At 31.8% G+C, this 72,089-nt stretch overlaps 1 protein-coding gene across 15 annotated transcripts; it reads left to right on the top strand.

The window, feature by feature from the left end:
• Window positions 1–1,459: 1,459 nt before the first annotated feature.
• LOC143234822 (A-kinase anchor protein 13-like) lies at window positions 1,460–36,747 on the top strand. Of its 15 annotated transcripts, none has more exons than XM_076472467.1 (17): window positions 1,720–2,203; window positions 2,947–3,033; window positions 9,998–10,222; window positions 11,022–11,248; window positions 11,606–11,731; window positions 12,902–13,019; window positions 14,292–14,470; window positions 19,036–19,270; window positions 25,011–25,095; window positions 25,788–25,913; window positions 27,320–27,639; window positions 27,820–27,935; window positions 32,241–32,304; window positions 32,456–32,530; window positions 34,060–34,193; window positions 34,765–34,966; window positions 35,677–36,313. In XM_076472467.1, exons 2-17 carry the CDS (start codon window positions 2,955–2,957, stop codon window positions 35,679–35,681), a joined length of 2,316 nt encoding a protein of 771 aa, XP_076328582.1. In that variant the 5' UTR covers window positions 1,720–2,203; window positions 2,947–2,954; the 3' UTR covers window positions 35,682–36,313. The 15 variants fall into 15 exon arrangements, with proteins under 15 accessions (XP_076328585.1, XP_076328584.1, XP_076328582.1 ...); XM_076472464.1 differs by lacking the exon at window positions 35,677–36,313 and adding an exon at window positions 36,332–36,747 and having other exon boundaries at window positions 1,725–2,203; XM_076472471.1 differs by lacking the exons at window positions 2,947–3,033; window positions 35,677–36,313 and adding exons at window positions 5,047–5,105; window positions 36,332–36,747 and having other exon boundaries at window positions 1,732–2,203.
• Window positions 36,748–72,089: the final 35,342 nt, after the last annotated feature.

Genomic DNA, 72,089 nt, shown 5'->3' on the forward strand with positions numbered 1-72,089 from the left:
AACTGCTTTAGGGTTAAATCAAAATACTACGAACGCTATTACATAAAACAGATTTTGGTTTCTCGAAAACTGCTGACCCCGGCATGGCCAGGTGGTTAAGACACTCGACTCGTAATCCAAGGGTCGCGGGTTTGAATCCCCGTCGCACCAAGCATGCTCGTCCTTTCAACCGTGTGGACGTTATCATGGAACGATCAATCCCACTATTCGATGGTTAAAGAGTAGCCCAGGAACTGGCGGTGGATGGTGATGACTCGCTGCTTTCCCTCTTGTCTTACACTGTACAATTTAAGGACGGCTAGCGCAGATAGCCCTCGTGTGTCTTTGCGCGAAATTTAAAAACAAACAAACAATTCTTCTGGCCTTTCATTGCTCCATTAGGGACGGCTAGCGGAGATAGCCTTCATCTATGTTTGTGCGAAATTCAAAGCAAACCAAACCAAGTTATAGGCTTAATTGGAAAGTACATTGTTTTGAGCCTTTTTCGCTAAATTAGAAAACTACCAAAATTATAAACCTAACGGGAAAATCTTACTCATATAATATATTTTTAGTTCTAAGAACATTGGTTGAGAAATTTTCTCGTGATACTAATAGTATGTGAATAATATGTGTGGAACGAACTGCTACCTGTTATCACATTGTATTTTATAAATAATGTTGGTGTGGTGTTTGTCAGTGTAGTTTTTACATAGTATAGGCCTCAGTTTTGTGCCGGGTTTTTGAATAAATTTGGTATTAATTAGAAAAATGGAAACCAGATTCAAAGAACTGCTACCTGGTTCAGACCTGAAACGTAGTAATGTATACAAATAATTTAAAGCACTGAATGTTTAGTTTGTTTTTGAAAATTTAGCTCAAAGCTTCATAAGGGCAAAATGAGCTAGCCGTCCTTAATTTAACAGTGTAAAACTAGAGGAAAGGCAGCTCGTCATCACCACCCACCGCCAACTCTTGGGCTACTCTTTTACCAATGAATAGTGGGATTGAGTAGTGAATGTTTTCTGTATACAAATAACTAATAATAAATATCTAAATGAGCAGAGCTTCAAGTTTTTTAGTCGACATGATCGGAATTAGTATATCGTAAAATAACAATGTATATAACAGCACTGTGACTCTCTTTATCAGAGTATATCCCAGGCATCTATGTCAGAGTATTCAAATCTTTGGACAGTGTATTTGGTTGTCTTGTAACGCTCCAGTTTATACATGTAGTTGTTTTCTTTTGGTAATATTTCATTTCTAGTTTTTAATTATTTGTAAGAAATGTATTTTATTGTGAAATATTTTCGAGTTTATTTTCTTTGAGAATTCGTGTGGGATATTGTTTAACAGCATTAACATCTGTAATTTAGTAATGTCTATTTAAATGTGTCCATAGAGGGCGTCATCGTTGGTAAATACTTTTAATTTAGAAAAATTTAACGTAGCTGGAATTCTTCTAAGCTTTAGATTGTTAATTTTCCTGTCTGCTTAAACATGGCATAAAGCTGTCAAGTTGAGGAGCTATTTGTTTTATAATTCTTGTTTGGATAGAGATTTTGTAATATTTTTTTTTTCACTTTCTAAAGTTAATCTTATAAAACCTTGATAATGTAAAATAAATAATAATAACCGCATTTAGTAAGTAAAATAAATTTTCGTCCATTAAATCCAGCAAACGTATTTCTGAAAACGATCCCTGTAGATATTGTCACTATTTGCTCTCCTCTAGTGGCGCAGAGGTGTGTCTGTGGATTTAGAACGTTAGAAATCGGATTCCGATATCTGTAGTAAGCAGAGCACATGTGTGTGTGCTTAACTTCAAACATTGTCACCCTCCAAATATCTTTTGTTCACGTTCGAGAACTAGTTCTGAACAATCCGCACAAACGTATTGTTGCATCACTAATTTTCTGGTGACCAATAAGAATAAAGTAAAATTGTTGTTCCGTTTATTTCGTAAGTTGTAGGTTCGTTAATTCAGATGTTAGGCATCTAGATGTGTCGGTGTGTTACGTTACCGTAGTGAGGGCTAACTTCTAACTAATACTGTTTTTAGAGATTACATTTGAAAGAGTGACTCTGTCAAGACTGTGTTGTTCGCTTTAATTCACTCTGGCCACAATGTTTGAAAACATCTTAGTTTATTATGATTCTTCTTTGCTTTATTTGCAATAAATTCGCTTTTACCGGCCGCTTTGAAAGTTTCCGTTGAAGGGTAAGTCGTCGTTTTGTGTACATGTATGTTATGTTTCTTTTATGAAACGAAAGACGTTTGAACATTGAAGTATTGTTGTGAGTAAAACTTATTAATCTGTTTTAGTGTAATTAAACACTGCAAGAAATGCTGTTAAACTGTAATGTTTATCACGTATAAAAACGTTTTCAAATGTTGTTTTGGTTTTACTACAGTGGTAAAGATATAATAAAAACTGATAAACCAAATAAATAATCCTTTAGTATCTGAAAGAACTAAATTGGACTGTATGTCTGGTTAAAGAAACTAAGATTTTTAAATGTTGTGTGAGCGTGCAAATTATCGTATCTTTAGTTAACTTAGTCACTCTAAAGATCGGATTTCGGTACTCGTGGTGAGAAAAACACAGATATGTAAATTTGTGTTTAACAACAACTAAATAAATCAAATCAGTCTATCTTTATCAGCCCGATGACAGTCTCTCTTCCAGTGGTCCAGTCGCTAGTTCGTGGCTAAATAATGCTATAATCCGGGTTTTGATACCCGCGTAGTGTAAGATTTGTATGCAATTTTTCTATTTGATAATTTATTCATTCTGTAAGAAGTCAACTTTAATTTTCTTTAATTATTACTTGTTATTATTATTTTTATTTTGGCGATGTTTTATAGTTTTCACACCAATAAGCTACAACCACAATTTAAGTGAATTTGCTCATAAGGCCAAATACGTTTAATTGATTCTTGCAAAACTCTACTGTTCTCAGGAACGTACATGTTCCAGCCAAGACGGCGTGTACCAGGGAATACCGCAGACCTTCCGCCTTCCGCTATACACGTTTCCTTTTTATTGGGCAAGTGTGTGTGTGTTATTCCAAAAGAGTGTTTGTTTTTGAATTTCGCGTAAAGCTACTCAAGGGCTATCTGCGCTAGCCGTCCCTAATTTAGCAATGTAAGACTAGAGGGAAGGTAGCTAGTCATCACCATCCACCGCCAACTCCTGGGCTACTCTTTTACCAACGAATAGTGGGATTGACCGTCACATTATAACGCCCCTACGGCTGAAAGGGCAAACATGTTTGGTGCGACGGGGAGTCGAACCCGCACCTCTCAGATTACGAGTCGAACGCCTTAACCCACCTGGACATGCCGGGCATATTCCAAAGGCTAGATTCCTATACGGTACCATAAAACAGTTTTTACCGATCCAGGGGATGTATTTGGAATGTTTTTAGGGCACCACTGTGAACCTTCATTATCTCTACTTGTTTCTCTCATGAGACGCTGGTGTTACGTTTATTGTATTTTATTTGTTCTTTTAGAGCTTTAAACATTGTTTCATCGAAACAGGTTCCGCTCTATACATAGACGACGCACTTCGTTAAATGCTATACCTCATCAGGCTGTTTGAGATACAACAAACATTGTAGAGGTCGAAAAGTATTTATATTAGAAATATATATATAAGTAATTTTTTACATGGATATAGAATATTAACAAAGCTTGCAATATAAAGATTTTTAATAAGTCATCTAAGAGAAAACCGAGGTGAAATCATACTAACAAATGTGCGTATTCACATAACGTTGTTAATGGTAAGCTTATAGATTAGAAACTCTTGGACGCTCTGTAACTTTTACTTTATAATTGATATCCATATTCGTCTGTAGATTAACTATTATATTTATATTAGATATACAATTGATTTCAGTTTAATAAAGCCACTAAGCCCGGCATGGCTAGGTGGTTAAGGCATTCGACTCGTAATCTGAGGGTCGCGGGTTCGAATCGCCGTCGCACCAAACATGCTCGCCCTTTCAGCCGTGGTGGCGTTATAATGTGTCGATCAATCCCACTATTCGTTGGTACAAGAATAGCCCAAGAGTTGGCGATGGGTGGTGATGACTAGCTGTCTTCCCTCTAGTCTTAAACTGCTAAATTAGGGACGGCTAGCGCAGATAGTCCTCGTGTAGCTTTGCGCGAAATTAAAAAAAAACAAACGAACTTCCATTGTTAATGTGTTATTTAGCGCAAAGCTACACCACGTGCTAGCTGTGCTATGCTTGATTGTAGAATTAACGCGAAGCTGCTGGGTTTGGGGGAAGGGGTAGAACAGATGTCAGTTCTGTTTTTTAGTGCAGATAATTCTTTTTTTTCCCTCTGGCAACATAGAGAAAGAGAGAAACGAATAAAATAAAAGCGAAGTATTGCAACACATTCATGAGGTCACCGTTTCTCTGTGGTCAACATGAACATACGTATTTGATGCTGTAAGAACTATGTTTTATTATCAGTTCAGTTGTGCTATGTCAAAATGTTGGTGTTTAATCCATATTATCCAGAACATCTGTAGTTGTGACTTATCACCCATTTGTCTCCCGCATACATCGCATAAGTCACAGAAACTACAACCTCTTCCTCAATGACCTTATGATATCAAAAATGTTAACGTTACTGAGTTTGTATTGCATAGTTTCACTGCTGTATTTCTGTCCATTGTTATATTGTCTCGAGCCTTACGTTCACAAGGAAACGTTCCATTTTAAATACACAACTGTTATTCATTTTATTTGGGTATTAAGCCTGATAAAGTTAATCGAAACGCCACCAGATGGAATAAATTTGTTTCTATTTTAGTGTTCTTTCTACAATGACTTGTTACACTTAAAGAAAGGTATATAGAAATTTTACTCATGTATTATTTAAAAACTTCTAACCCTAACGATTATTTTGGTGCTTTCAACTTTATTCTATAAGGATGTGTTCATATAAATGTTAATTTCCTCATTATACATATGATGTATATGTATATGCATATGATGGTGTCAAATCTAATTGTTAAATTTGATATCTGTATTTATTTATAGACAGAAAACAGACATTCCTTTAGGAACAGATGTGACCCAAACTCACCCAGATCAAAAAGGTACAAGTTTGTTTGTAATTAAGCGTAAAGCTACACAAAAGGCTATCTGCATTGTACTCACCACGGGTATTGAAATCCGGTTTCTAGCGTTGTGAGTCTGTAGACGTACCGCTATAACACTGGACGGACAAAGATACAAACAAGTTTTCACTTTAGATATTTGTCCCATAAAGCCACCCGGAGAATACTTTTTAAGTGATAAACTAGAGGTAAGGTAGCTAGTCAACACCACCTACTCTTTGGTAGCTATTTACCAACGATTAGTGTAATTGACTATCTCATTATAACACTCCTGTGCCTGAAAGAGCTAGGTTGTTCGTTGACAGACAGCAATGTACTGTTGTAACTAGCGGGTGCGTATAGCTTCAACAGTGTACTGTTGTAACTAGCGGGTGCGTATAGCTTCAACAGTGTACTGTTGTAACTAGCGGGTGCGTATAGCTTCAACAGTGTACTGTTGTAACTAGCGGGTGTGTATAGCTTCAACAGTGTACCGTTGTAACTAGCGGGTGTGTATAGCTTCAACAGTGTACCGTTGTAACTAGCGGGTGTGTACTAATGAACTTATGTGATCAGCTTAAGTTGTACTACGTGCGATGATACTTTATAACGACACGTGCGATGATACTTTATAACGATACGTGCGATGACACTTTATAACGATTTTAATGCAGTGACGAAAACGATAAACCTGGTCGTGGAGCGACTTCAATTCCAACCTCTCAGAACGTTGTGTTGATTAATTTTGTTCTAAATATTTTAATACTTTTGAAACACGTATCTGAACTTTTTCTAATGACTCACGTGTTAACTTTGAACCACACATAAAGTAATATTCTACAGAAAGTATTTCAGTTTATTTATATCTGTTCACTCACACAAGCTTTGGAATATTTAAAAAAGCGTGTTTTTTGTTGTTTTTTTTGTACAACCCACGCCCTTCTTATGCTTTAGGTACAGCCACACTCAAAATCCGAACCTCTTAATTTAAAAATGCGTTAAAGCTTCTCAGAAGAGCTAACTCTTGCTCTGTTACAACACGAGTTTTGTATCATGACGTCAGTTATATATTCTATATATAGCACTTGATGACGTGGAAGCTCAAATATTCTTTCTGTTTATGGCAATCTTCGTAAGTTGGGTTGATTGATACTTTTAAGTAGGAGTCCTTGGACGGATTCCTGAATTTGTCGACCACTTGTAACACGTGTGGATCGACCTGTGATGAGTATTACATGGACTGTGTGTGTGCTTTTGGAAGCCACTTGAGGGCAGTGCTTGTTTGTTTTGAAGCAATCTGTATTGTGTGTTGATACATGCTGTAATACCACAGGCTGGGTGGCAGGTGAAACGTTTATTCATTGGTTGTTAGCGTAAAGCTACACAGTGTGCTATCTTTGCTGTGTGTTGATACATGCTGTAATACCACAGTCTGGATGGCAGATGAAAATGAAGTTTGATATTTAAAACCAAACAAATATTAATCCCCGAATCTGGTTTATGAGAAGATTGAATCTTACAGTGTGTTTTACAATATATAAATTTCTCTACAGGTAGTACGTCCTGTAATAAATTTATATTTGTGTTTGTTGTAGTCATACCTTTGAAGAGAAACTCTTTGTTCCAGTAATTTGTTTTAGTGTGTCAACGTAATTTTTTTTTAAAAATCTCGTTTCGTGTGTGTGTGTTTTCTTATAGCGAAGCCACATAGGGCTATCTGCTGTGTCAACCGAAGGGAATCGAACCCTTGATTTTAACGTTGTATTATTTCGTTTCTTCACCAAAACTTGAACGTAGAGGCCTAAAATATTCTTTGGTTCGCCTAATTCCAGATAAAACAGTGCATGCGTTTTTCTTATAGTAAAGCCACATCGGGGATTATCTGCTTTGTCCACCGAGGGGAAACAAACGCTATACTTTTGCGTTGTAAATCTGTAGACTTACCGCTCTCCCAGCGTGGGATCCCCACAACAGAAATTGTTCACAGAATCCATGATTGGTCAGTGTTGCTTGGAAGAACGAAGTATGGTGGTAGAATATATGCGGTTTGTTTGGTTTTGATATATGTTACATGTTAGCCAAACACCTAAAGTATTTTTAAAATATTAATAATGACTAAATGTCGAAGCCAAACCACTCATAAACTTTGTGATTTAAATAGTCTTTTTTGGTTAAAATTGCTTATTCACAAAATAGACGAAAACAATTTAAATCATATAGTAATTTCTCGTCAGTTTATATTTATATGACATTCTCGTTAGAAATTAACCCATGAGTACTTTGGACGTAATTGGTAAAAAGAGAAGCTATAAGTTTTGTATGTTAACATAGAGCTAATGTGAATTATACCAAACAATGTAACCTAAAACTTAAGTATAGAATACATTTTGTTGTCTCTAAATACGCCCCACAGCGATCCCCCGCTAGTAAGTTTTCGGAGTTACAACGCTAAAATCAGGGATTCGATTCCCCTCAGTGGGCTTAGCAGATAGCCCGATGTGGCTTTACTGTAAGAAAACACACACCCCCCACAGAGCTATGTTAAATATTCTGTGGTTCATTCGAGATCCTGACCACTGAATTTTGTGTCAGTTAAATTGTGTATGTGACCTTTTGGTATTAAATTGCTGAATATTCTCTTTTTGGTTCATAATTATGTATTAAAATAAAAACTACTGCTCTTTTCAGTGCTATTATTTTGACACATAGTTAATGCATATTGAAAGCATTCAATAAATATATTTTAATATCTCGAACATAAATAGTTATCGTTGCTTCTTAGTGTTGTATGTATTTACACCCTTTTAAAGCGGAGTTCTTATTATGACAGAAATCAGGTTTCAATACCCACGTTACACAAATGGTTATTTATACACCTTTGCGATTAATACCAAACAGACGGCAATGTACATATAGCGCCGCGTAGTGAGAAATATCTGTTTGCTCCATAAAATGCTCACTTGAAAACAAATTGTAACTAATCCTAACATTTTATTTATGTCGCATACTAACTTTAATACCCGTAGTGAGCAAAGCACAAATGGTTCATCGTGTAGATTTGTGGTTATTAATAACAAACGAATAAGTGCACTCTTTGAGTATGGAACAGTGATGCGTGTATGTAGATATTAACTATATCAGACCTTCTAACACGTAAGTAACTGCTTTACACGGGTGCTTATTTTTATCTTGTATGATCAATTTTTGTGACGTATTTACAAATTAATTCACGTTTCGGTGAAAGTAATGAACGTTTGTCTTCCTGTGTTTCGGGGGGAGGTCTTGAAACGTCGTTCAATAGCACTGACTGCTCCCAGTCATGAGTTAAGGAATTACTTTAATATAAAAACTTGGAACTATTATCACTCCCCCTACATCATACACATTAGAACTGGGAGCACGTGCCACAATATTTTAAACTGCGGGTCCTGAATATCGTTGTTCTCACAACATATTGCTGAGAAAGGTGCTTATTTAGTTTTTTCTGTACAGAACCTATATAAGAAAAAAAACATTTTGAAAACCATGTCGTATGAGATGTGCACGACATATGTAAAAAATTAATTTTGTTGTATACAACTTTTTGTTTTCTATGTATATTTTCTACAATAATTATCATTGTCTGAAATTAAATAATATTGTAAACTGTTTTTATTGGTCATCAGCTAGACAATTTTTATTCATTTTTGACTGTCCCACCCTCGTAATGTTTCGTATGTTCTGACATGCCTAATCAAGTCTGTATTCGACAGAATGAAGGCAAAAGACGGTGTGAATACATCAGTAAAATTGTATAACTATTATGACAAATGTTCAGGTAAATCTTTGTGATTCTAGTTCATTATTATATGAGAAACTTTTTTTTTTCTTATAAAAAAATAAGGTAAAGAAAGTCCCAATCAAACTGTATATGGTTTAACTTAGATGTAAAGTAACTATGGAGATTGTGGAAAACTGATATTATTGGTTTATGTTTATTCGTAATAGAGAAAGAAAATCAAGGTTTTTTTTTTTGTGGATTAAAAATATCGAGTGAAAACAAAATTGTTTCACTTCACTTTGATACATGTTAAGTAAAAAATTAATTTTCATTAGTTGTTTCATGTTTTAGTGGAACATTTTGTTCTGTTGTAATAGCTGTGATTGTGAATTATGTTAATGTTATAAATGTCACAGTTATAAGGTCAACATATAAAAACATTTATTCGAGGGTTCGATCTTTCCCTTTCGTGAAATTGCATGGCGAAGTTACGGTTAACAGTACAACATTGGGTTAGTAACGAACTGTTTGCAGGTGAAAGATAAACGTGTAGTGCTTTTTTTGTTTTTAATATGTCGTTTACAAAACTGTTTTTATTGCGTCATAAGTTAATAAGCATAAATGGTTTAATTCTGTATTTGAATGCTCTAGCTTCCGGGAAACAGTCCAAACAACCCATATAATTATTTTGATTATGAGGGAACGCTGAAACAATCCTTGTTTTAGTTTCCATTGTCCCCTAAATTTTGTATCCTTAGAGATTAACGGCTGAAGTAGTAGTAGTAAGAATCTCTCTTTCCTGATACAAACGTACATATTGGCTAACAGTCAAAACATACAGATTATGATTAGCCTTTACTTGACTCCATCAAGCTAGTGCACACTGACAGACATGCTTAAGAAAATATTACAATCTGGTTATTAAAAATAAATATCTCATTATTATGGTTCAAATTAAAACTTAAGATGATATACTTTTTACTCAGATGAATGTTATGAAACTTGAACAAGGTGTTTTTGTTTAAAATATACATCTTGCATGTTAACAACAATGGCAACCAGTGAAGTTAGAGTAATATTTAATTTAAAAGATCTGAGAGTCTAGACATGAAATACCCATGTACTTCTACAGATATGGCTCATCGAAGTTCTTCAGGAACCCCATTGAACTTGATTAAAAACTTCAGCCCTTCTGCTGGGATTCTTTCACCATGTGTTTTGACACCAACTTTCTGTCACTACAATGACTCTGACATGGAATCAGAAACAGACCAACCCAAGTGGCAAGACAACATTGACGTGGAAGAGTTGCATCTTATGAAACCAAAGGAAAAGAAGCGACAAGATGTGATAAGTGGTAAAACAACACCTTCCTTGTTCTAACTAAAAAACAACACCTTCCTTGTTCTAAATAAACAACAACACCTTCCTTGTTCTAAATAAATAAATACTGCAGTCTGCCAGGATTTCTATATTGTACTTTTATGGTGTGTAAGTTCATAATATATATATACAGATTAATTATTAAGTGCTAATCCAGAAAAGTTTTGTGTGATTTTCACAGACATGCATCACTTTTAATATATTTTTTTATTATTAGTATTATGAAAAGATAAAATAAATTTGGAATTGCAGTAGTTGATTGTTGGATAGTTGATAATCACAGTTGTAGTTGAATAGTATGAGTGTCCATACCAATAAGTATTTTTTGTAGTTGAATAGTATGAATGTCTATACCAATACGTATTTTTTGTAGTTAAATAGTACGAGTGTCTATACCAATAAGTATTTTTTGTAGTTGAATAGTATGAATGTCTATACCAATAAGTATTTTTTGTAGTTGAATAGTATGAATGTCTGTACCAATAAGTATTTTTTGTAGTTGAATAGTATGAATGTCTGTACCAATAAGTATTTTTTGTAGTTGAATAGTATGAATGTCTGTACCAATAAGTATTTTTTGTAGTTGAATAGAATGAATGTCTGTACCAATAAGTATTTTTTGTAGTTGAATAGTATGAATGTCTGTACCAATAAGTATTTTTTGTTGAAATTAAAATAGTGAAATAGGAAGACTTGTGCACATCTCCTTAAATTTCATTTATTGTTATTACTAAGATATATGATGTAATTATTAAATGTTTGTTGTCTTGCAGAACTGTTTCGTACTGAGCAAACTCACGTTCGGAACCTCAAGGTACTCGATAGGTTATTCTTCAGACCTCTGAAACAAGAACAGCTAATACCTTCAGACCTGCTTCAACTTTTATTTCCCAACTTGGAGGAAATGCTCGAAATACACGGTGGTTTCAACAAAATGATGAAAACTCGACATCAAGAAGAACCAATAATTGGTGATATTGGAGGAATGATGTTACAAATGGTAATTGATTTTTACCTGTAATAAACTAAGTTTTGATAGGTCATTCTTTACAGATGTCATTTCTTATCAGTTGTAGAGGAAAAGTTTGTACGACACAAAGAGAGAGAGAGAGAGAGAGAGAATAAACGATTTGATGGTAAAACACATTTTATAATAAGTACATTCTACATCAAGTTTTTTTTTCTCTCTCTAATAATTCTAATTATTTATAGGCTATACCTTTTTTGAAAAGATGATATGAAAACTGAAAGTAATATTAGGATGCTGAAGTTGCATTTATTTTGTTTACTCTGAATAAAACGAATGTAGTATTTCTACCTTTTGGGACAATTTTTCATTCATTACTTAATGTTTCAGTTTGATGGCTCTTCTGGAGAAAGACTCAAGAAAGCAGCTTCCATGTTTTGTTGTAACCAGTCAATAGCTTTAGAACAGTTAAAGGTCAGGCAACATAATGAAGAAAAACTTGCTCAGTTTCTGGCTGTAAGTATTTATATGTTTAAAATTGTTATTATAAAAGGCAGGACCGTTTATCCTGCTAGTAACTTATGAGCTGTACTCTGGTTAATCAGCACATTGTTACAGTCCATGTTGTAATTTGTTCATGCTCTGTCTAAATACTGTGTGTCTTGACAATAGCCTCTCTATGTTGTTTCCATTGCAGAAGTTTCTATTGTCAAGCTGTCGTGTACAAAACAGACCACTATTCCTTGTGTGGCTCTTGTATGATACATCAGTTTCCTCATGTCTAGTTTAATGGTACAACTGTACTGAAGTATATAGGTGTTGCATCTGGTGACTTGACAGGTATGTCTGTATGAAATAGCATGAATACACATTCCATTCTCCATCTGTTTGAAGTATACAGTGGTTTAATGAGAGGTGCAACTATAAACCTTACCTTTGTAGACTTGTACTGTATTAGCCTCGCTTCCAGATGGAGGACTTTTGTGACTTTGAGTATTGTTGACTTGTTTGAATAGGTGGATGTTTTTACCACTGACTATTGTATTCATGGAATCCTATCTACTGCAGGATGTCCAACGTTCCTATCATTTGGGTACTGTTATTGTAGGTCATTTTAGTTTGGTGTCCCAAGTTGATCCATAATCCTCTGTTTTCCAATGCTGTTATGAGGAAGGGATGCTCTCATCTTGGAAGTTTCAATTCCCTGATCTGAACATACCTTTGTGGTCTAATGTTATGAATACTTTGTCTAAAAATCTTATTACATTTCTTTCCACAAGCAGTCATTTTTCAGTAGTAATACACAATACCTACAACAGTGTTAATCCAAATGTATTTCTACTAAACCTTCCTATTCAACAACAGCTTTCTATTGTTTGAGGTTGTCGCATGACTTGATGATTTGACTTATTCCAAACCATTATAAAATAATTAAAGCAAACTAATGGCTTTAATTAAATGAACATTAGTTATTAATCAGTTATTATTCATTTCTTACATTCTAGTGATCATATAAAACGTGTTGGTTCTTTATGGGGAAATTAGTTGTTTTCTGAAGCAGTTATTAGAAAACATTAAAAAAATTGATAATTTTGTTACCAGTGAGCCTATAAAAACCTAAATCTGCATGTTGCAGCTCACGTTTTTCTTATTTTACATGTTACTGAAAACATTTTATTCTTTTAGGATGCTGAGATGGAGCCTCTCTGTAGAAGATTACAGTTGAAAGATATTATAGCTACTGGTTTTCAAAGGCTTACAAAGTATCCGTTACTCATTGGAAACATTGTGAAATATTCAGAACGTAAGTACCTGGATATGTAATTTTATTATCAAGTAATTTAACTGTATGTTTTTCAAAGTTAATTGAAGAAATAAGAAGTCAAAAGATTTACAAAGAATAGACATAAGCAGATACCAGCTACACTAGTTAGTCATTTTGTCGTTCATTAGAAGCCATGGTTATAGTAGTAGTTCTCACTTGGTGAGTGGGTATAATCTGTTTGATAAGTAACTCTTAAGAGATGTTCTCCTGTCTTCGGTGACTTTGAATATTAAATAAGTTACAATAGATTGTATATTTATTTTGATTTCACCGAATACTGTGTATGTATCTATATCTTTTTCATTTAGATTTTGTTAACATAGTTTATTTTTCCTTTATGTATGTGTAAATAAAAATACTGCTAAATAGTTTTGTAAGAAAAGGGACAAAAGTCGAAGAGATTTGTTTCTCGGTAACCATCACGAAAACTTAAGATGTTTACAGAGATTATGGTTAAAGTAATCTTAAACTGTAGCTGTTCTCTTAAAAACTTGACCTGTGTGGGTCATCTAAATACCATTAATGTGGTAATATTCAAAATAGATTATTAAAATTAATTTCTGGGGGAGGAATGAAAGACAAAAATATAGACAGAAGAAAATGTATTCTTTGTGCCATTAGAATTAACAGGAAACTTGTTTGTTATGTTTTAATAATTTAGGATGATGTTAGTAACAAATGATACGACATTCGTTACAACTGAAATAATTTATTACAAATTCTTTGTTTTCCGTGTAGCTTGGATGCTAGTTGTGAATCGTACAGAAAGCATGACATTTTATGGGGCACGTATAGAAAAACGAACTAATTAAAATCGAAATGATTTAACACATTGGCTATAACTAAAACCTTTTTCAAACTAAACATTAGTTAAGTGTATATGTAGTTTTAGATATGTCCAAACTTTTGTATTGAAACAAAAATATCTCGTGAATAGATGACTGTTTGTGGAAAGCTAACACTCAGATTAATTTTCTTTATTTTTACTTTATTTTTGTTGTTGTTATAGTGGTGGCAGTAGTATCTTATGTTAGCTGCATATTTGGGCTTTGATAATGTGATTATGTGCATTGGAAATAAGCACTTCCTTCGCAAAGTATAAAAAAACTTGTTAAATCAAAATGTGCAGAAATGAGAGAAAAAATTATAGTGATGGAATACTTCATTATCAGAAATTGTAAAATTAGTTTACAAAACATTGTTTTCTGTAAGCACCATATTATGAAGAATATAAATGTACTGTACTTACAGCAAACACAGACGAGTACTCTAATCTTCTTCGAGCTATAGACTGCACAAAACAGATTCTTGCACACGTGAATCAAGCAGTGAAAGAGGCTGAAAACCACCACAGACTGTGTGAGCTTCAACAGAAAATGGATCGAAGTGGCCTTGAAAAAGTGGATTCTTTGTTGACTCAAAACTACAAAGTTAGTTAAAAGCATGAAATATACGCTTTAAAAAATACGTGGTTTTTAATCCACATGTAAGAAGAAGTAGTAATTAAGTAATTCTTAATTAGTTTATTAGGGACTGGAACTAATAATACCAGTTTATTTGTTGTTCATGGAAAATATGCTGACTAAAACAAATTATTTTCTGGAAAGACATTGTATGTCTGTAGTGTTTAAGATTGTGAGGAGAATTAATAATGTCACTGTGTCATGTCTTTTTAGTTCTGAATGGTCAGAGTGATTGCAGAAAGGGACAGATATAAATTTTGGCAGAATGTTGTTTTTAGTTAAGGCAGCTATATTTTTCTAACAGGGTTGATAGCTTGTGGAATGGATTGTTTTCACATGTGGTAGAATTGAATTAGGGCTGGCTTTAAGATTATTTATAAAATGCATTTATTAATAGTTTTGCTTTAGAGGAAAAGACACCCAAGATGTACCAGTAAGTCCAATGTTATTCTAAAAGCCTTATATATATTTGAATGATAAAGGCTGGTTTAGACTTGTTTATATTTTTATATCATTTAATGAATGGGACAGGACAGTCAAAATAGGGGAGGGTCTTATTTTTCTTAAATTTTGTATTAGACAATCTTTCTTTTGTTTCTGTGTAATTTATTCAGTATGAAAGTAATTGTCCAACATTTTCTGTCAGTGAAGCAGCAAATACTTCTTTATAAAAGTATATGAAAATGTTAAAATCTGAAATGTGATTATTTATCAGATTATCCGTAACTGTTTGTAAACAAGTATTGATCAATATTTTAACTCCTAATGACATAATTATCAGTTAAAACAAAGTAATTAATTTTAAAAGGAACTGGATTATCTTGAAGTACTTCAGATCAAGGGCTACTCATAAACTTAATGTCATTTAGAGTATTTAAATTACCATTGAAAAGTATTTCAGGATACTGTATAATGTGTAAACTATATACTTTACATTATACACTATCTTTATGTGTATTTCAGGATATTGTATAATGTGTAAACTATATACTTTACATTATACACTATCTTTATGTGTATTTCAGGATATTGTATAATGTGTAAACTATATACTTTACATTATACACTATCTTTATGTGTATTTCAGGATATTGTATAATGTGTAAACTATATACTTTACATTATACACTATCTTTATGTGTATTTCAGGATATTGTATAATGTGTAAACTATATACTTTACATTATACAGTACCTTTATGTGTATTTCAGGATATTGTATAATGTGTAAACTATATACTTTACATTATACAGTACCTTTATGTGTATTTCAGGATATTGTATAATGTGTAAACTATATACTTTACATTATACAGTACCTTTATGTGTATTTCAGGATATTGTATAATGTGTAAACTATATACTTTACATTATACAGTACCTTTATGTGTATTTCAGGATATTGTATAATGTGTAAACTATATACTTTACATTATACAGTACCTTTATGTGTATTTCAGGATATTGTATAATGTGTAAACTATATACTTTACATTATACAGTACCTTTATGTGTATTTCAGGATATTGTATAATGTGTAAACTATATACTTTACATTATACACTATCTTTATGTGTATTTCAGGATATTGTATAATGTGTAAACTATATACTTTACATTATACACTATCTTTATGTGTATTTCAGGATATTGTATAATGTGTAAACTATATACTTTACATTATACACTATCTTTATGTGTATTTCAGGATATTGTATAATGTGTAAACTATATACTTTACATTATACACTACCTTTGTGTATTTCAGGATATTGTATAATGTGTAAACTATATACTTTACATTATACACTATCTTTATGTATTTCAGGATATTGTATAATGTGTAAACTATATACTTTACATTATACACTATCTTTATGTGTATTTCAGGATATTGTATAATGTGTAAACTATATACTTTACATTATACACTATCTTTATGTGTATTTCAGGATATTGTATAATGTGTAAACTATATACTTTACATTATACACTATCTTTATGTGTATTTCAGGATATTGTATAATGTGTAAACTATATACTTTACATTATACAGTACCTTTATGTGTATTTCAGGATATTGTATAATGTGTAAACTATATACTTTACATTATACAGTACCTTTGTGTATTTCAGGATATTGTATAATGTGTAAACTATATACTTTACATTATACAGTACCTTTATGTGTATTTCAGGATATTGTATAATGTGTAAACTATATACTTTACATTATACACTATCTTTATGTGTATTTCAGGATATTGTATAATGTGTAAACTATATACTTTACATTATACACTATCTTTATGTGTATTTCAGGATATTGTATAATGTGTAAACTATATACTTTACATTATACACTACTATCTTTATGTGTAAACTATATACTTTACATTATGTATTTCAGGATATTGTATAATGTGTAAACTATATACTTTACATTATACACTATCTTTATGTGTATTTCAGGATATTGTATAATGTGTAAACTATATACTTTACATTATACACTACCTTTATGTGTATTTCAGGATATTGTATAATGTGTAAACTATATACTTTACATTATACACTACCTTTATGTGTATTTCAGGATATTGTATAATGTGTAAACTATATACTTTACATTATACAGTACCTTTATGTGTATTTCAGGATATTGTATAATGTGTAAACTATATACTTTACATTATACACTACCTTTATGTGTATTTCAGGATATTGTATAATGTGTAAACTATATACTTTACATTATACACTACCTTTATGTGTATTTCAGGATATTGTATAATGTGTAAACTATATACTTTACATTATACACTACCTTTATGTGTATTTCAGGATATTGTATAATGTGTAAACTATATACTTTACATTATACACTATCTTTATGTGTATTTCAGGATATTGTATAATGTGTAAACTATATACTTTACATTATACACTATCTTTATGTGTATTTCAGGATATTGTATAATGTGTAAACTATATACTTTACATTATACACTATCTTTATGTGTATTTCAGGATATTGTATAATGTGTAAACTATATACTTTACATTATACACTATCTTTATGTGTATTTCAGGATATTGTATAATGTGTAAACTATATACTTTACATTATACACTATCTTTATGTGTATTTCAGGATATTGTATAATGTGTAAACTATATACTTTACATTATACACTATCTTTATGTGTATTTCAGGATATTGTATAATGTGTAAACTATATACTTTACATTATACACTATCTTTATGTGTATTTCAGGATATTGTATAATGTGTAAACTATATACTTTACATTATACACTATCTTTATGTGTATTTCAGGATATTGTATAATGTGTAAACTATATACTTTACATTATACACTATCTTTGTGTATTTCAGGATATTGTATAATGTGTAAACTATATACTTTACATTATACACTATCTTTGTGTATTTCAGGATATTGTATAATGTGTAAACTATATACTTTACATTATACACTATCTTTGTGTATTTCAGGATATTGTATAATGTGTAAACTATATACTTTACATTATACAGTACCTTTATGTGTATTTCAGGATATTGTATAATGTGTAAACTATATACTTTACATTATACAGTACCTTTATGTGTATTTCAGGATATTGTATAATGTGTAAACTATATACTTTACATTATACAGTACCTTTATGTGTATTTCAGGATATTGTATAATGTGTAAACTATATACTTTACATTATACAGTACCTTTATGTGTATTTCAGGATATTGTATAATGTGTAAACTATATACTTTACATTATACACTATCTTTATGTGTATTTCAGGATATTGTATAATGTGTAAACTATATACTTTACATTATACACTATCTTTATGTGTATTTCAGGATATTGTATAATGTGTAAACTATATACTTTACATTATACACTACCTTTATGTGTATTTCAGGATATTGTATAATGTGTAAACTATATACTTTACATTATACACTATCTTTGTGTATTTCAGGATATTGTATAATGTGTAAACTATATACTTTACATTATACAGTATCTTTGTGTATTTCAGGATATTGTATAATGTGTAAACTATATACTTTACATTATACAGTACCTTTATGTGTATTTGAAATAAATCACTTTTATGGTTTAGTTTCTCATTCCTTGCACAAGCCACTTTCCTTTACGTACATGATACTGTCACAAGAGGGCCTTTACGTACATGATACTGTCACAAGAGGGCCTATTTATCCATTAAATTTCTTAATGCTTTCCATTTCTAATATATGGATGTTTGTAAGGACTTTAAATGTAGAGATCTATAAATAATATACTTTTACTCTGAACACTGTATCAGACATATTTTCCTAAATTTCCTTGCTCTCCAGTGGCTTAATAGCTGTCTGAAGGCTTGTAGTTCTTAAAAACAAGGTTTTGTTATCAATTACTGATGTAACACAGATAGTGCATTGTGTATCTTTAGGTTTAAAATAGTCAAAGCAAACCACGTTTTTTCTGTTTCTTATAGCATCTTGACCTTACCAAGCACAAGCTAGTTCATGAAGGACTTCTGACTTGGCGCTTGTCAAAAAGGTTGCTGGATATCCATGTTGTCCTCTTAGAGGATATAGTGGTTCTGCTCCAAAGACATGATGACAAACTTTTGCTGAAATATCATAATTCTCATCTGATGTCAGACACTAAAGTAATCTATAGTCCAATTCTGAAAGTGCAGAATATTTTCACTAGAAATGTTGCTACAGGTGGGTGATTAGTGCTAGTTATATTTAATGTTCTTACAAAGTCATCTAAGAGAAAATAGAAATTCTTTTAATTGGATATGTTTAGGGATTGACAGTGATTTAATAATTGAGATTATCCATCAGTATCAGGTTGGAGATTGATTGTGTTATATCATTAACATGCATCTTTAGTAACAACCTGTAGGTCTGTCTCTTGTAGCTTTTGGATGTTTTCTGTAAATGTTTTGAATTTCCATGCATTCTATAATAGAATAGTTGTTTAGTTCATAACATGGAACATTTATTATAATTATTAAGTTTTCTTTGTTTCATGTATTTGAAATCATGCATTTGGTGCTAACTAGTTACACTTGTAGCTTTTGGATGCAAACACACATTTCTTTGTAAATGTTTTGTTTTAATCTATTTGTTTTTTTATAATAGAATCTACAAAATGTTTTGTTCACTTAAATAGGAATTGCTTGCATTTATTATTAATTATTAAGTTTTCTTTGGTTTCATATATTTTGACAGCAGACAATTTTCAGGTTTTCATCAGTGAAACCACAAACATTTTGTTCAAAGATGAAAAGACGTGTTTTTGACAAGTACTGTAATATCCAACTTGAGTTTCCTTTGATGTATAATGTTGTACAACAGAATGTTTGTTTGTTTTAATATCCAACTTGAGTTTCCTTTGATGTATAATGTTGTACAACAGAATGTTTGTTTGTTTTAATATCCAACTTGAGTTTCCTTTGATGTATAATGTTGTACAACTTGAGTTTCCTTTGATGTATAATGTTGTACAACAGAATGTTTGTTTGTTTTAATATCCAACTTGAGTTTCCTTTGATGTATAATGTTGTACAACAGAATGTTTGTTTGTTTTAATATCCAACTTGAGTTTCCTTTGATGTATAATGTTGTACAACAGAATGTTTGTTTGTTTTAATATCCAACTTGAGTTTCCTTTGATGTATAATGTTGTACAACAGAATGTTTGTTTGTTTTAATATCCAACTTGAGTTTCCTTTGATGTATAATGTTGTACAACAGAATGTTTGTTTGTTCAACTTGAGTTTCCTTTGATGTATAATGTTGTACAACAGAATGTTTGTTTGTTTTAATATCCAACTTGAGTTTCCTTTGATGTATAATGTTGTACAACAGAATGTTTGTTTGTTTTAATATCCAACTTGAGTTTCCTTTGATGTATAATGTTGTACAACAGAATGTTTGTTTGTTTTAATATTCAACTTTTTTAAGATTATGTTCAAGTTTTAGGCATGAAATTTCAGGTTATTTAATTAAAATGGCAACGTTGAAATTAGTTGTAGGGAAATACAATGTCACCTAAGGGTGTGGTGGATTTAGATAATGGTATACATTGCCAATTGAAAATGTAGTTTGGGAATGACTATCACCTGTTGGATCTTTATCTCGTACAGCACTGTTTAGACGTTAAGGCTATGTGTTTTGAATTTCTTTAGTTGTTTATAGACACTTAAAACAGCATCGCCTGTTGTTTTAGTACTCACCCATGCTACGTAGATTTTAAAATGTCTGCTACATTAATTGTACTAGGAGTGTTTAGTGGCTACTGTATGTTGTTGAATAGGTTTACTTTCACCATTAGAGGTGTTCCCCATGACCACCCTTGGTATGGATTCCTGTACATGGTGAAGGGACCTCCCAGGAAAGGTTCTGTTCTTTTAGTTTACCCCCTCTGGGATCTAAACATCCACCCACATGTTTGCTGAGCGTGGTGACCCATGAAGGGGAGGAGAGGATCCTGGTGGTTGAAGGGTTCAACCCTAACAGACCATTTTGGCCTTGACTTCCTGTAGATGGGCAGCCTTGGGGTGGCCCCATTTGGGTCAATTGGCTGGTTCACTTGGGTTAGGGTCAACCAAGTACCATTATTGAATGTTCTCAACAGATGTTGTGGATGTTGTATCTGATGCTGGTGTTTGGGTATAGTGCTCACAATATTCTGGTGTTGCTGCAGTGTCCTTGTTTGACATTGTAGTGCATCCACTTGTAGGGCTCCATGGCAGATAGGGTCAGTGGGCACCGAAATTTCCTTTTTTTATTATCGATTTTCCAAATAAAAACTTAACTAGTGAAAAAAACAGTCCATATGTAAACAACTACGTCTTGAAGATTCTTAGCAGCAATCTTCAACATCTGTAACACCTGTTGTACCTCATTTTCTTATAGTACATTCTCTTTCAGACAAACTTTTAGGGCAAATGCCTCCCTTTTTCATTCAGAAGGGACTAGAGAGACTTGCTGGCTCTCTAAAGTCAGTAAAGAAGCTTTAATCTGCAGACATATTGGTGGAAATATCTACATCTCAACACAGTGAACTGTTCTTGCATTCAAAGGCGATTGGGGATATACCTATTGAGGTTGCACCTAATGTTACTTTGAATTCATCATGAGGAGTTAGTGTTGAGAGGGATTTGAAGAACATCCCAGAGTCAGAGATTCTCACTTGTTTTTCACCCAAGGAATTTCTGCAGCGAGGCATATCTCCACTCACAAAGATGAAATTACAATGCCGACCAATGTCCTCGTTCTGACATTTACATCACCATGTCTACCTGTCACCATAAAGACAGGTTATCTTAATTGCAGAGTGTGGCCATACATTCCAAACCTTCTCCGATGTTTCCAGTGTCATTGTTTCGGTTAGTCGAAGATATCATGTTGTGGTTCCTTGACGTGTGCTCATTGCAGTGGCAAGGACCATGATGTCTACAAGTGTGAAATCGACCCTCATTGCATCAATTGCAATGGCTCTCACCAATCCTACTTTCATTCTTGCCCTAAATGGTTGGAAGAAAAAGAGATTGAACATTTGAAAACGATTCATAACATTACTTATCCTGAGGCTCGTATGTTGCTGTCCACCACTTCATTTCAGATATATGCTGCTACACTTTTTTCCACTAGTACAGTGGGAGTGCACAAGGATATTTCTGTGCCTTCAAAAGAACTGTCCTCAAACCAAATGAAAAGTCTTCTGACCTCCATGTTTAAAAAGGTTGAATCAACTTCAACACTCATCTCTGTCCATTCCATACATTCCAACAAATCCCGAGATCCACATCCGTTGCTTCCAAGTACAGGCACTTCCTCAGATACATCTTTCTCTCACCCCAAGATGCAAAACAATTATTTGTTCACATCCTTGTTCACTGGAATCCTCTTCCAACAGCAAGGACCTGCCCAATTGACCCAGGGCCAGATCCGTGGAGGTTAACAGACCTCTCTTGAATAAAGACTGTTAAAAAAAAAAAAAAAGACAGGATCATAAATAGAAGGGTTCTCCACCCAGTTCACCTGCACATAACTAAGAATGGTCACCTTGATACAATGGAACTGTCGAGGTTTACATTCTAATCTAGGTGACATCAAACATTGATGGCTTCCTACCATTCTGTATGTCTTTTTTTACAGAAAACATTTCTTAAACCTGCTGATACAGTAACCTTTCAGTGGTTTTCTTTGTGATGGCTGTGTGATGGACGAGTGCATGGAGGGATGGCACTATTGGTTGATCAGCATGTGGCCACTGTTTCTTACCAAAGCATCCCACCTGGGGTTGTGTTTTATTTCTTTGGCAGGCCATACTTTTTCAGAACAGATGATCTGCCATTGCTTCTTTTAGCCTTTGTTATCCAGGCACAGTTAGATAAATTGCGTCTGTCCATGGATAACATTGCTGTATCCACTAGTCAGCTCATCCCACCATGGCTTCTTACAGTTCCCAAATGTGACCTATCTTTAAGTCATCTGAGAAAAGCACACTCCTGATTGGAAATATTGTCTATTATTTGCTGAATATCTTTCGAACCATCCTTTCATTCCTATTTATACAGATGGTTTGAACTCGGGTGGCTGTGTGAGTTCTGCCATGGTTTGTTGTGGTTTGGTGGTTGAGCGGAGAATTCCCTCTACAGATTCTGTGTTCACTGCTGAACTGTGTCATTTCTTTTGTCCTGGATCACATAGAAGTTAAGCAGTACTCAAACTGCACTATTTATACTGACTCACTTTGTTCTCTACTGGCTCTGGAATTGCTTCACGTTAGTTCACATCCTGTTCTTGCTGATATTCAAATCTGACTGGCCCATTTCTCTTTAACATCTACTTCTGTCCAGTTTTTCTGGATACTGGGCCATGTTGGTATGTGCAGGAAGGAGCTCCCAGACACTGCAGCCAAATCTATCTGCTCTGGCACTATCACCGCTGTCTGTTCTAGCTGGCATTCGACTTGGAGTGTGCAACATGAAAACAAGCTCTTCCAAATAAAACCTTATATTGGACTTTGGCCGTCTTGCTTCTGTAAGGATTAGAAAGAGGAAGTTGTTCTAACTAGACAACATTGGTCACAGATTTTTAACTCTTTGTTTTCTTTTATCTGGAACTGGTGCATCAATATGTAGTTTGTGTGACACTCAGGTCACAATGAGCCACATTGTACTTTCTTGCCGTCGTTACGACTCTCAACGATGGTACCATTTTACACATGTTCTGTTCCAAGGTTTGTTCATAACGTTAGACAGTGTTACTGGTGATGGGGACGCTGTCCACCTTGGAAATGTATTTAGTTTTTTAAAGGCCATTAATCTGTTTAATGCCACTTACGTTTTTAAAATTTATGGATTAGACCTTTTTAGTGTGATTCCCTTTTAAGAATCAAAGTACGTCTGGTTTGATTTGAAATTAGAAAATGGCCAAAACGTCCAATAACTCGAAACCAGGACTGTCAAGGCCAACTTCAGGTGACCAACACTGCTATTTGAAATACTAGTTTTGAACTATCCATCAGTCATCCTTGGGAATTATTAAAATTTTGCTCCATGTGTTTTAAAACTTTTATTACTTTTTGAAAATGGCCATAACATCAAATAACTCTGAACCAGGACTCGAAAGGCCAAGTTCAGGTGACTGATGGTTTTTGTACTTGCCTGTTAGTCTTTCTGGTGAGATATGATAATTACAAGTATGCTGCAGGAAGTCCTTTACAACTTGTGTTACTGTAGTTTTTCTTTTACTGCTGTAGACTAGTTGTAAATATTGGTTTTATGCTATTTATGTTTTTTTTAAAAATTTGTTTTGTTTTACCTTAATTTCCTTTTATGAACTTTAGTAAATTTATTTTTATTTTAACTTTTTACCAGATGTTTGGCACAGAGCCTAACTACCAAATCAACCAACCTCATGACCAACAGGTTCACTCTGAACCTAAACTCTTACATGAGTAATTTAGGCAATGTTTAAATAACTAAATATACGATAGTGTCTGTACGTCTTGTAAACCTTGTGCATTTATAACGTCACAACCAATAAAATGTTTCGCACACGAAGCACGAGTTTCTTTCCCAACACCATATTAAAAAATAAATTGCAGAAAGGTACAAGATATAAAACTGTTATGCATATGACTTGGCATGATAAATAAGCATGTGAATATTAGTGCAGTCATAAAAGCAGAAAATGCAATTGAAGTTGAAATATGTGAAAATTAGAAATAAATAGCCGTTGAAGGCGAATTCAGATGAAAACATTTTGAAATTAAAGATGTGACCCATGACATCTCATGAAATTCAGTTCTGATGGTGTTTATTGGGTGACATTAAATTCTGATGCTTAGTTTCATTTACATTCAATCTGAGAAAAAAGGGTTAGTTTGAATATTTAATTTATTTATTCAAGTTTTAAACAAAATGTTTTTTCTTTTTCACAGAAGAAAGAGGTTTCTTTCTAGTCTCGACATCTGAACAACATTCTATTTATGAGTTTGTTGCTGCTTCTCCCTCTGATAAAAATCTGTATGTAACATCAAAGTTAATATCTTCTTTTATATGTTTACAATATTTTCCTAAATAACTATATTTATTTTTCCTTTTCCAAGTGTTTGACAACTTATTTTTATTTGTTTTCTGTACTTTTTAATATCTTGATATTTATTTTGTAAAATATTTGTCAGCTAATTGGTTTTTTTCAATAACATTTATCAACAGTGAAAGTGAATTTTAAAAGTATATATTGTATTGCTGTACCATATAACAGGTGGAGCTAGGATAGCTCACTTATTTTAAATCAAGGTTTTTAAAATGCTAGTTTTAAAAGACAAGTTCTATACAAAAAATTAAAATGGATTGAAAGAACCTGGCATAAAGAGCTTTATTGAATCTTTTAGTTTCTTCTACATTTTTCAAAATAGCAAAAACCAAGTGATGAAATCATAAGCTTCAAACTACCTAGTTAATCTAATGAGGTAAAAATCTGATATTTTTTGAGGAAAAAATTGAACCTTTCCAGTTACTGAATCAAATTATTTATCGGATTAAAAATATCTGTTAATTTGCTGATTTACCTTTTCTGTTTTTGCTCTGTTATATTTTGTTTTTTACTTACAGGGCTCTCGTTTAAATATGTAAACAGAATAATTTGAACTTAAATTGTTTAAGTGTAACAATATTTGAAGGTTTAAAAGTTAAATGTCACCATTCATTATCAGCTGGTTACAACATATTACTGCTACAGTTGAGAATTTCAAACTGAAAACTGTACAAGCTTCCAATCAACAAATGCTGCCATCATTACAATCTGAGAAAACGGAAGAATTAGAGAAAAGGCACAAACAGTAAGCAGGTTTTAACGCTTTACTCACATTACTTTGTCCGAAACAAATGTAATGGTCAAGTTTGACATAACGGTCAACTTCAACAAACTTAGTTTTTATGTCCATTTTTTTTCTATTTCTTCCTTGGTTTCAAAAACATTTCTCTTGTGACAGTGTTACACAAGTTCAGTTGTTTAATAAACTTTATTCTGTTTATGTTTAGTGTAAACTTCAGGACATGAGGTGATTATAAAATTACTTGACTGTTTTGTTTTAGTGATTTCTTTGAGGGACATAGAAGTGTAATTGTGAAGCAGAATGAAATGTTTTTGGTAATGTTTATCAAATTTCTTTTGTAATCATCCATTTTGTTACTAATTTTTCAAAGCATGTTTACACAAGTTACAAAAAACGATTTGCCATGTTGTTATTTTCTATTAAAATATTTGTTAGGCTGCCTTCATGTTTGGAAGTTAAACCAAAACTTGTAACTCTGTATTATAGTAGAATATTGTGAAATCATCAAAGTACAAAGATAATTAATAATGTGAATAAATGATCTATTAGTCCTCAGCTGTAGTTAAGATAGTACAAGTTTATTCCCATGTCTACACGTACTCATGTATACATAAAGTTTGCACAATTTGATGCTTTGATGTACACTACATTGAAGCTAGTAACTGCATGGTTTACACTTGCATCTTAGATGTAATTCATCTGTAATCTTGGTACTTGTCAAGTATGACATTAGTCACTAATGTCATGTTATAATAGTATGGTTAAAAGAACCATAATAATTAATTGTTTCTATCTTGGTGTATCTTAATGTATTTGTGGTGTTTTATTTATAAATAGATGATACATTTTGAACATTCACACAGGTGACCTGTTACATACTTTATTTGTAAGTTTTATGTATCAGTTAAAGTTGTTTTTATTGCATACACTAACACGTGATTATGTTTGTTTGTGATTTAAATATAAATCTTTTCTTCTCTTTATCATAAATTCAGTGATTAAAAAAACATTTCAAACTCTTAATGTGTGATGGAAGAGTATAAACAGAAATAATATAGAAGGTTTTTAAATCTTTATTAAGTTGTTTAGTTTTGTCAGATAAGATAATTCATATTTATTTAAGTTTTAGGTAGAAGATATGGATTTTGGAAGAGATAAAATATTTTCAGATTAGGTTATCAGTGGTGATACAATAGGTGATTCTAAGTGTCACATTCACCCACTATATTTTCTTATCAATATAACAATTACCATTAAGCGTTAAAAGTGAATTCTAAGGTATAAATGAGTGAATTCGTATAAAGGAAGTTACAAGCAGTGATATATAGGTTCTATTATCTTGTATGTTAAAGCATCAAACACTGATAATGGTGACATTTAAGAAATTTATTATTATTATTATTTACCAGGATTTCACCATCTAAGGAACCAACTGGCAGAACAAACAATGAAATGGAAAGTGGTGATGTTCTCCTTAATCCTGAATGTGATTCCAGTAGAGAGAACTGTAACAGTACCAGCCATACTAGTGCTTCTGTTCCTTCAAAAAAGTCTCCAAAATCGCCAGTAAAAGAGAACCAATCAGAAGATAGTAAAAGACCTAGAAAAAGTTTCGAGAAAATGGAAACTTATCACGTTGTTGACATTCCTCGGTTAATTGAACCGTGGGAAGTTAAAATTAGTGAGGGAGTTGTTATTGAAACTGCAAAGAGAGTAGTGACCCCTATAGGTAACTATTGGTATACTGTTTCATGTCCTGAATGAAAGCACAAAATAAATAACCTTTTTCTAGGTTTTCAGTAGAAAGAAAACGTTGAGTAATTTTAATCTTTCGTTTAACATTAAATAAAACAATTATTTTTATCTTCTTTGTTATAATAATAGTGTGAAATTTCTTGTATTTTACTAGAAAAACTAAGAAGAAAAGACCAAGAAATAGCAGATACCTTAAGTGAGAAGCAAGAAATAATAGCACATTTCCTTCAGTTACCACCTCTCAATGGAGAGGTGGGGAGTGGTGGAGAGGTGGGGAATGGTTTTTAACTTTTCGTTATAGAAATTGATACTTGAATAAACTGTCATTGTGTTTCTATATTTTCAGTACGTTCAGAAAATACGTCACTTTAGCTACAACCAACGTTTATAATGCTATTTTTCAGTAATATTTCTCTAGTACAGTATTGTGTAAACTTCTTAGAACAACAAAATATTTAATGATTATTTCCATTTTGTGGGACTAATTCTTCCATACCAATATAGAATGTAAATTTCAACACTATGGTAATACTTCACTGATCCCTGTTGACAAATGAATGAGCCAGGGTGAGAATACTTATTATTCTTTAGACTTCCAATATACTTGTACCAAGTGTATGTCATAAGGGTTCTACTTAAATTAATATACTGATCAAAATTGTGGTTTAAAACAACTGTCACAATACCCCAAGTGGTGTCTTAAGTGTATAGAAACAAGCTAGAATATGGTACCACTATGTGATAGAATAAATCAATTTAATAGCACTCCAAAAATAAACCTTGATTTAAAAGAATAAATAAATAAGAAGTTTAACACCATATATTAAATTTTGTTGTCGTACCACAGATCAAGAAAGATAGATAATTGTCAGTAGAGCAAAGGGTTCACGTACAAGCTTTGTGATGCTGGTGAACTCTTTGACAAATTACTGCATACTTGAAATGCTCCCAGAACACTATCAAGTACATCCTGGATTGTGAGACTGAGACAGGTAAATATGAAAATAGGAAAGGAAAAGGCAGAACACTTAAACTGAATAGTACTTATGTTAAGTATCTTAGTTTATGTTGTCTTGAGAACAGAAGGAAGACTGTCACTGACCTCAAGCATGAGATATACAAACATGACAGAAAAGTGTCCCTATCTACAGTGTCAAGAAGACTTAATGAAAATGGAATATTTGGTCGTGTAACAGTTGTAAACCTCAAGCATGAGATATACAAACATGACAGAAAAGTGTCCCTATCTACAGTGTCAAGAAGACTTAATGAAAATGGAATATTTGGTACAGTGTCAAGAAGACTTAATGAAAATGGAATATTTGGTGTAACAGTTGTAAACCTCAAGCATGAGATATACAAACATGACAGAAAAGTGTCCCTATCTACAGTGTCAAGAAGACTTAATGAAAATGGAATATTTGGTCGTGTAACAGTTGTAAACCTCAAGCATGAGATATACAAACATGACAGAAAAGTGTCCCTATCTACAGTGTCAAGAAGACTTAATGAAAATGGAATAGTTGGTCGTGTAACAGTTGTAAACCTCAAGCATGAGATATACAAACATGACAGAAAAGTGTCCCTATCTACAGTGTCAAGAAGACTTAATGAAAATGGAATATTTGGTCGTGTAACAGTTGTAAACCTCAAGCATGAGATATACAAACATGACAGAAAAGTGTCCCTATCTACAGTGTCAAGAAGACTTAATGAAAATGGAATATTTGGTCGTGTAACAGTTGTAAACCTCAAGCATGAGATATACAAACATGACAGAAAAGTGTCCCTATCTACAGTGTCAAGAAGACTTAATGAAAATGGAATATTTGGTCGTGTAACAGTTGTAAAACTTTTACCTCAATCTCCAAAAATTGCTCAGAAACTGAAATTTGCTAAAACTTGCAGAACTGTACTATTGATGTTTGGGAAAGGGTATTATGGATGGATGAGCCTAAGTTTGAAGTATTACTTCAAAGTATAGATTGTACATCCAGTTAAAGAAAGGTAAAAGGTACTTATCTTGATGTGTATCACCAACCATTAAGCATAGTGGAAGCAATGTGACGATGTGGGGGTGTTTTCTGCTGAGGTAGCAGGAGATATTTACAAAACAGATGGAATATTAGACCAGCACAAGTACCATGAGATACTGATTCATCATGTTATACTTAGTGGCTTGTATATTATAGATAACGTATTCTACTACCAAGAAAATAATGATCCCAAACACTCATCCAACTTGTGTAGAAATGATTTAACTAAGAAAGAAGCTGCTGGAGTCATTATCATGATACAATGTCCCACAGAGCCCCATATCAACCTAACTGAGTCGATCTAAGATTTGATAAATCAAACATATGGCAAATCAAAGGTTACTTCCAAAGAGATTTTATGAGTGTATTAGATACATTTGGAATAAAATCTGACCCAAAATAAACTGTTTACTGAACTCGAACTTTAACTACATTAAAATGTTACAACTCTACCTGTAAGACTGTCTGCACTCATTAAATCAATAGTGACCCAAAATATTAACTGTTTACTGAACTCGAACTTACACAGAGTCTCTGTCATACTAAGTGTGAAAATTAAAACTGTTTACTGAAAACTGTTTACTGAACTCGAACTTTCACAGAGTCTCTGTCATACTAAGTGTGAAAATTAAAAACTGTTTACTGAACTCGAACTTTCACAGAGTCTCTGTCATACTAAGTGTGAAAATTAAAAACTGTTTACTGAACTCGAACTTTCACAGAGTCTCTGTCATAATAAGTGTGAAAATTAAAAACTGTTTACTGAACTCGAACTTTCACAGAGTCTCTGTCATAATAAGTGTGAAAATTAAGAGTTTGTTTCAGCTGTGATTTACCTTCCATTGTTCTTTGAAAGTAGCCTGAAATGTACTGTGACTTCATTATAACAGTTTTTGCACAGCGCTGTGTGTGTCTTTAGTGACAACAATTGTCTAAATAAGATACTCTGAAATCAATACTTATTTACTGTTTAACTGATTAGCTATGGCTTTTTAAATTGTTTCTGTCACTTGTTAATAAGTTTTATATGTTGTTGGAAAACTGAAACCTTTATTTTAACTGTAAGAAAGTTTTCTGGCAATTATGTGTTCTGAGAATTAATAATATAGTGAAACCTCTTATTATTAATATTATTAGTTTACAATATCAGAAATGTTGCATATTTTACAAATTCCAGAAATAAGTGCAAAAGTAATTGGTTTACTTAACGTACAAACTGACGGTTCAATCAACTATGAAACATTTGTGGCAAGTAGTAACCAACATACAGTTATAATTATTGTATCTAAACAATAAACTTGGAATTTCATAGTTTGTTTATCTATGAGTAGAGCAACAAAAGTGTTAAGTATTGCTTACAAGTTACCACAAAAGTGTTAAGTATTGCTTACATGTTACCACAAAAGTGTTAAGTATTGCTTACAAGTTACCACAAAAGTGTTAAGTTTTGCTTACAAGTTACCAGTGACTCGTGCTGGTCTGGTTGGTTTGGATAAATTGTTCCATTAACTATTTCTAATTGAATGACGATTCCTTATTCCCTTTTTGTGCATGCCAGTTGTTTATTTTGAGTTGTTTATAAAGTAGTTTTTATTAACTTTATACAAGAAAAATGTCTAGTTCTTCAATAGTTATCTGTTTGTTCCTCTGACTGACAGCTAGATGAAAAGAAAACTTATTTTGCTTTTGTATAGCTGTCATTTTTTAATTATTTACTTTGTGTATAATCTAGCTGCTAACATACCTTTCAAAAGACCTCTAAGTTTTGTGATATTCCTACTTGTGGTATAACAAAATCAATATAGTACTGTTACTTCATCTCCAAAAGTAGCGTTGAAATTGCCAGTCTTGCTGACCAGTTGTTGTTTTTCTTTAACCACTTCCATGGTAATGAACCTTTCTAAACCAAATGTTTTAATTTGTTTAGTAGGTTTATTTCAACTTAACCTGAGTGTAAGTTTTGGTAAATAAATATTTTATTCAATTAATCTAAACTTTTAGACTTTGTTTCAACTACACCAAAACTAATGAGAAAATTCCACCTATACGATAATTATAACCTTCAAAAATAGGGTGGCCTCTGCTTTATTCAAATAGAAGTTTCCATTTTTCTATTCTTTATAGAACTTTGAATCTGTGTTGGTTTTTTAGTGTAAGAGTAATTTATAGTTAGATATTGGTACAGACCTATGAAGTATGATTGGATTAGAATATTGATTTAGACAGAACTTTGTACCTGATTTGTTAGGATTAGTTTAGTAGTTGTACAATTAAATGTCATTTTGATATTTTATCTAAAAAAAACAAACTAATTGTATAGTCTGAAATTTTTAAGATTTAAAACACAGTTGATTATGTGGGGTCAGTTTTTCTTTTATCCTGATACAACTGTTTAAAATGTGCACTAACATTGCACAATATATAAGGACAATATATACAAGGTGTTGTAAAATTATAAGAGGTTTAGTTGTTTTATTCAGTGTTGATGATTGGTTATTCTTTTTAAATTACATCTTTATTTTGTTGTTGTTTTTTTCAGATAGCTAACAATCTAGAACAACCAAAAGAAGTTACAGAATTAGTTGAGGCATGCATGTACCAAGGTACTTGTGTTGTTGATGGCTTCACTAAAACTTGACAGTTGTTTTTCATTGTTTTTCTTTGTTTCGTAAATTGTAAAAATTGTATTTTATTTTGGCTTTTAATTTGGAGGATTTATAAGTTTGAAAGACTGGGTTTAAATTTTTTTAATAGCAAATCGGCTCTCAGAACTGTTAAATGAACCATTGAGAGTTACAGGAGACAAAGTGGTTACTTCCAGTGTAGAAGGTAGGTAATGTTTTTAACTTTAAAACATCCTTCAGAAACATATTTACAAGTGTGTTAGATCAGATGCTGTCTCTTATGATTTTTATAATGGTATAATTTATATTGTTATATCTACATTTATTTCATTGTCTGATTTAGCTAGTTGTTACATATCTGACTGATGTTGTAATTAGTGCTCTAACTCGTATCTTTATATTAACATTTATTTAAGTTGTATAATTTGTTTAATTGTTATGTGTTTAGTTGAAGCCTTAATTAAAAATTATAAAGAAAACAATGAACCTGTTTAAGAGCTTTTGAAATGAAATGTATTTTGTTTTAATAAGTGATAAATAATTAAACCTAATGTTTTGTTCATATTATAGTTAAATATGTTCCAAAGCTGATTTTGTTTTTATGATGGGAACTTCTTTATTTTCAATTCTCTTGGTTGATGTGCTTTTTACCTTCCTTTTCCAAAACCAAATAACCTTAAATTGGTAGTAAATATTGGCATATCTTTGGGTAATTATTTCACATAGTATACCCATCAACTTCTCTGAGAAAAGCCTTGTTAATTGTGTTACAAAGGTATTGGTTACAAGTTTTTATTGTCAGTGCTTATAGAAATTTAAATTTCCATAGTGGCAGAATGGTTCATAAGTTCTGTGTACAGTAGTTGTAACCAAATGTCACTGTATGTGTGTAAATAAAGTTTCATGTAGAAGTCTAGGTTTAATTTAGACAACTCCTTTTTATAATTGCACTTTAAACAGTAGTGGTCCGACATGAGGCATGTGACCCTGAGTCTGAGGGTCAGGGGTTTGAATCCCTGTTGCACCAAACCTGCTTGCTCTTTTAGCTGTAGGAGTGTCAACCCCACTATTCCTTGATAAAAGAATAGCTCAAGAGTTGGCCATGGATGGTGATGATTGGTTGACTTACCTCTAGTCTTATACTGTCCAGTTAGGGATGACTAGTGCAGATGGTCCTCGTGTGTGTGAAATGCAAAACTATCTAACTAGAATTGTACCAGTAGAGCCTAAATCCATAATATATCGTAGCAAGAAAGCTTTGTAATAAAATAAAATAAAATTATTGTTTTCTTTTCTAATTAGACTTTCTATTTCAATAAATACTCCTAAATTATTTTCTTTTTGTTTTGGCATCAAATTAATTGTAAAATAACTTGCTCATGAAATATTTTAAACATGAATAAAACATGCTGGTTATTGGAATTACTGAATGAAAATAATGTTGAACTTAATGTTATTTGGACCTGTATCCACAAGCTGTTTATAATACATAGAATTAATAACTTATTTTATTCATAAGGTATTTAACAAAATATAGAACCAAGTTATAGCTTCCTCTTGCCAAAGCTTTAGTTAAGAAGTGAAGTTCTATTGGGTATTGAAGCTTTTTAGATAAGTTGTACAAATTCAGGTTATGATAGATACTTGTAGTACACTTCCATAAGAGTACTTGTAGCTGTATTTTATAAGAATATTGTAACAGACTTTCTGTTTAATTCTTGTTTTTTGCTTCAGAGAGTAATGGTGGAGAACAGACATCCAATGAGTCTCCAACAGTTAGCAGACAGTTCATTCATTACCAAGGTGTTCAACCTGAAAAGCTAAAAACAGTTTCTGTAGCTTTGAACAAACACCTAACTCATCTTATGGTAACTGGAAAGAGGGAAAACTCACTTAGTATTTTCTGTCTCTATGGTTGTATGAAATTTACATATAAATATAGGATAGTATATATATTCTAGTTTTCAACTAAATATTTATAGAAGTGATAATTAACTCTGTTTATTATAAAGTGAAATAAGAGGTAAACAGTTTGTTTGTGCTTTTCTGTATAACATGGAATAATTCATAATTTGTAAGGCTCTTCTTTTGTTACTAGGTTGTTGATTAATCGATGCTTTATCCCCAGTGGTAAGCATGTAGATGTAATTCTTAAAACTGGGTTTCAATACCTGTGGTGAATGCAGCACAGATAGCCTGTAGTGCTTAATTACAAACAGATAATATAAATTTTGTGTGTTAGTGTAATTTATTTGTCATTTTGATCATTTCTCTTTAATAATTTTTATTACATGAATTTTAATGATATAAAATTATAATAATTTTGAGTCTTTAACCAGTAATCGTCTTTGTACAGTTAGTTATAATGTTTACTAATCTTACAGGTCATATTTCATGTTAAAACTTCTATTGTTAAGTAAAGGTTCTCGCATCCCTCAGGCTATTGTAACAGAAAAAGAGGAAAACCAAAAGCAGCTGAGACAGGAGCTCCGTGCATCAAGAGAACAAATCTATCTGTTACGCAAACTACATCGTCACTGTTGCAGCCTTCACGTTCCCTCATCCGGTACTAACAAGAACAAACCTAATAGTCCAGTTTGTGCGGGTTCTTTTTCACAAGGATTGTCTGTTCAAGAAGCAGGTAGAACTTGTTTCATTAGGGTTTAGTTGTTTGATAAAAAATGATGCGTTTTCTTTACAATTAAAGATATGGTAAACTACGTGTATGGTAAGATTTGTGATATTGGGAAAACCGTAATAAAAGTTGATAAATATTGATATTAATAATAAAGTATAGTTTGTAAATTAGTGGGTACATTTAAATAAATGAAAAGAATTACACATATATAGATATTATTTATATAATAAAACAACCACTGATTTGTTAGTTTAATATTATAAGTTAGTACATTATTAACACTGTTAAGTTTCAAATGAAGTACAGAATTATTACCTATTTTATGGTAGGTGTTGTGTACCTATAGTATCCATGTTTTATGGTAGGTGTTGTGTACCTATAGTATCCATGTTTTATGGTAGGTGTTGTGTACCTATAGTATCCATGTTTTATGGTAGGTGTTGTGTACCTATAGTATCCATGCTACAGGTATAAGTAAAACTTTGTTTTGCCCCACTCACATTGCACGTATGCATGTGTTTACTAATGCGAGTGTACTTCTCATAATGTTAGAGAGAAGCTTTAGGTAAATTGTTCTTTGTTATAAGGAAAGGAATGAACTGCCTACTAAGAAAATGATAAATTACTTCTCAGAATTTGTCTTTGTTTGAAGAAAGACTAACATATGATTAAAGATATTTTGTGAAGTGTACACCACTTTATTTTTCACACAGTTTAAATGACAATGGGCTCATCAGTGTTCATATTCCCTAATGAAATGTAACGGTAGTGTGTGGAAACAGAGGGTCAACAGTGAAACTTAACAGTAGAGTGTGGAAACAGAGGGTCGACAGTGAAACTTAACAGTAGAGTGTGGAAACAGAGGGTCGACAGTGAAATTTAACAGTAGTGTGTGGAAACAGAGGGTCGACAGTGAAACTTAACAGTAGTGTGTGGAAACAGAGGGTCGACAGTGAAACGTAACAGTAGTGTGTGGAAACAGAGGGTCGACAGTGAAACGTAACAGTAGTGTGTGGAAACAGAGGGTCGACAGTGAAACGTAACAGTAGTGTGTGGAAACAGAGGGTCGACAGTGAAACGTAACAGTAGTGTGTGGAAACAGAGGGTCGACAGTGAAACGTAACAGTAGTGTGTGGAAACAGAGGGTCGACAGTGAAACGTAACAGTAGAGTGTGGAAACAGAGGGTCGACAGTGAAAAAACGATTTGGTAAATTTTAAGATTACTTCTCTATTCTTCTGTTTATTCAGGTTTTTACCAGTATTGTTGTTGAGTATTTGGTAAGCGTGTAAGTCACTTTGCTTGCTAGACTGTTATTCTGACATAACAATTACTGTGAACATAATATCAATTTGGTTTTGTTTTATAGAAATAGGAGAGGAAAAAAGGTCACTCACATCACCAGATATTGAATGTGATGGTGACAACAGGTGATGACTTTGTAAAGAGAAACTAAGGCTTGTTGATGCTTTCTCTGTTTAGAAGAAATTAAAAATCGTTTATAGCCAAGAGATCCCAAAGTTTGAATTTCAAGGGGAGAGAAAACAAAAGAATGCAATGATTTGGAGTGTAACGTTTTATGTCTCTCACTAGATTGTAACTTCAGTGAGGAGAACCAGTACGTCAATCGTATCAAATATGGATCATGTTGTAGCATTACCTTGTTTCCTCAAAAAGGGAAAACTATAAGCCTAAATCTTGTCCATGGAAGATATTTGAAAAATTGTATATTGTTTAATAAAGTGTTTTTTTAATAGTTTTGAAATAAATAACATGCTGTATGAATGATTGCAGTACTTGTTTGAATTGTTTTTTTTCGTGTAGAAACCTTTGTTGAATGGAACAAATAGCTTATAGTGATTGGAGTTAAAAAGGTAATTTTTGAACATCTTCAGTACACAGTTTCCCCTGATATTACAGGGGGAATCCCCCCTCCTCTGCTGGTACAGCAGTAAGTCTATGGATTTAAATTGCTAAATTCAGGGGTTTGATTTCACTTGGTGGACTCAGCAGATTGCTTGATGTGGCTTTGCTATAAGGAAGCATGGACGACTACACTGGAAACACAAATTATTATAGATGAAAGTTTTCATCACTTGTTTAGTTCGTTTTGTCACTAGTATTTTAACGTGGTAAAAGCCATTGACTGATTTTAATGTAATAGCGTAGTCTTTAGGGATGGGTCTTAAATTGTTATGAAATATATGCTTTTGTTCATAGCAACTGCAAAAAGGTTGCCTTCAAACTATTTAGTAAAACAAATAATATGCTAGACTTCATTTATTGTATAAATTTCATGTTATGTTTTCTTCAGACAATTTAAATTATAAATGTGCTTAAGATGGTTTTCATTTTACATATGTACGTACAGCTCGTGTTTCAGGTGTTTATTTGCAGTTATTTGACTTGTATAAAATACGAACGGGTGATGTAGTAAGCCTAGTGTCACCGTCAGAAGGAAAGAATGAATGATGTGATAAATGATTATTTCATCTAGTATAACATGGAGTCAGGTGGAGAAATGGACATTGGTGTTTGAACAGTCAGTTACAAAACTGGATGATGTGGTGCATTTCGAGTCGGCTACAAAACTGGATAATGTGGTGCATTCCGAGTCGGCTACAAAACTGGATGATGGGGTGCATTCCGAGTCGGTTACAAAACTGGATGATGGGGTGCATTTCGAGTCGGTTACAAAACTGGATGATGGGGTGCATTTCGAGTCGGTTACAAAACTGGATGATGGGGTGCATTTCGAGTCGGTTACAAAACTGGATGATGGGGTGCATTTGAGTCGGTTACAAAACTGGATGATGGGGTGCATTCCGAGTCGGTTACAAAACTGGATGATGGGGTGCATTCCGAGTCGGTTACAAAACTGGATGATGGGGTGCATTCCGAGTCGGTTACAAAACTGGACGATGTGGCGCATTCCGAGTCGGTTACAAAACTGGACGATGTGGCGCATTCCGAGTCGGTTACAAAACTGGACGATGTGGCGCATTCCGAGTCGGTTACAAAACTGGACGATGGGGCGCATTCCGAGTCGGCTACAAAACTGGACGATGGGCGCATTCCGAGTCGGCTACAAAACTGGATGATGTGGTGCATTCCGAGAAAAATGTAAGGGAACAAAAATGCACTTCTACATCACTGGCGTCACTGAATGTCATCACTTGTCTCTGTCTTCATCTTGAACTTGGAGATGGGCTGTGCTCAAAGAACGTGTCTAAAACCTTTGAAAAATCAAGTTTTATCTGATAACATCCTATATCCAACCTATAATGATTGATGTTCTAAAAACATGTAGGTTCAAAAGTCTTGATGAAAATGAAATGGAAACCTGAGTGCTTTTTTTGAAAGGCCAATTTTTTTTTTATCAAGTTATAATGATATATTATTTAACAAGAAAATAGGACAATCTAACTAGCAAAATGAAATCCTTGGACAGTCTTGCAAGATCTCTTTATAATGTTGTCAGTGAAATGGCACGTATGCTGTGAGAACAGGAAAAGATGAACCAGAGGTGGTCTCACTGGTGATATGGAAGACATAAAGGGTGGTTGTATGGAACAGGAAAAGATGAACCAGAGGTGGTCTCACTGGTGATATGGAAGACATAAAGGGTGGTTGTATGGAATCATGTGGATGAAGAACTTGAGTTACGGCCAAATTTTAACACAAAATGTTTTACTTTTAAGAATTTAACTAGGTTAGAATTCAAACTTCAAATATAATTTAATTCCAAACTTATTAACATAAATTCATAAAATAGTAGATGAATAAAAAATTTTTTAATGCAAGTGAATAAACGCGATGAAATGACCCTTTGACCCGTGACCCATCGCGAAAGATAATTCTGTCTTTTATGTATTCAAAACACTGAACGCCATGTTTGCCAAGGTAACGTGAATGTGTAATGTGCGCTTGTACATAATAAACTCAAAAGTATTATTACTTTATTACTCAAAAAAACAATATTTATGAGATTAATTCCTTTTGGCACATAAACTGCTCTAACAAATTTTAACAATACATTTTACTGCGTGAGCTCGTGCTTTCAAACCTTTATCATGAAGCGGAATTGAAGGTTCACGTAAATGATATTTGAAGTGGTAAATAAACGGATGTATAGCATAGTGACCAGTGAGGTTTAATTAATTAATTAATATGAATGCATATTTGAAGATAAGTTTTGTGACTTTTTCATTATAAAAATACAAAAGCAAATCATTTTAGATCAGTTAACCGAATAACTATTCCAATATAGACAATAAACAACCAGTTTAACTTCCCGCTTTACGTTTTTCTCTTCTTTCATGATTATATTAAAAGAAATTCCAGTATAAACAGGTGATAACTATTGTTTTCAGAAACGTTATATCACATTTCGCTATCTCTCTATAGTTGAAGTTGAAATGTTGGCTGGTATCTTGTGTTGCGTATTATCGATTTTCGGAAGTAATTTATGTTATGTGTCGCTATGTGGTATAGCACCTAATCAATAACATCCACCGTCAACACATGGGATACTTTTTCCAACTGAAACCGGAATTGACTGCCACTACCGAAAGGACGAACATATTCGTTGATCAGGTTCGAGTCCCCAATCCGCAGATTGCATATCAACCTCTCAGAGTTGATACAGTTTTCTACAAATATGTACATTCTAAATATAAAGAACCTTGCGTATTATGTGAATAGTATCAATACTCACCTATTTATTTTAATTTTCTTTGTAAGTTTGATATCTTTAGGATGTTTATAAACGCCCTACTATCCACTAACATTTTTACAGAAGTTAACATTTTTTAAACGACTGGTTCTCGGCGAATAATTCTTGCAACATTTTTATTCAGCTAATAAGAGAGTTACCAAAATAAAACTTTAAAATACAGTTCATGATAGAGGAACATTTCTAAGTGTCATGTCTAATTGTTTTCAACATTTGTAAGTGCCACGCCTAAGAGTCACATTGTCAGCTTTGGTTCTTAACACTTGTGTCATAAACATGTTAGGCGCTCTATTGTTTTAGTAACATTATGAATATTGGGTAACAATATGAGGCTTCGTATTGTTATAGGTAAAGCAAGCAGAACATTTGTTACATAGGTAAGGCAAGCTTTACAAGGAAAAGCAAAACATTTGTTACATAGGTAAGGCAAGCTTTACGAGGAAAAGCAGAACATTTGTTACATAGGTAAGGCAAGCTTTACGAGGAAAAGCAGAACATTTGTTACATAGGCAAGGCAAGCTTTACGAGGAAAAGCAGAACATTTGTTACATAGTTAAGGCAAGCATTACGAGGAAAAGCTGAACATTTGTTACATAGGTAAGGCAAGCATTACGAGGAAAAGTTGAACATTTGTTACATAGGTAAGGCAAGCTTTACAAGGAAAAGCAGAACATTTGTTATATAGGTAAGGCAAGCTTTACAAGGAAAAACAGAACATTTGTTACATAGGTAAGGCAAGCTTTACAAGGAAAAGCAGAACATTTGTTACATAGGTAAGGCAAGCTTTACAAGGAAAAGCAGAACATTTGTTCGAAAAATACGTTTGTAAATATGAATTTAGAAGTAAAATAATTTGTCTTCTAATAAAGAGAGAATTATGTTTAAAATAACTCATAGATGTTTATTTATTTTAAATATATTTATACTTTTAAATGAATATACATTTTGAAATATCCCAATTAGAAACTCTTTTGAGCATATATATGTAAAAACTACACTGACAAACACCACACCAACATTATTTATAAAATACAATGTAATAACTGCCACGACTGCAGTTTTTTAAGTCCTACGATTTAAAAAATAAATCACGGATATATTTACTTTTAGTTGATTTTGCTGTTTGTCTAGGCGTGTGCGTATAATGTTTTCTACGGTTTATGGAGGAAACTTATTGATGTTGATGAAGTATTGTTTTATTTTGTCTAATTCGTTGTTAATTTTATCAGGTGAGCATAGTTTTATGGCTGAGTTTATTTGGTTTCTTAGTATATTGAGTTTTTGTTTTGTTTCATGTGCTGAGTCCCAAGGAATGTATAGTCCAGTATGGGTGATTTTTCGGTGGATTTCTGTTTTAAATTGTGTATCTGTTCTTGTAATTTTGAAGTTAAGAAATGATATTTGATTGCTTTCTTCCTGTTCACATGTGAAATTAATGTTGGGATGTATAGAGTTAATGTGATTGAAAAAATTAAGTGCGTGTTCTGTAGATATGAATCCTGCAATTCTGTCATCTACATATCTGTACCAGTATAGTGGTGGATGTAATGCTGTGTTAATTGCTCGTGTTTCAACAATAATCTCTCGAAATGTATTGTTTTATGAGTTAGGTAACTTCTTTTCTTCTGCCATAACTTATTACACTCACCTTTATTAATTTCAACAATTTCTTTAAAGTTTAGAAAATCGAAACAATGATTATTAGAAAACAAATAAAATTTGAAGCAACGAGTAAGTTTTTAACTTGTATTTGGCTCAAACATTTTGATTAATTTTCTGTTAAAGAAAATGCTATGGTTGTGCCATCTCTTGTTATAAAAAATAATTCCTTTGCTAGGGCAAAAACGTTTTAAAAATAATGCAAATTGTAATGCTTTATATCAAATTATGTTTTATTAACCTCACATTTTGAAAACAAACAAGTAAGTGTGAAAAATATAACTTATATGTTGTACTATTTGAATGAAACATTGGTACTCGCATTCATTAAAAGGCATCAAAACTAAATTTTGTTTCATTATTAATAAGAGCATATAGTAAAGTTTGCTACTCTATATTTTTTAAGGTAATAGTTGAAGGTATTTCTTCTAAAAAAGGATATAACAGTTTAAATGATACGTGATAGTAACGATATTCTGTTCTTAAACTACACGTATCTTTATGGGAAAAACAGTAAGAAGAAAAGCAATTAACACGGCTTAAACATGTATTACTATCATTATTTCATAACAGTTTTATTTTTTATCGCTAGATGGCAATGCTAAATGTTTTTGTACAATTACAGTTCGGGAGTTTTCATTGCACAAACATGTAACTTGCCAAAGTAATTTTGTTACAAATATATGTAAATGAAGAATTACTTAAACTATTATTCAGAGTACCAAACAGCTAAAGTCTTTTTACAACTGACAAATCTCTGTATATGTTACATCAATATAATACAGTGGTGTAAAACAGTACAAAGTTTACACCAATATAATACAGTGGTGTAAAACAGTACAAAGTTTACACCAATATAATACAGTGGTGTAAAACAATTACAAAGTTTACACCAATATAATACAGTGGTGTCAACAAGTGGGTTTACACTCGTAATCACAGAGTATAAAACAGCTAAAGTCAATATTTTACAACTGACAAATCTCTGTATACGTTACACCAATATAATACAGTGGTGTAAAACAGTACAAAGTTTACACCAATATAATACAGTGGTGTAAAACAGTACAAAGTTTACATCAATATAATACAGTGGTGTAAAACAGTACAAAGTTTACACCAATATAATACAGTGGTGTAAAACAGTACAAAGATATCAGCAATGTACTATAGTAAACAGTACAAAGTTTAGTGTAATGTAATACAATAATGTAATGCCTTAATGTGGAACAGGAAAAACTTATCGTAATGTAAAATAGTATAAAGGTTACTCTACGTGTGTGTTTGTTTTCTTATTGCAAAGCCACATCCGGCTATCCGCTGAGCTCACCGAGGTGAATCGAACCCCTGATTTTAATGTTCTAAATCCGTAGACATATCGCTGTACTAGCGGGGGGTGAGGTTACTGTATGTATTACAGTGGTGTAATTTCGTAATATAAAAAGGGTACAATGGTTACCGTAATGTAATACCATAACATTTATTATTCTCTGTACATATTCTATCTTTCTATTGTAGCTCCCCACTGGGATGGAAATAAGTCTGGGGATTTACAAGACTCAAATTAGAGGTTCGATTTCCCTTGGTCGACACTGAAGAAAGCCCGTTGTGACTTTCCTACAAGAGAAAACATATTCTGTATGTATAAACATTCGTATTATACACATCAGGTGGTTAAGGCACTCAACTCGTAATCCGAGGGTAATCCAAACATGCTCACCCTTTCAGTCGTGAAGGCGTTATAATCTCGCGATCAATCCCAGTATTCGTTGGAAAAAAAAAGAATAGCCCAAGAGTTAGCGATGGGTGGTAATGACTACCTCTCTTCCCTCTAGTCTTACACCAGTGGTGCACAAACTTTTTGAGTAAGGGGCCACAAACAGACTTCTTGTAACCGTTGGGGGCCACAAAAGTGAAGATTAAAATCGTCCCACAGTTGTTTCACACAAGATGGACATCACATTTAAGAACACACAAATAATGATTAGATCAAAGAGTTTGCACATTATTCTAAGAAATGTTATGATACGTCAATTGTCACGATGTCAGTGCGATGGATGGTGCTGCATGTCATCTACGAGCTTAGAAATCTTCTGCTTGATGTTTGACGTTTAAAGACGCAAGATTGCTTCCAGATGATCATCAGTCAGCTGATTGCGAGTGTTGTTTTTGTTCAGTTTCATATGCGAGAAAGCCTGTTCGCAGCAGTGCGTGCTGCTAAACATGCTGGTGTGGACAAGTGCATTCTCTTTCAGATTAGTAAATGTATCGGGCAACGTTTTGTAGAAGTCAAGCAAACTGTTTTCTCGGTAACTAGCACGCAGTTCATCAGATGCCTGGAGATCAGTAAGTTCAAGCTGATATTCTGCTGAAAAGTCACCCACTGACACACTGAACGGATCAGCAAAAAGTTTCATCAACAATCTGCATTGGTCAAAGTCGTGAGTGAAACCGTGAGTTGAAGGATTGGATCAAAGTATCTAGCTTCCCAACATAAACTTGTGTGTCAATGTCCTGATTCTTCTGTAGCTGTGACTAAAAAGTGGGAAAGTGCATGAAGTTGCCTGATGTTGTTTGCTGCCAGAATAACTGCAACTTTGTCCTGAAAGATGAGGCGTAATTTGGAAGCTGACAAACAAGCTGATTTTTGCCTTGCAACTTCAAATTCAGATCATTCAAGTGTTGTGTCATGTCGACCAGAAAGGTCAAATCAGCTTGCCATGCTGGATCAGTCATGGACATCACTTCTGTGTCTTTGTTCTCGCTTCTGAGGAACTGTATTACCTCATAAATCAACTCCAAGAATCTTCTGAGCATCTTCCCTCGACTCAGCTAGCGTACTTTACAGTGATACACAAGGTCACCACAGTCTGAATCAATTTCTTCAAAAAGACTTAGAAACTGGCGGTGATTGAGCTCTCGTGATTTGATGAAATTAATGGTTTTCGTCACTAATGCCATCAGTTCCTGAAAACCAAGTTCTTTACAGCACAGGTTCTGTTGGTGAATAATACAGTGCAACTTCACCAACTGTTTGTTTTGGTTTCCTCGATGCTTCATCAACATTGCTACCAGCCCGCTACTTTCTCCGGTCATAGCTGATGCTCCATCAGTTGTCACAGTTACCAGTTTCGTGAAATCCAATGAAACACTACTATACTACTGTCTCCTCGAACAGAGCAGACCGAGCTGTCTGACCCTTCATGGAACCCATGCCGATTAGTTCCTCTGTGATATCAAACGATGACGACACACCACGAACAAAAACTAGTTGCTGTGCTGTTGAACTGATGTCAGTCGACTCGTCTGCTGCCAAAGAGAAGTAGACTGCTTTATTTGTAAGCTGCCTTGTCACGTCTGCTGAGAGGTGTGAAATTCTTTGTTGAACTGTCATACGATTCAAAGCCACCGTCTGTAGCTTGCGAACTGCTTCCGGACACAACTTTTCCGATGCAGTAATCATATATTGCTTGACAAAATCACCATCAGTTGACGGTCGTCAAGTTTCGCTATCATCAACGAAATATCGTAACTGACCTCATATGCTGCACCTAAATCTGCTGACTGCTTTGAGAAAACGTTCTGCTGGTGATTCAGCGATCGTCACAGAGATTCAATTCGAGCTGTTCGTACATCATCAACAACGTTGTGGAAATCTTTATGCTTCGACTCATAATGACGCTTTATATTGGATACCTTCATCACTACTACTGTCGAATGACACAGCAGACAAATCACGTTCTTCTGTTGTTGAACAAAACAGTATTGCACAGTCCAATCATCATGAAACTGCTGGTTTTCGTTGTCAACTTTTCTTTTACGATGAGCTGCCATTTTTGTTACGAAATAATATCAAAATAGGGCTCGTAAGTAAATCTTGAAGAACAATTGGAACGAGTGATATTTCGTAATTACGGAAATATTACGTCATTGCGCCAATAATTAAATGCCTATGCATTAACGAGATTTACTTATTAAATTTTCTTTATTGCTTGACATAAATATGGAACCATTTAGTATCTAATCTAATGCATATTCTTCTATAGAGCTTAACCTTCACCCAGGCGCGAACTCTCTATGTTTGACTTTCCCGTTGGACATTGCGGATCACTCGGCGGCTCGTCGCGGGCCAGACTTTGTGCACCACTGTCTTACACTGCTCAATTAGGAACAGCTAGCGCAGATAGCCCTCGAGTAGCTGTGCGTGAAATTCAACAAAACAAACAAATAAACATACATACAGCGCCAACACTAACAGTTCTACTTATTGGTTCCATTACTTTAGTCCTCTGTTTTTCTACGTTTGTAGAAACACATTAATGGTCGTCATGCGTGTGTATTAAAGAAATGAAAACACGATATTAACAAGAGAAGTTTGACAAACATTATAACAGTGTACACTGTTCTTCTCTCTGCAGAATATATTATATTGTTACCAGACAAAACAATATCTCTTATGAAATGTGTACCTTTCTGAAAATAGTGCAATTTATTATATAATCCAGTAAACAAAATAATTAATTATGCTGTGTTATAAACTTATATTTTAAAGGACATTACCTTGAAGAAAGTGTTTGTTTTTAAGTGTACATGAAAAAAAGTTAACCCTTGGTTTGGAAACAGTTAAGATAAAATCGTGGATGTAATGTATATTAATTACGCTATTAGAACAGAAACACAGCAGGACTTATGAGAAGTGTATTTGACTATAGCACTCTATTTTTAGACGACTTTTAAGCATCTAAAATTCTAATTAAAATAATTTAAAATATGTTAAGACGCTTATTTGGTGTTTTGAATTAAGCACAAAGCTACACAATGGGCTATCTGTGCTCTGCTCACCACGGGTATCGAAACCCAGTTTTTTGCATTGTAAGTCCGCAGACATATCGCTGAGCCACTGGGGGGCTAAGACACTTGTACAACTAATTTATTACGATAATATTTGTTTATGTTTTGTTATGCACATAACTTTACAGTGGACTGTCTGTGCTGTGGCCACCATTATAATTAGTCACTGCGTTGACTGCATCGGCCCGGCATAACCAGAGGGCTAAGGCACTCGACTCGTAATCCGAGGGTTCAAATTCCCGTCACATCAAACGTACTCGCCATTTCAGCCGTGGGGGTGTTATAATGTTACGGTTAATCCCACTATTCGTTGCTAATATAGTAGCCCAAGAGTTGGCGGTGGGTGGTGATGACTAACTGCCTTCCCTCTAGTTTTACACTGCTAAATTAGAGACGGCTAGCGCAGATAGCTCTCGTGTAGTTTTGTGCGAAATTCAAAACAAACCAAATAATTGTTGACTGTATCGCTCAGACAAACGAAAATAAATTTTGGATTTAATGTTAATTTTGTTTGTCTTGTCGTGAAAATATAATATGATTCATTTTCCTTTTCTCGTTTTGCGTCTACAAAGAATAACAATATAATATAATAATAATAATATATCACTAGGATTGCCAGAATAAGAATACTTCAGGCTTACGTTGATTTCTAAGTTTTCTAATGATTTCTTTTTTTTCTTACTTTCACGGTATGTAATTCAACTGTTGTTTTGGTCTTCCATTGTTTAATTAAAAACTTCGACAATATTTAATCATATTGCTGTGGATTGTTTACACAATTCACTAATCAGGTGATGCTGATTAATAAAAAATCAAACAGAGCTCTCTTTGTCAAAATCTACGCGAACAAATCAAATCACTTAGGCCTAATTCCGACGTACTTTTTATTTTGAGTTTTAATTAAAAGTATAAATTAAATTCCAATTCGTTTTAGTTGCGAATTTCCTATCCTCAAATTTTATTACAAGAAGTCAAAGTGGTAAAAAATCTAAGGAAAAAGGAAATTCATGAAGGCAAACAAAAATAATACATGTTTAATGCTAATTAACTTGTCCACATTTATTTTCATTCTCATTACAGACCACCAAGGATTTATTTTCAGTTTCCATGGCAACCCCATTCAAAAAAAAAAAAAAATGTTTACAATAAATTATAAGGACATTTTTATTTACTGTTTGTTTCGTAAGGTTATTAACTTAGTTTTGTGCAGAACTGATAGTTATTCAATATATCTTTATAGCTTTAAATTGGCATTCGAGTGTGAAATATAACTAGTGGTAGATTCCATAAATAGTCGCAGAACGTGGCATACTCACCACTGCCTCTTTTCATATCTGTGTGAAATATTATAATAAGAAGTTATATTCAATCGTTTTATAAATACGCAGTCTCCAAATCGTTTTGTGAAATATTATAACTTCACGAGTCAATACGGATAAAAATAAAAGTGTGTGTGCTCTTCCTAGTAAAATAAAAATAAAAGTGTGTGTGCTCTTCCAAGTAAAATAAAAATAAAAGTGTGTGTGCTCTTTCTTGTAAAATAAAAATAAAAGTGTGTGTGCTCTTCCTGGTAAAATAAAAATAAAAAGTGTGTGTGCTCTTCCTAGTAAAATAAAAATAAAAGTGTGTGTGCTCTTCCTAGTAAAATAAAAATAAAAGTGTGTGTGCTCTTCCAAGTAAAATAAAAATAAAAGTGTGTGTGCTCTTCCAAGTAAAATAAAAATAAAAGTGTGTGTGCTCTTCCTGGTAAAATAAAAATAAAGGTGTGTTTGCTCTTCCTTGTAAAATAAAAATAAAAGTGTGTGTGCTCTTCCTAGTAAAATAAAAATAAAGGTGTGTGTGCTCTTCCAAGTAAAATAAAAATAAAAGTGTGTGTGCTCTTCCAAGTAAAATAAAAATAAAAGTGTGTGTGCTCTTCCTAGTAAAATAAAAATAAAGGTGTGTGTGCTCTTCCTAGTAAAATAAAAATAAAGGTGTGTGTACACTTCCAAGTAAAATAAAAATAAAAGTGTGTGTGCTCTTCCAAGTAAAATAAAAATAAAAGTGTGTGTGCTCTTCCTGGTAAAATAAAAATAAAAGTGTGTGTTGCTCTTTCTTGTAAAATAAAAATAAAAGTGCAGTGTGCTCTTTCTTGTAAAATAAAAATAAAAGTGTGTGTGGTCTTCCTAGTAAAATAAAAAATAAAAGTGTGTGTGCTCTTCAAAGTAAAATAAAAATAAAAGTGTGTGTGCTCTTCCTGGTAAAATAAAAATAAAAGTGTGTGTGCTCTTCCTGGTAAAATAAAAATAAAAGTGTGTGTGCTCTTCCAAGTAAAATAAAAATAAAAGTGTGTGTGCTCTTCCTGGTAAAATAAAAATAAAAGTGTGTGTTCTCTTTCTTGTAAAATAAAAATAAAAGTGTGTGTGCTCTTCCAAGTAAAATAAAAATAAAAGTGTGTGTGCTCTTCCTAGTAAAATAAAAATAAAAGTGTGTGTGCTCTTCCTAGTAAAATAAAAATAAAAGTGTGTGTGCTCTTCCTAGTAAAATAAAAATAAAAGTGTGTGTGCTCTTCCTGGTAAAATAAAAATAAAAGTGTGTGTGCTCTTCCTGGTAAAATAAAAATAAAAGTGTGTGTGTTCTTCCTGGTAAAATAAAAATAAAAGTGTGTGTGCTCTTCCTGGTAAAATAAAAATAAAAGTGTGTGTGCTCTTCCTAGTAAAATAAAAATAAAAGTGTGTGTACTCTTCCAAGTAAAATAAAAATAAAAGTGTGTGTGCTCTTCCTGGTAAAATAAAAATAAAAGTGTGTATTACTCTTCCTGGTAAAATAAAAATAAAAGTGTGTGTGCTCTTCCTGGTAAAATAAAAATAAAGGTGTGTGTGCTCTTCCTAGTAAAATAAAAATAAAAGTGTGTGTGCTCTTCCAAGTAAAATAAAAATAAAGGTGTGTGTGCTCTTCCAAGTAAAATAAAAATAAAAGTGTGTGTGCTCTTCCAAGTAAAATAAAAATAAAAGTGTGTGTGCTCTTCCAAGTAAAATAAAAATAAAAGTGTGTGTGCTCTTCCTGGTAAAATAAAAATAAAGTGTGTGTGCTCTTTCTTGTAAAATAAAAATAAAAGTGTGTGTGCTCTTCAAGTAAAATAAAATAAAAGTGTGTGTGCTCTTCCTAGTAAAATGAAAATAAAAGTGTGTGTGCTCTTCCAAGTAAAATAAAAATAAAAGTGTGTGTGCTCTTCCTGGTAAAATAAAAATAAAAGTGTGTGTGCTCTTTCTTGTAAAATAAAAATAAAAGTGTGTGTGCTCTTCCTGGTAAAATAAAAATAAAAGTGTGTGTACTCTTTCTTGTAAAATAAAAATAAAGGTGTCCATGCTCTTCCAAGTAAAATAAAAATAAAAGTGTGTGTGCTCTTCCTGGTAAAAATCTAATGACTTGTTGTACCAGTTTCAGTTTATTCATATGTGATAACCCTCTTTCCTATTATTTATTTCTTATAGAATAACACCCTTCTGAGGATCGTATTGCAAGACGTTTCTGTATTTATTGCTGTAAATATTGACAACTTTCTGTAAAACATCGAGATCAAATTATTTCTAATATTCTGATTAAAGATATACTCTAGATAGCCATGTGTTAAAGTCTTGTTTTTGTTCGTATGAAAACCTGTATGTACGCATGGATTTTCCGAATTCCGAACGGATGGACTAGGGCAGGGGTTCCCAACCGGTGGGTCGCGACCCCCTTGGGGATCGCGAAGCCTTGGCAGGGGGGTCGCAAAGTCTTCTTAGAAATAGCTTGGGATTACATTAATTTTATTTCATCAATTATATTTTCATGCTCTTTCTTTTTTTTTTTGTTTCGTTGCAAAGCAAGACGTGTGCTACGTTAGTTCAATGTCATTAGGTGATATAATGGGTGTATGTATGCGTGCCTGTGAGTGAATGTGCCTGTGTGAATGTGTATGTGTCTGCAACTGTATGTATGTGTGTACTAGTGAGTAGCGAGTATGTGAGTGCACGCGCATGTACGTATGCTTGTGTGTCTGTTTAGCTGTGATTAAGTGTGTGTGTGCTCGCTGTCGACACGTGAGTCACATTCCGTTGCTGATTGGATATATATGTTGAATATATGTTCTTTTTGTGAATTCAGGTTGGACCAATGTGATTTAATTTGCTAATAAATAATTACAGAATTTTTAAATATTTTTTTAGATATTTCTTTCCCTCTCCTTCACAGAAAATAAAAGAAAAATTAAGCTGCTGATAGTAAGCCCTAAGTAGGGGGTCACATGGGTTTCAAACTTTTAGGTAAGGGGTCGCGAGTGCCAAAAGGTTGGGAACCCCTGGACTAGGGGAAGAATCTAGCTGCTCAATGGACTATCGAAACTTGATTTTCAATAGTGGAAACCGATACAAGTGCTGAGGAACCGCTCAGGAATTACTCTGATTGAACAGAGAGATTTGACTGCTACTCTTATACTTCAACCACGGGTACAAATTGAAAAGTGTCTTCACTGGAGCAGCGAACAGTGAGGCCACTATCAAAAAAACTGTCCATGTAGTGAAGCCTACTATGCAATGTTTTCGCATAAAATGCGATCTTCTCCATTAGATTTTATGCGATGCCCTAGCGTGGTCTCGTGACTAGACTGTAGGTTTAAATCTCATCACCAAACATCTATGCCTTTTCAGTCATAACGCTTTTATAATGTGACGGCAATCTCGCTATTTGTCGACAGAAGAAAATACAATTTTGTCCGTAGTTGGCGTTGACTAGCTAACCTATAGATAGCTCTCGAATAGATTTATGTGCTATTCGACAAAGAGAAAACAAAACAAAACACGTACAGTAGCCCGCAGCAGCTCAGTGGCAAATATGAAGACTCATAACGCCAGTAAACCGGGTTTCGATACGGTGAGTAGGTACATCATAGATAGCTCCTGGTACTTAAAACAAACATTAATAGTGATGAAAATGAATTATTTAATTCATCTTACTACGAAAATAACAATAATTCTGGTGGTTAGATTATTAAAATAACAATACTTCTGGTGGTTAGATTATTAAAATAACATGAATTGTGGTGGTCAGATTATCAAAATAACATGACATGTGGTGGTTAGATTATTAAAATAACATGAATTGGGTGGTTAGATTATTAAAATAACATGAATTGTGGTGGTTAGGTTATTAAAATAACGTGAATTGTGGTGGTCAGATTATCAAAATAACATGACATGTGGTGGTCAGATTATCAAAATAACATGACATGTGGTGGTTAGATTATTAAAATAACATGAATTGGGTGGTTAGATTATTAAAATAACATGAATTGGGTGGTTAGATTATTAAAATAACATGAATTGTGGTGGTTAGATTATTAAAATAACATGAATTGTGGTGGTCAGATTATTAAAATAACATGAATTGTGGTGGTCAGATTATTAAAATAACATGAATTGGGTGGTTAGATTATTAAAATAACGTGAATTGTGGTGGATAGATTATTAAAAAAACATGATTTGTGGTGGTTAGATTATTAAAATAACATGAATTGAGGTGGTTAGATTATTAAAATAACATGAATTGTGGTGGTCAGATTATTAAAATAACATGAATTGGGTGGTTAGATTATTAAAATAACATGAATTGTAGTGGTTAGATTATTAAAATAACATGACATGTGGTGGTTAGATTATTAAAATAACATGAATTGGGTGGTTAGATTATCAAAATAACATGAATTCTGGTGGTTAGATTATTAAAATAACATGAATTGTGGTGGTCAGATTATTAAAATAACATGAATTGTGGTGGCTAGATTATTAAAATAACATGAATTGTGGTTGTCAGATTATTAAAATAACATGAATTGTGGTGGTTAGATTATTAAAATTACATGAATTGTGGTGGTTAGATTATTAAAATAACATGAATTGTGGTGGTCAGATTATTAAAATAACATGAATTGGGTGATTAGATTAATAAAATAACATGAATTGTGATGGTTGGATTATTAAAATAACATGAATTGTGGTGGCTAGATTATTAAAATAACATAATTGTGGTGGTCAGATTATTAAAATAACATGAATTGGGTGGTTAGATTATTAAAATAACATGAATTGTGGTGGTCAGATTATTAAAATAACATGAATTGTGGTGGTCAGATTATTAAAATAACATGAATTGGGTGGTTAGATTATTAAAATAACATGAATTGTAGTGGTTAGATTATTAAAATAACATGAATTGTGGTGGTTAGATTATTAAAATAACATGAATTGTGGTGGTCAGTTTATTAAAATAACATGAATTGTGGTGGTCAGATTATTAAAATAACGTGAATTGTGATGGTTAGATTATTAATATAACATGAATTGTGGTGGCTAGATTATTAAAATAACATGAATTGTGGTGGTCAGATTATTAAAATAACAATAATTCTGGTGGTTAGATTATTAGAATAACATGCATTGTGGTGGTTAGACTGCAAAATTAACAGGAATGCTGGTGGTTAGATTATCAAAATAACAAGTAAGCTGAAGGTTAGATTATTAAAATAACATGAATTGTGGTGGTTAGATTATAAAATTAATAACAATGCTGGTGGTTAGGTTATCAAAATAACAAAAATGCTGGTGGTTTGATTATAAAGTTAATAAGGATGCTTGTGATTAGTTATCAAAATATCAAGAATTATGGTGGTTAGATCATTAACATAACATGAATGCTGGTGGTTAGATTATTAAAGTAACAAGAATACTGAAAATGATGGTTAGAGTGTCCTTGTTCATGAGTTCTTGTTCGATAGTTCTACCATCAAAAGGTAACTTGTTTTTATTCGGTATATGTTAAACATGTATAAAAATGGATAACCATGTTTATTCAAGATGAGTAATACACTCTCAATTTCTGAATCAGAAGTAACAAACATATGATATGCTTAATGCTTTAAACATTGCTTAGCCCTAACCACACAGCAACAAAGATAAAAACATCGTGATATACTTAAAACTTGTTCATGTTTCTATATGCCAATTAGTGGTACACTTGTTCATCAGTTCATGTTTCTACATTACAATTATTGTGATGCTGGTAGTTAGATTACACTACACAACAAAGTTTTTGCTTCTTGAACACCGTTGGGTGTTCCTTATAGATTTTGGCTCCTGATCACGAAAATCACATCAAACTTGCCCATCACGTACCGTTTCATCGAAATCTTCAGTTTTGCTACAATAGAAAAACGATATCAGGGCAACTGGAAACCGTCAATGCTTGATGACAACTGTTGGACAATGCAACGTGATGCACCGGACATTGAATACAAACGAAAATCAGGAGCAAAACACTTTTAGTTATGTTGAACTTAATAGCGTATAAGAAACATAAATGCAATTAAATATGTCATTGCCGGTAAACAGTTAACTGTCTATTTCTCAGAGTTCCTACGTGATGAAGCAAAACCAAAACTGTATCTGAGCATACCCACCAGGTACCTGTCACAATCAGCAAAAACGTTTCAGGAAGCGAAACTTTTCACAAAAGAAACTGTTGTGCAGTGTTATCAAAATAACAAGTAAACTGATTATTAGATTATTAACGTAACAAGAATACTGTAAGTGGTAGTTAGAATATAAATGTAACAAGAATAATGTAAACGGTAGTTAGAGTATTACACTTATTGTAACCTTGTTCACCACCTTATGTTGGAGTATTACACTTATTGTAACCTTGTTCACCACTTTATGTTGAAGTATTACACTTATTGTAACCTTGTTCACCACTTTATGTTGGAATATTACACTTGTTGTAACCTTGTTCAACACTTTATGTTGGAGTATTACACTTATTGTAACCTTGTTAACCACTTTATGTTGGAATATTACACTTATTGTAACCTTGTTCACCACTTTATGTTGGAGTATTACACTTATTGTAACCTTATTCACCACTTTATGTTGGAATATTACACTTATTGTAACCTTGTTCACCACTTTATGTTGGACTATTACACGTATTGTAACCTTGTTCACCACTTTATGTTGGAGTATTACACTTATTGTAACCTTGTTCACCACTTTATGTTGGAATATTACACTTATTGTAACCTTGTTCACCACTTTATGTTGGAATATTACATTTATTGTAACCTTGTTCACCACTTTATGTTGGAGTATTACACTTATTGTAACCTTTGTACACCAGCTTATGTATGTATATACTAGACTTACTGGTAACCTTGTTGAAAAGTTTATATTTGGATATTACACTTATTGTAATCTTGTTCACCAGTTCATGTTTGTAAATTACACTTATTGTAACCTTGTTCACCACTTTATTTGTATATAACACGTATTGTAACCTTTCTCACCAGTTTGTTTTAATATTATACTTATTGCAATTTTGGTCATCAATTAATCTTTGTATATTACACCTATTGTAGGCCCGGCAGGGCCAGGTGGTTAAGTAACTCGACTCGTAATGAAATGATCGCGGGTTCGAATCCTCGTTGCACGAAACATGTTCACCATTTCAGCTGTGGAGGCGTTGTAATGTTACGGTCAATCCAATTATTCGTTGGTAAAAGTGTAGTCCAAGAGTTGATGACGAGTGGTGATAACTCGCTTTCTTCCCTCTAGTTTTACACTGATAAATTAGGGACGGCTAGCGCAGATAACTCTCGTGTAGCTTTGCGCGAAATTAAAAAAATAGAAAAAACAATTATTGTAACCTTGTTCACCATTTTATGTTTGTATATTACCCTTTTTTGTAACCTTGTTCACCAGTTTATGTTTGTATTGTATATTACACTTATTGTACATTGTTAACCAGTTTATGTTTGCATAATACACTTATTGTTATGTTGTTCACTAGTTCATGTTTGTATATTACCCTTATTGTAACCTTTTAACCAGTTTATGCTTGGATGTTATATATACTGATAACCTTGTTAACCAGTTTATATTTGCACATTACTTTTATTGTAATGTTATTCACTAGTTTATGTTTGTATATTATAGTTATTGTAACTTTGTTGACCAGGTTATGTTTGTATATTACACCTACTGTAACCTCGTTTATCTGTTCATGTATATGATACTTAGTGGTAATCTTGTTCACAAGTTAATATTTCATATTACACCTATTGTAACCTTGTTCATCAGTTAATGTTTGGATATTACACCTACTGTAACCTTGTTCACCAGTTAATGTTTGGATATTACACCTATTGTAACCTTGTTCATCAGTTAATGTTTGGAAATTACACCTATTGTAGGCCCGGCATGGCCACCTGATAAAGGCACTCGACTTGTAGTCCAAGGGTCGCAGGTTCAAATCGCCGTCATACTAAAGATGCTCAACCTTTCAACTGTGGGGGCGTTATAATGTGACGGTCAATGTAATCATTCGTTGGTTAAAGAGTAGCCCAATAGTTGCAAACGGGTGGTGATGACTAGCTTCCTTCCTTCTAATCTTACACTGCTAAATATGGGACGACTAGCGCAGATAGCCCCCATTACTAGTTCATATTTGTATGTTACACCTTTTGTACTCTTATTTACTAGTTTATATTTGTATGTTACAACTATTCTACTCTTGTTTACTAGTTCATATTTGTATGTTACACCTATTGTACTCTTGTTTACTAGTTCATATTTGTATGTTACACCTATTGTACTCTTGTTTACTAGTTCATATTTGTATGTTACACCTATTGTACTCTTGTTTATTAATTCATATTTGTATGTTACACCTATTGTACTCTTGGTTACTAGTTCATATTTGCATGTTACACCTATTGCACTCTTGTACACTAGTTAATATTTGTATGTTACACCTATTGTACTCTTGTTTGCTAGTTCATATTCGTATGTTACACCTATGGTACTCTTGTTTACTAGATCATATTTGTATGTTAAACCAATTGTACTCTTGTTTACTAGTTCATATTTTTATATTACACCTATTCTAATCTTATTTACTACATCAGATTTGTATGTTACTACTATTATAATCTTGTTTACTAGTTCATATTTTATGTTACACCTATTCTAATCTTGTTTACTTGTTCATATTTTATGTAACACCTGTTGTAATCTTGTTTACTAGTTCATATTTGTTTGTTACACCTATTGTACTCTTGTTTACTAGTTCATATTTGTATGTTACACGTATTCTAATCTTGTTTACTACTTCATATTTGTATGTTACACCTATTCTATCCTTGTTTACTAGTTCATATTTTATGTTACACCTGTTGTAATCTTGTTTACTAGTTCATATTTGTATGTTTCACCGATTCTAATCTTGTTTACTACTTCATATTTGTATGTGACACCTATTCTAACCTTGTTTACTAGTTAATATTTCATGTTACACCTATTGTACTTTTGTGTACTATTTAATATTTGTATGTTACACCTATTGTACTCTTGGTTTCTAGTTCATATTTGTATATTTCACCTATTGTACTCTTGGTTTCTAGTTCATATTTGTATGTTACACCTATTGTACTCTTGGTTACTAGTTCATATTTGTATATTTCACCTATTGTACTCTTGGTTTCTAGTTCATATTTGTATGTTACACCTATTGTAATCTTGTTTACCAGTTCATATTTGTATGTTACATCTATTCTACTCTTGTTTACTAGTTCATATTTGTATGTTTCACCTATTGTACTCTTATTTACTAGTTCATATTTGTATGTTACACCTATTGTACTCTTGGTTACTAGTTCATATTTGTATGTTACACCTATTGAACTCTTTACTAATTCATATTTGTATGTTACACCTATTGAACTCTTGGTTACTAGTTCATATATGTATGTTACACCTATTGCACTCTTGTTTACTAATTCATATTTGTATGTTACACCTATTGTACTCTTGTATATTAGTTAATATTTGTATGTTACACCTATTGTACTCTTGTTTACTAGTTCATATTTTATGTTACACCTTTTCTAATCTTGTTTACTTGTTCATATTTTATGTTACACCTATTGAAATCTTGGATACAAGTTCATATTTGTATGTTACACCTCTGGTACTCTTGTTTATTAGTTCATATTTTTATGTTACACCTATTGTACTCTTGTGTACTATTTAATATTTCTATGTTACACCTATTTTACTTTTGGTTACTAGTTCATATTTGTGTGTTACACTTATTGCACTCTTGTTTACTAGTTCATATTTGTATGTTACACCTATGGTTCTCTTGTTTACTAGTTCATATTTGTATGTTACACCTATTGTACTCTTGTATACTAGTTCATATTTGTATGTTACACTTATTGTACTATTGTTTGCTAGTTCATATTCGTATGTTACACCTATTGTACTCTTGTTTACTAGATCATATTTGTATGTTAAACCAATTGTACTCTTGGTTACTAGTTCATAATTTTATATTACACCTATTCTCATCTTGTTTACTACATCAGATTTGTATGTTACAACTATTCTAGTTTTGTTTACTAGTTCATATTTGTATGTTACACCTATTGTACTCTTGTTTGCTAGTTCATATTTGTATGTTACAGCTATTGTACTCTTGTTTACTAGTTCATATTTTTATGTTACACCTATTCTAATCTTGTTTACTACATTATATTTGTATGTTACACCTATTCTAATCTTGTTTACTAGTTAAAATTTTATGTTACATTTATTTTAATCTTGTTTACTTGTTCATATTTTATATTTCACCTATTGTATTCTTGTATACTAGTTCATATTTGTATGTTACACCTATTGCACTCTTGTTTACTAGTTTATAATGTTCATACTTTTGTTTTAATTCATATTTGTATGTTACACCTATTGTACTCTTGTTTAAAGTTTATTTTTATATTACCTATTCTAATCTTGTTTAGTACATCAGATCTGTATGTTAGAACTATTCTAATTTTGTTTACTAGTTCATATTTTATGTTACACCCTAATCTTGTTTACTTGTTCTTTTATGTTACACCTATTGTAATCTTGGATAGTTCATATTTGTATGTTACACCTCTGGTACTCTTGTTTATTAGTTCATATTTTTATGGTACACCTATTGTACTCTTGTGTACTATTTAATATTTGTATGTTACACCTATTTTACTTTTGGTTACTAGTTCATATTTGTGTGTTACACTTATTGCACTCTTGTTTAGTAGTTCATATTTGTATGTTACACCTATGGTTCTCTTGTTTACTAGTTCATATTTGTATGTTACACCTATTATACTCTTGATCTCTAGTTCATATTTGTATGTTACACCTATTGTACTCTTGTTTACTAGTTCATATTTGTATGTTACACCTATTGTACTCTTGTTTACTAGTTCATATTTGTATGTTACACCTATTGTACTCTTGTTTACTAGTTCATATTTGTATGTTACACCTATTGTACTCTTGTTTGCTAGTTCATATTCGTATGTAACACCTATTGTACTCTTGTTTACTAGTTCATATTTTTATATCAAACCTATTCTAATCTTGTTTAGTACATCAGATCTGTATGTTAGAACTATTCTAATCTTGTTTACTAGTTCATATTTTATTTTACACCTTTTCTAATCTTGTTTACTTGTTCATATTTTATATTTCACCTATTGTAATCTTGGATACTAGTTCATATTTGTATGTTACACCTCTTGTACTCTTGTTTACTAGTTCATATTTGTATGTTACACCTATTGTACTCTTGGTTTACTAGTTCATATTTGTATGTTACACCTATTTTACTTTTGGTTACTAGTTCATATTTGTATGTTACACCTATGGTTCTCTTGTTTACTAGTTCATATTTGTATGTTACACCTATTATACTCTTGATCTCTAGTTCATATTTGTATGTTACACCTATTGTACTCTTGTTGACTAGTTCATATTTGTATGTTACACCTATTGTACTCTTGTATACTAGTTCATATTTGTATGTTACACTTATTGTACTATTGTTTGCTAGTTCATATTCGTATGTTACACCTATTGTACTCTTGTTTACTAGATCATATTTGTATGTTAAACCAATTGTACTCTTGTTTACTAGTTCATAATTTTATATTACACCTATTCTCATCTTGTTTACTACATCAGATTTGTATGTTACAACTATTCTAGTCTTGTTTACTAGTTCATATTTGTATGTTACACCTATTGTACTCTTGTTTGCTAGTTCATATTTGTATGTTACACCTATTGTAATCTTGTTTACCAGTTCATATTTGTATGTTACATCTATTCTACTCTTGTTTACTTGTTCATATTTGTATGTTTCACATATTGTACTCTTGTTTACTAGTTCATATTTGTGTGTTACACCTATTGTACTCTTGTTTATTAGTTCATATTTTTATGTTACACCTATTCTAATCTTGTTTACTACATCATATTTGTATGTTACACCTATTCTAATCTTGTTTACTAGTTAAAATTTTATGTTACATTTATTTTAATCTTGTTTACTTGTTCATATTTTATGTTTCACCTATTGTATTCTTGTATACTAGTTCATATTTGTATGTTACACCTTTTGTACTCTTATTTACTAGTTTATATTTTTATGTTACAACTATTGTACTTTTGTTTTCTAGTTCATATTTGTATGTTACACCTATTGTACTCTTGTTTATTAGTTCATATTTTACTAGTTCATATTTTATGGTACACCTATTGTACTCTTGTGTACTATTTAATACTTTGTATGTTACACCTATTTTACTTTTGGTTACTAGTTCATATTTGTGTGTTACACTTATTGCACTCTTGTTTACTAGTTCATATTTGTATGTTACACCTATGGTTCTCTTGTTTACTAGTTCATATTTGTATGTTACACCTATTGTACTCTTGTATTTTAGTTACTATTTGTATGTTACACCTATTGTACTCTTGTTTACTAGTTCATATTTGTATGTTACACCTATTGTACTCTTGTTTGCTAGTTCATATTCGTATGTTACACCTATTGTACTCTTGTTTGCTAGTTCATATTTGTATGTTACAGCTATTGTACTCTTGTTTACTAGTTCATATTTTATGTTACACCTATTGTAATCTTGTTTACCAGTTCATATTTGTATGTTACATCTATTCTAATCTTGTTTACTAGTTAAAATTTTATGTTACATTTATTTTAATCTTGTTTACTTGCTCATATTTTATGTTTCACCTATTGTATTCTTGTATACTAGTTCATATTTGTATGTTACACCTTTTGTACTCTTATTTACTAGTTTATATTTTTATGTTACAACTATTCTAATCTTGTTTACTAGTTAAATTTTGTGTTACATTTATTTTAATCTTGTTTACTTGTTCATATTTTATGTTACAACTATTGTACTTTTGTTTGCTAGTTCATATTTGTATGTTACACCTATTGTACTCTTGTTTACAATTCATATTTTTATATTAAACCTAATCTAATCTTGTTTAGTACATCAGATCTGTATGTTAGAACTATTCTAATTTTGTTTACTAGTTCATATTTTATGTTACACCTTTTCTAATCTTGTTTACTTGTTCATATTTTATGTTACACCTATTGTACTCTTGTTTTCTAGTTCATATTTTATGTTACACCTATTGTAATCTTGTTTACCAGTTCATATTTGTATGTTACATCTATTCTACTCTTGTTTACTAGTTCATATTTGTATGTTTCACCTATTGTACTCTTGTTTACTAGTGTATATTTGTGTGTTACACCTATTGTACTCTTGTTTATTAGTTCATATTTTTATGTTACACCTATTCTAATCTTGTTTACTACATCATATTTGTATGTTACACCTATTCTAATCTTGTTTACTAGTTAAAATTTTATGTTACATTTATTTTAATCTTGTTTACTTGTTCATATTTTATGTTTCACCTATTGTATTCTTGTATACTAGTTCATATTTGTATGTTACACCTTTTGTACTCTTATTTACTAGTTTATATTTTTATGTTACAACTATTGTACTTTTGTTTGCTAGTTCATATTTGTATGTTACACCTATTGTACTCTTGTTTACAAGTTCATATTTTTATATTAAACCTATTCTAATTTTGTTTACTAGTTCATATTTTATGTTACACCTATTGTAATCTTGGATACAAGTTCATATTTGTATGTTACACCTCTGGTACTCTTGTTTATTAGTTCATATTTTTATGTTACACCTATTGTACTCTTGTGTACTATTTAATATTTGTATGTTACACCTATTTTACTTTTGGTTACTAGTTCATATTTGTGTGTTACACTTATTGCACTCTTGTTTACTAGTTCATATTTGTATGTTACACCTATGGGTCTCTTGTTTACTAGTTCATATTTGTATGTTACACCTATTGTACTCTTGTATTTTAGTTAATATTTGTATGTTACACCTATTGTACTCTTGTTTACTAGTTCATATTTGTATGTTACACCTATTGTACTCTTGTTTGCTAGTTCATATTTGTATGTTACACCTATTGTACTCTTGTTTGCTAGTTCATATTCGTATGTTACACCTATTGTACTCTTGTTTACTAGTTCATATTCGTATGTTACACCTATTGTAATCTTGTTTACCAGTTCATATTTGTATGTTACATCTATTCTAATCTTGTTTACTAGTTCATATTTGTATGTTTCACCTATTGTACTCTTGTTTACTAGTGTATATTTGTGTTACACCTATTGTACTCTTGTTTATTAGTTCATATTTTTATGTTACACCTATTCTAATCTTGTTTACTAGTTAAAATTTTATGTTACCTTTATTTTAAATTTTGTTTACTTGTTCATATTTTATGTTACAACTATTGTACTTTTGTTTGCTAGTTCATATTTGTATGTTACACTTATTGTACTCTTGTTTACTAGTTCATATTTTTATATTAAACCTAATCTAATCTTGTTTAGTACATCAGATCTGTATGTTAGAACTATTCTAATTTTGTTTACTAGTTCATATTTTATGTTACACCTTTTCTAATCTTGTTTACTTGTTCATATTTTATGTTACACCTATTGTAATCTTGGATACAAGTTCATATTTGTATGTTACTCCTCTGGTACTCTTGTTTATTAGTTCATATTTTTATGGTACATCTATTGTACTCTTGTGTACTATTTAATATTTGTATGTTACACCTATTTTACTTTTGGTTACTAGTTCATATTTGTGTGTTACACTTATTGCACTCTTGTTTACTAGTTCATATTTGTATGTTACACCTATGGTTCTCTTGTTTACTAGTTCATATTTGTATGGAACACCTATTATACTCTTGGTCTCTAGTTCATATTTGTATGTTACACCTATTGTACTCTTGTTTACTAGTTCGTAATTTATGTTACACCTATTGTACTCTTGTTTGCTAGTTCATATTTGTATGTTACAACTATTGTACTCTTGTTTACTAGTTCATATTTGTATGTTACACCTATTCTAATCTTGTTTACTAGTTCATATTCGTATGTTTCACCTATTGTACTCTTGTTTGCTAGTTCATATTTGTATGTTACAACTATTGTACTCTTGTTTACTAGTTCATATTTTATGTTACACCTATTGTACTCTTGTTTACTAGTTCATATTTGTATGTTACACCTATTGTACTCTTGTTTACAATTCATATTTTTATATTAAACCTAATCTAATCTTGTTTAGTACATCAGATCTGTATGTTAGAACTATTCTAATTTTGTTTACTAGTTCATATTTTATGTTACACCTTTTCTAATCTTGTTTACTTGTTCATATTTTATGTTACACCTATTGTACTCTTGTTTGCTAGTTCATATTTTATGTTACACCTATTGTAATCTTGTTTACCAGTTCATATTTGTATGTTACATCTATTCTACTCTTGTTTACTAGTTCATATTTGTATGTTTCACCTATTGTACTCTTGTTTACTAGTGTATATTTGTGTGTTACACCTATTGTACTCTTGTTTATTAGTTCATATTTTTATGTTACACCTATTCTAATCTTGTTTACTACATCATATTTGTATGTTACACCTATTCTAATCTTGTTTACTAGTTAAAATTTTATGTTACATTTATTTTAATCTTGTTTACTTGTTCATATTTTATGTTTCACCTATTGTATTCTTGTATACTAGTTCATATTTGTATGTTACACCTTTTGTACTCTTATTTACTAGTTTATATTTTTATGTTACAACTATTGTACTTTTGTTTGCTAGTTCATATTTGTATGTTACACCTATTGTACTCTTGTTTACAAGTTCATATTTTTATATTAAACCTATTCTAATTTTGTTTACTAGTTCATATTTTATGTTACACCTATTGTAATCTTGGATACAAGTTCATATTTGTATGTTACACCTCTGGTACTCTTGTTTATTAGTTCATATTTTTATGGTACACCTATTGTACTCTTGTGTACTATTTAATATTTGTATGTTACACCTATTTTACTTTTGGTTACTAGTTCATATTTGTGTGTTACACTTATTGCACTCTTGTTTACTAGTTCATATTTGTATGTTACACCTATGGGTCTCTTGTTTACTAGTTCATATTTGTATGTTACACCTATTGTACTCTTGTATTTTAGTTAATATTTGTATGTTACACCTATTGTACTCTTGTTTACTAGTTCATATTTGTATGTTACACCTATTGTACTCTTGTTTGCTAGTTCATATTCGTATGTTACACCTATTGTACTCTTGTTTGCTAGTTCATATTCGTATGTTACACCTATTGTACTCTTGTTTACTAGTTCATATTCGTATGTTACACCTATTGTAATCTTGTTTACCAGTTCATATTTGTATGTTACATCTATTCTAATCTTGTTTACTAGTTCATATTTGTATGTTTCACCTATTGTACTCTTGTTTACTAGTGTATATTTGTGTTACACCTATTGTACTCTTGTTTATTAGTTCATATTTTTATGTTACACCTATTCTAATCTTGTTTACTAGTTAAAATTTTATGTTACCTTTATTTTAAATTTTGTTTACTTGTTCATATTTTATGTTACAACTATTGTACTTTTGTTTGCTAGTTCATATTTGTATGTTACACTTATTGTACTCTTGTTTACTAGTTCATATTTTTATATTAAACCTAATCTAATCTTGTTTAGTACATCAGATCTGTATGTTAGAACTATTCTAATTTTGTTTACTAGTTCATATTTTATGTTACACCTTTTCTAATCTTGTTTACTTGTTCATATTTTATGTTACACCTATTGTAATCTTGGATACAAGTTCATATTTGTATGTTACTCCTCGGGTACTCTTGTTTATTAGTTCATATTTTTATGGTACATCTATTGTACTCTTGTGTACTATTTAATATTTGTATGTTACACCTATTTTACTTTTGGTTACTAGTTCATATTTGTGTGTTACACTTATTGCACTCTTGTTTACTAGTTCATATTTGTATGTTACACCTATGGTTCTCTTGTTTACTAGTTCATATTTGTATGGAACACCTATTATACTCTTGGTCTCTAGTTCATATTTGTATGTTACACCTATTGTACTCTTGTTTACTAGTTCGTAATTTATGTTACACCTATTGTACTCTTGTTTGCTAGTTCATATTTGTATGTTACAACTATTGTACTCTTGTTTACTAGTTCATATTTGTATGTTACACCTATTCTAATCTTGTTTACTAGTTCATATTCGTATGTTTCACCTATTGTACTCTTGTTTGCTAGTTCATATTTGTATGTTACAACTATTGTACTCTTGTTTACTAGTTCATATTTTATGTTACACCTATTGTACTCTTGTTTACTAGTTCATATTTGTATGTTACACCTATTGTACTCTTGTTTGCTAGTTCATATTCGTATGTTACACCTATTGTACTATTTTTTTACTAGTTCATATTTGATTCTATGTCTGCTGGTACTGTTAAAAACAGTTTCTGTTGATTCTATGCCTTCTGTTAGTCACGTATAGTTAGTAATAGTTTTGTTAATTGTATTTCTACTGTTAGGCATGTACAGTTATTAACGGTTGTAGTTGATGGCTTGTCGTCTGTTTAATAGACAACCTTGACTTATTGAAGAATAAATATAGATAGTTTACTCTAATGAGAACCGCTTAGTTATTATGGGTCTAGTAAAGTGTTAACAAATGTTATTAAGTGTTCCGTATAAGTGCTTAATAAAGGTATAGATGAAACTGACTTCCTAACTTGTTACGGTACTTCAGCTTTAGAATGTTCGAAATGTTTCTTTTTTAGCAAGTTTATATACAGTGGTATAAAAGTCTATTTCTTTAATACGGCGAAACTTTTGATGCACTTTGAGACATAAGGATCTTTTTGTTGGGAACTGATGTATTTTAGTAATCCTTAGGGAAGGATCATCTGGAGATAAGTGTTCTCTGTAATTGAAGATTTGTATCTGATTGATCAGTTCCTTTCATAACTTCACTTAAAACATCTCAGATGATGTGTTATTAGAGTGAATGTCGCTTTATTGTTTTAATTTTGTTTAATTAACAGACCTTTCCTTCTTTAACGTTCTGGGTTCGAGTAATACATTTGCACTGAGTTTAAAATGTTAATTCGTATTTTCGTCGTGAAAATGTCTTTTGCTTCATTTGAAGGAATAAACAAAACTGTTTCTATGTGTGAATATATCAGCAGTGATGTATCCTGTTCCTGTGAATACATCAGCAGTGATGTATCCTATTCGCACTCAACTTGTAACTCTGTATATTTCCGCCACTTACTTTTCACACAGTTCTAGATTTATCAGAACTAAACTTGGCCAAAATCTTGATGTGGCCCGAAAGGTGTCTTGATGTGGCACGAAGGGTGTCTATTTATACACAGTAGCCACTTATTGAAATACGGAAGGGTAAAATTAGCACAGAACAGTACGAGAAATCTGGGAGTATGTTTTCATAGCCGTTGAGTTCGAATATGTTATTGGATTAAGTGTTCGTTCCCTTCTGAGATTCTCGAAGCACTGCGTTTGGAACTGTGTTCACATTTTCACTCACAAACCGAAGACAACTATTGATATATAATCATGAAATTTAGGATCAAATATGAAGATATTAACATATTATGTAACAAAGAAGATACAGAAAAATATTTATCATGAACATCGCTAACACTTAATAATGTTTTTGACGTTTTGTGGAATTTTATGTCAGATTCACTATCGTTTTAAAATCTTCAGATGACAAGACGTAAGATTAAAGAAGTTTTAGTATTATTCACCAAAGCAGTTTTACTTCAGTTATTATGAAAATAAGTTGATCACTTTCAGGACGACACACAGTAAGGCACTTATCGTGACTGAAATGAAATGAATTTATCCTCCAGGGTATTCGTTAAAAGAGAAAGGTTTCACGGAATAACTTGGATGACTAGTCGTCACTGTATCCAATGCTAATATTGATATGAAAGAAGAGCCTAATTTAAAGATTACTTAAGAAGTTTCTGGAAAATAAACACATTAAAGTAAATCACGAAATCGTTTTAGATTTAAAGATACCGTCTATCCTATTTTAGATAAGTCAAATGTATTCGTAATCACATTTTATGAACTCGTATTCATATACCAAGATAATAAACATAGATAACATAAGAAGTGTAAGATATCACAAGCCAAGTTTGCAGACTGGTATTATAATACAATGTACACCAATAGATATATGAAAGATATTACAACCCAAGTTTACAGAGTGGTATTATAACACAATCTACACCACCAAATGCATGTAAGATAATACAGCTCAAGTTACAGACTGGTAATATAATACAATCTACGCCACCAGATATCTGTAACATAGTTGAAGTAGCTTCATGAGCCAATATTCATTTCTATATGTTATATTTTACCCTGAGAAAAAGTTGTCGTGGAACACTTTTATTCATCAAAATATTTATTACCTGATAATAGGAATAAGAAGTAACCAGTGAGAAGTTGTTTAAGGTAATGTTGTAAATATAATCAATAGGTTTAACTAGAAAGTGAGAAGTTGTTAAGGTAATATTGTAAATATAATCAATAGGTTTAACTAGAAAGTGAGAAGTTGTTAAGGTAATATTGTAAATATAATCAATAGGTTTAACTATAAAGTGAGAAGTTGTTAAGGTAATATTGTAAATATAATCAATAGGTTTAACTAGAAAGTGAGAAGTTGTTAAGGTAATATTGTAAATATAATCAATAGGTTTAACTAGAAAGTGAGAAGTTGTTAAGGTAATATTGTAAATATAATCAATAGGTTTAATTAGAAAGTGAGAAGTTGTTAAGGTAATATTGTAAATATAATCAATAGGTTTAACTAGAAAGTGAGAAGTTGTTAAGGTAATATTGTAAATATAATCAATAGGTTTAACTAGAAAGTGAGAAGTTGTTAAGGTAATATTGTAAATATAATCAATAGGTTTAACTAGAGAAGTTGTTTAAGGTAATATTGTAAATATAATCAATAGGTTTAATTAGAAAGTGAGAAGTTGTTAAGGTAATATTGTAAATATAATCAATAGGTTTAACTAGATAAGTTGTTTAAGGTAATATTGTAAATATAATCAATAGGTTTAATTAGAAAGTGAGAAGTTGTTAAGGTAATATTGTAAATATAATCAATAGGTTTAATTAGAAAGTGAGAAGTTGTTAAGGTAATATTGTAAGTATAATCAATAGGTTTAATTAGAAAGTGAGAAGTTGTTAAGGTAATATTGTAAGTATAATCAATAGGTTTAATTAGAAAGTGAGAAGTTGTTTAAGGTAATATTGTAAATATAATCAATAGGTTTAACTAGAGAAGTTGTTTAAGGTAATATTGTAAATATAATCAATACGTTTAATTAGAAAGTGAGAAGTTGTTAAGGTAATATTGTAAGTATAATCAATAGGTTTAATTAGAAAGTGAGAAGTTGTTAAGGTAATATTGTAAGTATAATCAATAGGTTTAATTAGAAAGTGAGAAGTTGTTTAAGGTAATATTGTAAGTATAATCAATAGGTTTAATTAGAAAGTGAGAAGTTGTTTAAGGTAATATTGTAAATATAATCAATAGGTTTAACTAGAGAAGTTGTTTAAGGTAATATTGTAAATATAATCAATACGTTTAATTAGAAAGTGAGAAGTTGTTAAGGTAATATTGTAAGTATAATCAATAGGTTTAATTAGAAAGTGAGAAGTTGTTAAGGTAATATTGTAAGTATAATCAATAGGTTTAATTAGAAAGTGAGAAGTTGTTTAAGGTAATATTGTAAATATAATCAATAGGTTTAACTAGAAAGTGAGAAGTTGTTAAGGTAATATTGTAAATATAATCAATAGGTTTAACTAGAAAGTGAGAAGTTGTTAAGGTAATATTGTAAATATAATCAATAGGTTTAACTAGAAAGTGAGAAGTTGTTAAGGTAATATTGTAAATATAATCAATAGGTTTAACTAGAAAGTGAGAAGTTGTTAAGGTAATATTGTAAATATAATCAATAGGTTTAACTAGAAAGTGAGAAGTTGTTTAAGGTAATATTGTAAATATAATCAATAGGTGTAATTAGAAAGTGAGAAGTTGTTAAGGTAATATTGTAAATATAATCAATAGGTTTAATTAGAAAGTGAGAAGTTGTTAAGGTAATATTGTAAATATAATCAATAGGTTTAACTAGAGAAGTTGTTTAAGGTAATATTGTAAGTATAAGCAATAGGTTTAATTAGAAAGTGAGAAGTTGTTAAGGTAATATTGTAAATATAATCAATAGGTTTAACTAGAAAGTGAGAAGTTGTTAAGGTAATATTGTAAATATAATCAATAGGTTTAACTAGAGAAGTTGTTTAAGGTAATATTGTAAATATAATCAATAGGTTTAACTAGAAAGTGAGAACTTGTTAAGGTAATATTGTAAATATAATCAATAGGTTTAACTAGAGAAGTTGTTTAAGGTAATATTGTATGTATAAGCAATAGGTTTAATTAGAAAGTGAGAAGTTGTTAAGGTAATATTGTAAATATAATCAATAGGTTTAACTAGAAAGTGAGAAGTTGTTAAGGTAATATTGTAAATATAATCAATAGGTTTAACTAGAGAAGTTGTTTAAGGTAATATTGTAAATATAATCAATAGGTTTAACTAAAACGTGAGAAGTTGTTAAGGTAATATTGTGAATATAATCAATAGGTTTAATTAGAAAGTGAAAAGTTGTTAAGATAATATTGTAAATATAATCAATAGGTTTAATTAGAAAGTGAAAAGTTGTTAAGATAATATTGTAAATATAATCAATAGGTTTAACTAGAAACTTGATTTAAGCAAGTGAGATAGAAATAAAAAAAATGGAATCCTGTCCAAGATAGAGGTTATAACAGGTCATAACAAGATACATACAGAGATACATATAGTTGCATTTTCTTTATTGGATTTACGAATTTCAGAGATTTTCCAAGTTACTCTAGCAAATGCATGAAAATTTGTTTCAGTACACGGATAATTGAGAGTAAAACGTTCATTTAATCAAGAAATTCGTTTTGTTGAAATAGTGAAACGTTCATTTAATCAAGAAATTCGTTTTGTTGAAATAGTGAAACGTTCATTTAATCAAGAAATTCGTTTTGTTGAAGTAGTAAAACGTTTATTTAATCAAGAAATTCGTTTTGTTGAAGTAGTAAAACGTTTATTTAACCAAGTGATTCGTTGTTTTGTTGAAGTAGTGAAACGTTTATTTAGTCAAGAGATTCGTTGTTTTGTTGAAGCAGTAAAACGTTTATTTAACCAAGTGATTCGTTGTTTTGTTGAAGTAGTGAAACGTTTATTTAGTCAAGAGATTCGTTGTTTTGTTGAAGTAGTAAAACGTTTATTTAACCAAGTGATTCGTTTTGTTGAAGTAGTGAAACGTTTATTTAATGAAGTGATTCGTTGTTTTGTTGAAGTAGTGAAACGTTTATTTAACCAAGAGATTCGTTGTTTTGTTGAAGTAGTGAAACGTTTATTTAATCAAGTGATTCGTTGTTTTGTTGAACTAGTAAAACGTTTATTTAATGAAGAGATTCGTTGTTTTGTTGAACTAGTGAAACGTTTATTTAATCAAGAGATTCGTTGTTTTGTTAAAGTAGTAAAACGTTTATTTAACCAAGTGATTCGTTGTTTTGTTGAAGTAGTGAAACGTTTATTTAATGAAGAGATTCGTTGTTTTGTTGAACTAGTGAAACGTTTATTTAACCAAGAGATTCGTTGTTTTGTTAAAGTAGTAAAACGTTTATTTAACCAAGTGATTCGTTGTTTTGTTGAAGTAGTGAAACGTTTATTTAACCAAGAGATTCGTTGTTTTGTTAAAGTAGTAAAACGTTTATTTAATCAAGAGATTCGTTGTTTTGTTGAAGTAGTGAAACGTTTATTTAACCAAGAGATTCGTTGTTTTGTTGAAGTAGTGAAACGTTTATTTAACCAAGTGATTCGTTGTTTTGTTGAAGTAGTGAAACGTTTATTTAACCAAGAGATTCGTTGTTTTGTTAAAGTAGTAAAACGTTTATTTAATCAAGAGATTCGTTGTTTTGTTGAAGTAGTGAAACGTTTATTTAACCAAGAGATTCGTTGTTTTGTTGAAGTAGTGAAACGTTTATTTAACGAAGAGATTCGTTGTTTTGTTGAAGTAGTGAAACGTTTATTTAGCGAAGTGATTCGTTGTTTTGTTGAAGTAGTGAAACGTTTATTTAACGAAGAGATTCGTTGTTTTGTTGAATTAGTGAAACGTTTATTTAATCGAGAGATTCGTTGTTTTGTTGAAGTAGTAAAACGTTTATTTAATCAAGAGATTCGTTGTTTTGTTGAAGTAGTGAAACGTTTATTTAATCAAGAGATTCGTTGTTTTGTTGAAGTAGTGAAACGTTTATTTAATCAAGAGATTCGTTGTTTTGTTTAAGTAGTGAAACGTTTATTTAATCAAGAGATTCGTTGTTTTGTTGAATTAGTGAAACGTTTATTTAACCAAGTGATTCGTTGTTTTGTTGAAGTAGTGAAACGTTTATTTAATCAATTGATTCGTTGTTTTGTTGAAGTAGTGAAACGTTTATTTAACCAAAAGATTCGTTGTTTTGTTGAAGTAGTAAAACGTTTATTTAATCAAGAGATTCGTTGTTTTGTTGAAGTATACAACGATTCATCATGGCGTCATCAGGACTAAACTACTAAAACAAATTATTTTCACCGACTATCTACTCAGTGAAGGCTGTTTATTTTTCACTAAGTTGTCTAAATCTCTGCTGTATGCGCCGTAATTTATACAAACAATCAAATGTTTATATCATTTTTATGGACGCCTTTTAAACAAGGTCTTTTTTTTTTCATCTCACAATCAGTCTTAACAAAATATGGGAAGTTAGAATCAACTTTTTGTTTTATTTGTACTAATTAGAGCTAGTCTCGAGGTTACGTAACCACAACTTAAGAATAAACTTGATTGATTATGTTCCACAAGATTCCTTTGTTTCACAGCGAAGGCACCATGAAATCCACAGTTTAGCGATTTTAAGTCATTCTCATCAGGGGGCGTTGTGTAAAATATCACGTGCATGGTGCTTCGCCAAAATTTTCTTAGTTGTTTTTGTCTCAGTGTAAATATATATAGTAGACGTTCTGAGCTTTATCCACTGTGGGGAAACGAACCCCGGATTTTTCTGTTATAAGTTTTTAGTTACTTGTATAATCAACCATTCAAGTATGGTTAACTTTGGATTTTTATATGTATTCCAAAATTGTCAACTTAAGTTATTTTATTTTCAGTTTCTCACATGTTTAAAAGGAACGAACATCAACCAATCATGTCAAACTTTCTACCTACAAAAAACCAAAAACATATCATGAACAGGAAAAAATAAATTTTGTGACAACATTTTTAAAAGACAACGTGTTAAAGTGCGTCATTAAGATTTAAAATTTA

Source organism: Tachypleus tridentatus, chromosome 12, assembly GCF_004210375.1.
Source record: "Tachypleus tridentatus isolate NWPU-2018 chromosome 12, ASM421037v1, whole genome shotgun sequence".
In the NCBI taxonomy this organism is placed as follows: domain Eukaryota; kingdom Metazoa; phylum Arthropoda; class Merostomata; order Xiphosura; family Limulidae; genus Tachypleus; species Tachypleus tridentatus.

Excerpts from the sequence above, each read along its gene's own strand:
- LOC143234822 (XM_076472464.1), top strand. The coding sequence starts at position 2,955 with ATGTTCCAGCCAAGACGGCGTGTACCAGGGAATACCGCAGACCTTCCG. Across the intron at positions 3,034-9,997 it reads ACACGTTTCCTTTTTATTGG|ATATGGCTCATCGAAGTTCT; the intron begins GCAAGTGTGTGT and ends GTACTTCTACAG. Across the intron at positions 32,531-34,059 it reads GGTTACTTCCAGTGTAGAAG|AGAGTAATGGTGGAGAACAG; the intron begins GTAGGTAATGTT and ends TTTTTGCTTCAG.